This window comes from Numida meleagris, chromosome 2 (assembly GCF_002078875.1).
Source record: "Numida meleagris isolate 19003 breed g44 Domestic line chromosome 2, NumMel1.0, whole genome shotgun sequence".
In the NCBI taxonomy this organism is placed as follows: domain Eukaryota; kingdom Metazoa; phylum Chordata; class Aves; order Galliformes; family Numididae; genus Numida; species Numida meleagris.
In genome coordinates this window covers 115,972,105-116,044,193 of record NC_034410.1, presented here as the reverse complement: position 1 = coordinate 116,044,193, position 72,089 = coordinate 115,972,105, and the positions used below count along the sequence as shown (strand labels likewise).

At 37.1% G+C, this 72,089-nt stretch overlaps 1 protein-coding gene across 4 annotated transcripts; it reads left to right on the top strand.

The window, feature by feature from the left end:
* TRPA1 (transient receptor potential cation channel subfamily A member 1) lies at positions 35,668–71,004 on the top strand. Of its 4 annotated transcripts, none has more exons than XM_021388734.1 (27): positions 36,186–36,305; positions 38,595–38,757; positions 40,767–40,942; positions 41,653–41,760; positions 42,608–42,716; positions 43,075–43,220; positions 44,687–44,823; positions 47,347–47,395; positions 51,678–51,777; positions 52,839–52,939; positions 54,194–54,363; positions 54,447–54,611; positions 55,962–56,076; positions 56,804–56,970; positions 57,894–57,987; positions 58,472–58,531; positions 59,844–59,942; positions 60,807–60,877; positions 61,332–61,479; positions 62,864–62,953; positions 63,171–63,340; positions 64,650–64,779; positions 64,910–65,092; positions 66,199–66,267; positions 67,545–67,655; positions 68,156–68,253; positions 69,886–71,004. In XM_021388734.1, exons 1-27 carry the CDS (start codon positions 36,186–36,188, stop codon positions 70,115–70,117), a joined length of 3,381 nt encoding a protein of 1,126 aa, XP_021244409.1. In that variant the 3' UTR covers positions 70,118–71,004. The 4 variants fall into 4 exon arrangements, with proteins under 4 accessions (XP_021244413.1, XP_021244411.1, XP_021244409.1 ...); XM_021388737.1 differs by lacking the exon at positions 36,186–36,305 and adding an exon at positions 37,591–37,673; XM_021388736.1 differs by lacking the exon at positions 67,545–67,655 and having other exon boundaries at positions 35,675–36,305.

Genomic DNA, 72,089 nt, shown 5'->3' with positions numbered 1-72,089 from the left:
GTTGCTGCTAAGCGGAGCCAAGGCCATTTGTACCAAAGGGCCAGAGGAGCTGGGCGGGAACAGAATTAGGACAGCTGACTTAAACTGGCCAAAGGGATATTCTATACTATATGACATCAAGCAGAAGTAGTTTTGAAAAATGTGGGAGTGCATCTCACTCTCTTCCACTGCTTGGGGGCTAGCTGGGCATCAGCTGGGGTGTGGTGAGCAATTTCTTGTGTATCACTTGTTACATACACTTATATATATATATACAGACATAACTATTTTCCTTTTCCCTATCTTAGTAAGTTTTCTCTCAACGCATGAGTTCTACTTTGTTTTTTTTTTTATTCTCTCCCCCATTCCACTGGGAATGGGGGTAGTGAGTGAACTACTGTGTGGTGTGATGAGCCACCTGCCGGATTAAACCATGACAGACTTACAGTCATTTTATATGTTTTGTACACAATTTTCACTTTTTTTTTCTGACAGATATTTGTGTTAAAATGTCATTGTAGTTAGGGTAAATGAGTAACATGGTTACAAATAAGAGTCAGAATCTCAAAAAATGGATCAGTGACACTATTGTCCACAGCACTCTCCAATAGATTTCAAAACTAGAAGGAACACTGAATGTATTTCTGTTTTCATTTCTCTGCTGATGATTTCTATTAAAGGTATTTGTAATAAGCACATCTGCTTTTGTGGATATTTGAAAACTGGCAAATTTCATAAGTTTCAGTTCTTCTGGACAAGTACATGTAACTACCACGATATTATTATGATTATAAAGAACTTAGAACTACGAATTCAGGATAAAGGCAAGAATATGATGTTGCAACACTAATTTTCATGGTCATATATCTTTTAGAAGTATCATCAGTTTATTTGTAGTAATTCTTTCTTTGGAAAAAAGATCAAAGAAGAAACAGAAGTATTAACTGAAGATCACTCAGGAAATAAAGAACATGCCCACTATGTGTAAATGAAAAAAAAAAAACAACACTGACTGATAGTTAACAAATTCTTATATACATCACATCATACATTTATGGATGATAAACTATTCAATCAGTTGCTAAGCATTTACTTGGCAGCAGATGACAAAGAATTCTGCTGTTGATTCTGGCACAGAAACTTAACGTTACTCAGCAACATAGTTATGAGCATTGTAAATACCGCACATGGAAAAACCTACAAGCTCTTCTTGGGGTGTGCAAATGATTAAAATTCCATGTACTTTATTGTGTAAGGTCAGCTGTAAACACTCATTAAAACTAAGTCTATGTCATATATCTCAGCTGCTTAGCCTGTCTTTCTTTTCTTGAAGTGTCTCTTCTTCTTCTGAGCTAGAAACATCACAGTGTTATCTTTTTATCTCTTGGTAGAGGTCAAATACAGATCCCCTGATTTTAATGCCCTGTTGAGTCACTGTTACCTGTGTAGATGGCAAAGTCCTGTCTAAATCATGACACAGAATTCCTAGCTGAACAACAGCCTTGCCAGCGGAGGCTATTTGTACTTCAGTCACATAAATAACTGTGTATGTCGTGTGTACCTCTGAGCATCTTTCTAAAAGAGAATATTCCATCTAATGAGGTGGCTGTGAATGCAGAAAGGTTATTTTAAAGTTGCTGGTTTTCTGTCCTTGGAAAGTGAAAAGAAAGAAGTAGATGATAGTAAACAAAATAATTTCTTACTTTTTTAGTATCTGCCTTGTTAGGGGAAAAACTCTAGGCCAATTTTGACAGGGTTGGGATTTTCACCTCTTCCACATGCTTGTATGCAGTCTCCAGCAGCCTCACAGCCAAAGGAGGAGCCTTCCCAGCCCTGACCCATCAGTGCTCTTCAGGGCTGGGGCTCCCATCACCTCCACCACAACCACCACCTCCATTATTGCCACCATCACCATCACTACCACCACCACCATAACTACCACCACCACCAGCAGCCATGCTTCCCATTGGCCCCCCCTCAGCTCAACTTCCCACTTGAGAGATGCTGCCGATGGTGGAGGTCTTGTAAAAAAACAAAGGAGAAGAGGAAGTGTTGGGCTGGCACTGGGAAATGGGAAATGCTGGTAACCAGGCATTTTGTCCCTGTTTGTCTCCTCTTTTTTTTTTTTTCCCCTCATTTCCATCCCCTCCATTATTTGTCCTTCTTTTATTTTTTGAGAAACATGACCTGCATCTCTGTTCTCGGTTGTGTTATGGCTGGGATTCCTCCAAAAGTGCCCAATCAGTGATTCAGTGACCGACTGTGTCATTAATTTTCAACTTGTCATTGCTTACATGATGAATCAACTATAAATATTGCATCATCACCTGAAAAATCTTATTTTGGTTATTAATCTCTGACTGGAGTGGTTTTATAGCTAAACAAAGGGATATTTCTTTTTGACTGAAAGTCTGTGCTAAAAGAAAACAAATTCCAGTTCACTGAAGGGAAAAGGAATGTTTAGGGCATCTGTGAAAGACTTCCCAAGCCCTGGCAGAGTTCCTGTTCCACCTTGCTCTATGCTACCTGATGCCAGCAATCCTCACCGCCAGCCCACCGAAAGGAAGGGAGCAGCACTTACTGTTTGCATGCATAGTAACAGGAGGGAGCACAAGACATGGTCGTGACGCAATAATGAAACTGAAAAATGAAGAGCAAGATATGTACTTCGTGACATCTTTTCACTGATTAAAAACAAACAAAGAACAAAACAAAACAAAAACCAACCCCAAACTCAGTCAGTGGAAAGCTGATCTAAAGTATTTTTTATTGTTTAATTTGAGTAATTCAGAATTAGTGTTCCTGTTTAAATAGCAGTAATAAAGTTAGAACTTCGGTAATGTTTGCCATAATTAAATGTATGTTTAAATTAATCTAAATTCATTGCAAGCCACTGTTTTTATTTGTGGGGATTTTAGTGTTAGTGTTAAGCTTTTCTGCATGCATCTGGGACCCATGGATGACAGCAGGATTTAGAAACGTGTATGAAATTTGTGATAAGTCAGGGACTGAGAGTACTTGTACTGGAGTCACAGTACTGGGACAAAGGCAGGTTTAGCTCTGATAGAATCATACAGTCATAGCTTGGGTTGGAAGGTACCTTAAAGATCACTAAGCCCCAACCTCTTTGCCATCAGCAGGGCTGCCAGCCACCAGACCAGGCTGCCCAGAGCCCCATCCAGCCTGGCCTTGACCTCCAGGGATGGGCACCCACAGCTTCCACAGGGATGGGCAGCTGTGCCAGTGCCTAAACACCCTCTGAGTAAAGAATTTCTTCCTAACATCTAACCTAAATTTCCCCTCTTTCAGATTAAAGTCATTCGTCATTCCCCCAAGGAAGGGGGAAATGTCACACCACTCTCATCAGCCGAAGAGTCTGTCTCTGGCAATAGCTAGTACTGCTTTCTTCAGGATTGGAACTCTGTAATAGGTGATCACTATACTGTAAAGAAAGCTGCTTTCCTATAGGGAAAGATGAGTTGCCATCATGCAACAGTAAAATAGTATTATGCTAGCACATATTTTCATTTCATGCTGCACATTAGTCTATTTTTTCCAGTTAACATCTATAATTTAGTAATGGAGAAGCATGACAGTAAACAGTAATTCCCATATACAGCTAGATTTAGTTTCAAATGTTATGTATGGGACCTGTTCTCTCATGCATAAAAATACCCAGGTGTTCCCAGCTCATGTAAAGGGAGCTGATCTCAAACAGAGGAACATGTCTAGTATTATCACAGCAGTTGAATAGGCCACATGTTTTGTGGCTCCATTAGCTTTAAATGAACATACCCTGATATCAAGTGAGTATGTAGCCTGGATACTAATGAGTTTTTTAGACTTTAATTTCCTCCTTTACTCTCTCTTCCTCAATCCCTGCAAAAGTGGTTAAAATAAATGGACATTAATTTCCCTTCACAGCATGTGGCTGACAGCCATTTCCAATTTGACAAGGGCTAGAGGAAGGGAGAGCCAACGTGGTACCCTCAATGGTGCTTCTTAGCCAGAGCCAAGCAGGGAGCTCAAACCTTCCTGAGCTCTAAAAGCAGGGCCCTCATCTAGAAGCAATGGTGAAAGGAAGTTGGACTGTTGTCCCTCCTCTGAGAGTTGCTCTGCCTCCTCCAGTGACTGACAAATGCAGGAACAGCCCCCACTGGCTCCTCCCACAGGTACATCATCTCTAGGGAGAGGCCCTGGGTTGATCCTGGAGGGAGGCAGCCAAAACTGGGAAAATAAGGTATTTCAGATACCTTGGTGCTCTTATTTGGGCTCTTGTCCATTGCCTTCCATGTGGCAGAGCAGGACTCCCCATGCCACAAATGTCCTCCCTCCTTCATGGCTGCTGAGTTGTCAAGAGCGGGCTGGAGGCTAGCAGCATGTCTCTGCCATGACCTACCCTTTTTATGTGCATCTGTGCACCAGGCATTATTTGCTCTTAAATATTTGTTTTGCACAGTGACATCAGTGATGTGATACTGGCTGCAAGACCCTGCAGCAAGCACTTCAGTGTATTACTAAGAATTAAGTAAAATAGAGCAGGGAAAGAAATGGATAATATAGGAATAATGGAATATTAGAGAAAAATAAAAACAAAGCCCCTGAGCTTTCTATAATATGTAATTAGGTAGGAAACACTTTTTTTTGAATAGTCTCTCACTGCACAACTAAATTGTGAAAATACTGCCATCGTCTGGATGTTTGAAAATATGATCCTAATTTTCATTCCACTGGTTGGCAAAATATTTGAAAAAGTGATAGGGCAGAATTCTGCTTGAATAAAAATTGTGCCAAATCACAGTGATGAATGAACTATTAATTTCAGGAATAAAGTGCTGCAGCTATGATACACTAGGGTTGCAATGTGGTTTATAGACCAGTTGGTATAGGTGGACTGTATGAGGGGCTGTGTCAGGGGAGATAAACTTCAAGTAACTGAAAAGGTGGTTGTGTGTCCTGAAAAAAATCTTTTTTTTTTTTTTTTATGGCATTCAACAGTGTGTAAGAAGATACTAACTTCTCTTACAGAGTTTGTTTATTTCTGGGGAACATTCATAACTAATGACGTGAAGTTTCATGGTTTCCCCCTAAATGCAAACTTCCTTTGGAGTCGTGTCTTTTTTTGTGCTTTGAATCTAATTTTTAGATGCCAGTTTCTCCACCCTCCCTTTCTTCCTCCATTTCCTGTTTTGATGATAGGCAAATTTGAAGATGCATATGTATTGAAAAGTTACTAGTTCTTAAATATTATCACAGACTCAAATCTCATAACAACTTCGTGGCAATGATTTATAAAATCTAGACTTTCAAATATTTTTAAGTATTGTGCAAAACTTGTTTCCACTTACTATTTCCATATCCTGTATTCCGTAAGAGGCAGTGGCTCAATTTAGTTTTAAAATATGAGCGAGCCTTTCATGCATGCATGTATGAGCAAGTTTGTTAAATGAACTGAAACTTCACTGACTTTTTAAATTAACAGGGATGTAAATGACTTGGTGGAGGGAAATCTACCTTATTTTTTGTCCATTAGGGAAAAGAAGAACCTTACTACATTAAATTCCTTAACCTTTGAAGTCAATCCAAATGGTAGAGTGAAAAGATATATAAAGCCAGGAAACTCCATTTAACTCTATTACATTCAGTCTTAATAATCTAGTAAGTACGTATCTCTCCAAGGACCGTGGAAATGTCTCAGTAATACAGACAAGCTGCATAGTTTAAGAGCAAATCCTTCCACAAGTTGTCTAGATTACCATGGCTTCCTGAGACTATCAGCAATATGCAAAAATGTAGCTTTCTGAGGTCTTTCTGAAACTCGAAGTCATTAACAGAATTTCACTTCCTGTATGTGTATTTGACTATACAGTGTATATGTTATATACTGTATGCTATATAGAAAGACATAGGAATAGAAGGGAGGCAAAAGCAAGAAAAGGAAAAGTCTTTGGCCTCCTCAGGTATCCGCTTGGTAGAATGAATCCGCTTGTCCAGAGGGATAAGGCCCTGTAGGGAAGAAGGGCCCAAGCTTGTTAATGTTCAAGGATTACCTCCTCCAGGCTTAGAAGCAGTGTATCTCAACAAAAAGGCAGTCGGGCAAAAATGCCATGTGGCCTACGTGGATGAAAAAAGAGCTCCTGGTAAAACTCAAACACAAAGAGGAAGTGTAGACAGGGTAGAAGCAAGGAAGGGTAACCTGGGAGGAATACAGAGATATTGTCGGAGCATCCAGGGGTGGAGTTAGGAAAGCTAAAGCACAGATGGGGGAGAATCTGGACAGGGTAGTCAAGGACAACAAGAAGGGTTCCTACAAGTACGTCAGTGATAAGGGAAAATGTGGTTCTTCTGTTGAATGAAACAGGCGACAAGGTTACACAGAAGCGTGAAAAACAGAAGATACTGAATACATTCTCTGCCTCTCTTTTCCAGCAAGACTGGCCTTCAGGAATCCCAGGCCCCAGAGATCATAAGAAAAGGCTGGAGCAATGGAGATGTAGCCCTGATAGAGGAGCGGGGGAAGGAAATACTTAAGCAAGTACTGACCATTCATAAGTCCCTCCCAGGCTCAACCATTCTGTGATCCTGTGATTCTGAGAGCAATTTAATTTAATTTTTGAAAGCCCACGATCACTGCAGGACAAAACCTAAGAAAGTGATTACATTTATGGATACTCATAGAATCATAGAATCATAGAATCATAGAATCATAGAATCATAGAATTGCTCAGGTTGGAAAGGACCTTCAAGATCATCAAGTTCAACCACAACCTAACCATACTGCTCTAACAACCTGCCACTAAATCATGTTCCCGAGCACCACATCCAAACGGTTTTTAAACACATTCAGGGATGGTGACTCAACCACCTCCCTGGGGAGCCTGTTCCAGTGCTTAACAACCCTTTCTGTAAAGAATTTTTTCCTGACATCCAACCTAAACCTCCCCTGGCGCAACTTGAGGCCATTTCCCCTTGTCCTGTCACCTGTCACCACTGAGAAGAGACCAACCCCACTCTCACTGCAATCACCTTTCAGGTATTTGAAGAGAGCAATGAGGTCTCCCCTCAGTCTCCTCTTCCCCAGACTAAACGGCCCCACTTCCTTTAGTCGCTCCTTGTAGGGCATATTTTCCAAGCTCTGCACCAGCCTTGTTGCCCTTCTTTGGACCTGCTCCAGCACCTCCATGTCCTTTCTGTACTGAGGTGCCCAAAACTGAACACAGCACTCGAGATGAGGCTTCACCAATGCCGAGTACAGGGGCAGGATTACTTTCCTAGTCCTGCTCACCACACCATTCCTGATACAAGCCAGGATGCCATTGGCCTTCTTGGCCACCTGGGCACACTGCTGGCTCATATTCAGCCGCCTGTCCATCAGCACACCAAGGTCCCTTTCCGTCAGGCAGCTTTCCATTCACACCTCCCCAAGCCTGAAGGATTGCCCGAGGTTGTTGTGACCAAAGTGCAGGACCCAACACTTGGCCCTGTTGAAACTCATATGGTTTACCTTGGCCCATCGATGCAGTCTATCCAGGTCCTACTGCAGTGCCTTTCTACCCTCTGGCAGATCAACACTCCTTCCCAACTTGGTGTTGTCTGCAAACTTACTAAGGGTGCACTCAATCCCCTCATCAAGATCATTGATAGGAGGATAATTATTTGTTACTATACAGTCTTTTAACAGAAATCTTACAGATGTATCTAAATTAAGCAGTCTGAAATATCTAATCCTTCTGCATATTTAGAACAGTTAGGAGATAAGCAGTAGCTAGAAAGTAGTAAATATAAACCAAAGTAATTTTCTAAAAGTTGATAATGTGGTAGTGGTGGTAAACATAGCATATCATTTAGGACAAAGGTGATGTGGATAATGTCTAGATAAACTTGTGTGAGCTCAGATAATATGGTCACTGCAAAGGATATCAACTTTCTTGTCCAAGAGCCAGTTGGTCAAACACCACCAAGGTTTGCAAAGCTCAAAAAGCAAACATTGGAAACTGCACTTAGTTGTGTTCATAGATATATTATTGACAAAAGTCAGAAATAGAAGATAACCTTTGGAAATGAATTGTAGAAACCAGTATGCAAAACAGCTTGGCTTCACAGAATGATGTGAATTACCCAAAGCCTTTCTCCAGTATAAGGTTACATCAAGCAAAGTGAAAAAGGGGTCCTGGAAAAAAAATGTGGTCCTGGGCTGCAGCATGTATAGCAGCTGCATGTGTGGGAGTAGCCACAACATGACATTGAAAGCAGTGAAGGTAAAGTTTGGTGGGAGTATGAAAAAGAACAATCAACATCTTTCTTCCTGTTAAAAACTGTAAGCAAAGGGTTTGTGCTCATATATCCATGGAGGATTGCTTTTGATAGATGCAATAAATATTATCGCTTTGAATGATAAATTGTTTCGTGCTTCAGGAACCAAATTTGTCATTGTTATGGAGTACTTTAGGGATATTCCCTGCTATTTTTTTCCTGCCTGGCTGTTGCTGCCTGTGGCACTCAGGCACCCAGACTAGGAAGAAGAAGAGGCAGAGGCCAGACAGACCTGGCTGCTCTGCCAGGCACCCCCAAGGCTGGCTGCCTTCTCTAGATAGAGCAACCTGCCCAGCTGTCAGGGGTGTGCTGCACCCAGCACACCTCCAGTGCCCTCCGGCACTGCTGGCACTTCAGTGTAGTTGTGTGCCGCCAGAGGAAGACATGGCCTCCAGCAAAGGTCCAGGCACATGAATTATCACTGAATCATTAACTATCCTGAGCTGGAAGGGATCCACAAGGATCATTGGGTCCAACTTTGTTGCATCAATGTTTTGGTTAAAATGCGCACTTAAAAACAATCGCTGATACAGAACAGCTGTATCCCCACCAGTCTGAGGTGTCCATCATTTCAATCTATGTCTTTCAGAATGAAAATGGTAGTGTTATCAGGGCATTCATCCTCAACTCATCATTGAAATCTGATATGGGCTGAATTTCTCCTCTTCCTCCACTGGCAGAGCTTAGGATTGCTAAATTGAATATATTTCAATTAAAAGCCTAAAGACTAATGGATGACTTTAGGCCTCAGTGTCTTTTGACGTAGATTGCTAAGTAGTGACCTCTGTAACACAAATTATTTCATATTAAAATAAAATAACTAGCTTTTCTTTCCAACATTATAAGTTCTATAAAAATGGCATCAAGCATGGGGCAAATATTACTATGATTACAAGGAAACAGTTTTGGACTTCCTTTACTGTTTGTTTGTTTGTTTGTTTTTAAATAAAATCTTGGCATTTGACAGTGAGCCCCACAATTTAACAACCTGTTTTAAGGGACCTACGCAGAAATTTTTGAGCTGTGTCTTTAGGTGATGTTCAGAACTACAGGTAGTCTGAGCTATCCTCCTGCAGCTGTGATTTGAAGATAGGATTGTTTGCTTGTTGGATCTGATCCCGAATCTCTTCGTTACTCATCACTGCAATTCAGTGCAGCGGTACTAACCTTAGGTGCTTTTGTGTCTTAGGAAGATGAATGTGCCTTGTGGCACCTCAATGATAGTAATGAAAATTTTTAAAATGTGTAAGTGAAGATCTGTGTGAGATACAGAAGGTTTTATTTTCCCTCATTCTTTTACCTGTGACATGGTAGATAAGAAGCTGAACACCCAAACCCCGTAGATTTACTGCAAGCAAACACTGTCAGTCTGGAGATAAAATTAGCTAAAATTTTCCAGTGAAATGAGATTTGTAAAAATATTGGTTGACAGGGAAATATTTTATGAAAATGTGCTGTTTGGTGACAGTTTTCTTGACAGCACCACTAGCAATGGTGACTCTGGGCTTCCACTTGCTGTCCCGCCTCATGGGATGCCCCACAGGTTGCCCCACTCATACGATGCCCTTGGTAACCTGAGCCCAAGAGAACCAGAAATTCCAGGAGGAAGAGCTTCTGGACTCAATTTTACTTTAAATATATATTGTAAATTAGCATTTTTTAAACCATTTTGAGGAGGTCCTTTCTGCAGAAAATGTCAGCAATCTCAATACACTCATTTTGGCTTCCTATTTTCCTTCTCTGAGTAGGATGGGGGGATAAGAGGTACCTGATACCAAATGAGATGATCTTATCAATGAGATTGAGGGAGGAAAATGTTGTAGATAGACCTGAGAAAACTCCTATTGCTTTGACAGAGGGAAAGGTAACTGTTATAGTTAAGTAAGTAGTTCCACTACTAAGAAGGATAGTACAAGTAAATCACTGTACTAATTAGTTGTTTTCAGTATTTTCTTTTTCCTTTTATTTATTCATTTTTGTTAACAAGGATTGGAGGACTGCACATCTTTTGCTTTTTCTGGCTTTTCAGTGCAGCCTGTGTGCCCCAAATTAATGTTAGTGTTTTTGTTTAAAGGGAGACAGAGGATTGTTTCTTGGTGATTATCCACTGCTTACTGAAATAGAATATTTCATGTAAACTGTGGCCGACAGTTTTGAGCAACTCTGAATTACAAGAAGCAAACTGTGATCACAGGGAAAACACTCAGCGAATATCTTTGAATTTCTTGCAATTTTGTGCAATCACAAAGAAATTGTAAAACTACTGTTCCACAGACATAAACAAAATCACCCTGGGAGATGTTTCATTTCCATTATAAATAAATCTTAGTGCTGTCTGAAGGAAGTGCGAGTTCTGCCAAAGTCCTGGGGTAACATTTTTTGTCAATGAGGAATTCTACTTAGGAGAGTCTTCCCAAGGGTCTCAGTCCTACTGTGGCTTCAGGAGTTTCCCCCGGAGTCCTAGTGTTGTCAGGAGAGAAGCAGCAGGAGCAAACAAGAGTAGTGATGATGAATCGGATGTCTCCTGAAGAGCTTGTGGAAGAAAGAAAGCAAATGGGAGATGGGAAACATGCAGGGGGGATTTGCTGTCTGTGAGGAGGAGTCATTGTTATATAGACTCCAGTTCATTAAAGCACCCAGTGTTGTGATTTACAGCTCTCCAAGGAAGTGCAAAGAAGCAACCTTTCTCTGACATCCTTTCTAAATATTTTTATTTCTGTCTCAACCCACTTTCCAGGCCTTATGAAAGAAAAAGCTCAATGAGTGTTTTTATGTAATTAAAGCGTGTCTTCCCTGCAAAGAGGTAATTTGACAGTTCAGTGCACTGAGTACGAATATTCTTTTGAATACAGTGAATATGCATTTTAGTGGACTTAATTAAAGGCTTTCTGAGGAGGCAAAGGAGTTGTACTTCTTTTTAGTTTACTTGAAGTATTCCAACAACAACAAAAAATATCTGATCTTATTTCATGAGTCTGTATGGATTTGTCTTTGCCCTTCTAGGCCCACATCAGATGACTAAATCTGTTTCAGCCCGCTGACAACAGGCTAAAAAAAATTTGGAACTTAAAGCACTGCTTTGAACAAAAGGAGTTTTGAAAGTAATTAAAACCTATGTTTGTTGGTATTTGGGAAGTCTAATTTATTGTAGGTCTTATGTAGAGTCTGTGAGTATATTGATGAGTTTTTGTCTTTCAAAACAATGCTCATTGCAATGGCTACTCACAGGCAATGCCTCTGAGGATTTTCCTGTAACTACATAAAAACCTTATTTCTCTTCTTCATCACCATTTTTCAGCATAACAGAGAAGGAGAGAAGAGAAAAAGAAGTCCATCAAGCAGCTAAAGGTAGCAGATATTTCTACTCGGAATCTCGTGAGCATCAGCAAAGTCAGCTTTAGCTTGCTATTCTCACTCTTCAGTCTGGACTAAGAGGCAGAACTCAAATGTTTTACAAAGGCTTTTTTTTTCTTTTTTTTTCCCCTTTAGAACACTAGAGCATGTCAGGAGTTTGTTTTGCTTAAAATTTCTAATGCCAGAAATGAGCTATGTCCTTTCGGAAACCCAAATGAAGATAGAATCCTACTCCTGGATAATGATGCCATGATGCCCCTTGAATTCAACTTACAGTTTTCTGCAGAAATAAGACTTACATGCCTAGATATCTGTTCTGAAGACAAGGAATGAAACATAAATACACAAATTCCCTTATATAAAACAATGTATTTCTATTTAAACCGGTAGAGTTGTGCTGACACATACAGCTGGTTAACTGCTTTATATCGTAGAATTATCTAAGATATATCCTAACTAGTTAGAATATCTTTGAAAAAATATTCTCATTCCCATATCAGAAAAGGATGGGGGAAATACACTATTTGGCAGCATTTGAAATTCTTAAAACTCTTCAGTGAAAAGATAGTATACTCTTCCCTGCTAAATAGAATTCCATCCAAGTCCATGCTAGATAAAAAGTGAATGTACGTCATGTTTTCCTGATGTTTGTTTTCTTGGAAATATGTGAACTGTATTCTGGTCATCTCCTCTTTCTGCTGGACAGATGTGTTTACAAAGTAATCATGAAAGGAAGTGAGTTGGCTGCATGTTTAAAAGGAATGCAAAATAGCGAATATATGGGGAGATATCTTAGAGTATTCTGAAGCCATTCTGTAAGCAAATGGAGGAAGCTGCATTTCTGAGCTTCTTTAGCTTTTGAACAGATGGTTACTGGAATTGATTCTGAATTATTTGCAAGTTCAATATGTAAGTTTTCCATGGATATTTTAAGTGATATCTTGTTACTATCTAGACAGTGTGTATAAAGATAAATCCAAAGAGATAGGCAGAAAAGGGATTTAAATGAGACTGTTGTCAATTCTCCTGAAGGTTAGCATTAGCATTTTACATTTTCTCCTCATTTAAAATGATGAAGAAAGTTATATTAGGAAAAATAACGAAAGATTAAAAGAAGATGTAAGCAAATATCATAAAAAGTTCTTTCAGAGAAATGAGTGAGATAGAATTGGATGCAGGATGAGATGCAAAAGAGAGACCTAAAAAATCTGACATTGGCTCATGGGCCACAGAATGAGTATACCAACAGGATATTTAAAGTCACAATACCAGTATGAATGAAAGAATCAATAGTCAGGTGCTTTGCTCAGCATGCCTCAAACAAACATTGAGTGGAGATCAACAACATAAAAATAACAATACACTAAAAGATTCCTGCAAGAGAGACTATCTCCTGGTCTGCTGGGACCTCCTGAATCCGAGGAATCTCCCGGAAAAATTTCTGGATCAGGTCTCAGTCCGAGCAATAGCTTTTTTTCTTCCCTGGCAGCTTTCAAAGCGCCAAGAATCAACCCCCACACTCTAAGCTCCGCAGCTTCCTGGGCAGTCATATCACGCTGCGCGAGCAGCATTGTGAGGAAATCCCACAACTGATAGTAAAGTACTTCATGGGGGGAGGCAATTATGGCTTCTCATTCTAAACGAGAGAGCAACACGGCAATTTCCTTCTCAGAAGGAGAATTCTTCCCACAGTATTCTTTGCAAAATGAAAGCAGTACCTTAATAACTTGTTCCATGGCTGGAGTCAGGGAGTGGGGGTGTGGCAAGCCGATCCAGTCTTCCACGGCGAAATCCTTCTGAACCGCGGGTTCTGTGTTGCTGCAGCAACGTAAGGCGATCCCCGCCTTCCACGAGCGGATCCGCGTCGCCGTGGATTAGGTGCCAGCCTGCACCAGAGCCAGGCCGCGACAAGTTCCTCACACGGGGCACCAAATGTGGTCTTCACCACATCCGATATTCCATTCGTAACTTGTCGCCCTGCCCGCAAGGACTTCTTCCCATCCCCGACCACCCGCTGCATTTACACATCAATATGATGGGCAGCAAAATGGCATTTATTGGTAAAAGCTACAGAACTATATAGTATTTCTTATCTTTTTACTAGACTGTTCCAGAAGCTCACGCGAGCTACTGGCCAATCATATTGAATCTCCCGCTTCTGAACTCTTACTTCCGAAAGGCCATATACGGAGTTGTTATACACTTTGTTATGAAAACAAAGAAGGACAGCCTCTCCTGCTTACGACATGGTTTCAAGTAAAGTAGGTGAACCAATAGCAAGCACAAAGTCTCTCAAGATTTCTACTGTAATAAAACTTACTTAATCTTTTTATGTTACTTCTTTGTTATAATGATGATTGCCATAAAACACTATTCTGTAATGAACTGGAATAGAAAATTAAACACGGGACCTGCCTACCATATCTTTACTTACTAGAGAAATTTTTAAAGGATAGAATTGTCGACTCTCATTGAGACCCGATAGAAAATAAATACTTTATATCTGTAATGCTGAAAGTCAGCACTCACCATGATTCTAATTTGCAAAATTAGTGTTTTTTAACATTTGTATGGCAGGGATAATACCTATAAGTATATAATTTTTCTCTTCTGCAGTTAGAAGTTCAGACATCACTTATGTTTTATACTGTAGAGAAAGAAAAGTCCCTTCAGCTCATAAGTGTCCCCTACAATCATATTTTTTTCCATAAGGATGTTGTTGTTGCTTGTGGTAAGAATTACATTTCTAAATGGTCGATAATGTTGTTCCTTTTTGTGGAGTAGCAGGCTGAACATTTTCAATATATTTCATTTTAAAGCATTTTAAAATTCAAAGTTCTGTAATACAGCAAGTATTCTGCTTTATAAGGAGTTTGCTGACAATAAAAGCTTTAAAGAGACATTTCAAACTTGCATGCTAAAAGCAACTAATCCCAGCATTGCCTCAGAGAACTGAGGTTTTGTTTAATAGCATAGGTTAACGGTTTCAGCCACAATTAGAAGCGTCTTCCTGACTTTCATGACAATTGTAAACTACTTTAGGAAATAATTCCTTTTTGAGTGGGCAAGGAAAAATTTTTAGAAAGAATCATACTGCAGAATCCACAAAATATTGTCTGTTGGCAAAATGAATCGATAAACCTAAAGTTTTATAGGCACTTGAGACAAAGATCTTTAAAATGCCTGCCTGGCAGCTTGTAGGGACTGGCAAAGTCCATACTCCTGCAGGCAGCTGGATTTCTGTTTATTCATATACCCCAAGCATCTGTCCTGTTGTCATGTTTAGAGGTGCTCAGCCTTGTCTCTCACACAGTCTTCCTCAGAAGACTCGGTTTAACCACATCTGCCTGTCAGCTGTGGTGACCCAGTCTAGGAGATGAGCTGGGGGATTCTCAGTGCTTGCTGCCTTGGATTTACTACCAAATGTTGATGTCACATACCACTTTATGACAAAGAAAAATACAAGTAATCATGAAAAGAGTGAGCCTGGCCACATTTGCAGACATTATGTGCATGGCTGAAGCGAGTTTCAAGGCAGGAGGCTTGGTTCCAGACACAAGAACAAGCTGAGATTGAGGGTATCTTTCCACAGTACCAGGAACATTCAGGGTACATCCTAAGAGAACTCGTCTTAAGTCCTTCTATTGATTTTAACCCTGGGCCTGTTAGCACTCTTGAAAACACTTTTCAGTGACGTGAATTATGAAAAAGGCATGATGGTTCAGTTGTCAAATGTTTACCAGTTATTGAAAACAGACTTCTTATAAGGCCATCTTGTGTTTAATAAATAAGAAACATTCTTCCCATTTTAAAAGTAGCGCAGAGCAAACATGGAACTCACTGAAATCATGAATAAGTGCCTGAGTATGAGCTACTTCTATCTGTGTTGTGCTACTCTTTAAATCCTGAACACTTTCTGAACAGAAAGGTTTCGCAAGCTGTTAGTGTTGAAGCATTTAAAATATGTTTTGAAATAGACGGAAGTGTAATACTCATCTGGTGTTTCATGCACATTAAATTCCTCTCTGAAGTTTTAAGAAAGAAATCTTCCCACCAGATAATGTATATGCACTTGGGAACCTCACTTTATCTTCAGCTTTGGCATTCCCTTACTTTGTGGATTTGGTATACTGTAAGCACAATAATCATAATACACTTTTGGTAATTCATCAACATCAAATTACAGAATATCAGTCTGCTTAAACATTTTGAAACTATCAAAACTAAAATGTTGGAAATGCTGAAGTGCTTTAGGTTTGAGGTAATATCTGTTTTTATCTAAACATAACCACAGGTTGAATTGGTCATTCAGAAAGTATATTCTTTCTCACCACATTCCATAAAATCACTTTGTTGGTCATTGCAGACGCTGAAGATTTGTGGAGTCCATGGAGGGAAGTGAAGTTATAATATGCACATAAGTCCTGTGGTGTAATATGCATTTCTGAGAAATATTATCCAGGGGGAAGGACGAAAGCAGTACTTATATATTAGGGCTTATTTGCACAGTGAGTGCCAGCAGCGAAAGCATTCATGCAGGTCCCCACTGGCATACCTGTACTTTGGTGGATTTTCTCAACTGAGGCAGTACATCCCATTCATAGAATTATAAAATTATTAAAGTTGAATAAGAGCACTAAGACCACACACTCCAGCTGTCAGCTTGTCACCACCATGCCCAGTAAACCATGCCCCTCAGTGCCACACCTACACATTTCTTGAATGCCTCTGGGGATGGTGACTCCACCACTTCCCTGGGCAGCCTGTTCCAGTGCCTCACCACTCTTTCTGAGAAGAAATTTTTCCTAACATCCAACCTGAGCCTCCGTTGGTGCAGCTTAATGCCATTACCTCTCATGTTATCGCTAGTTACCTGGGAAAAGACACTGACCCTCTTTCCTGCAGATTCAGAGGGAGTGAATTAACTTACTGACTTTCCGCCAACAAATCACATAAATCAGTGAAACAGATTTTATACACATAGCTCCTCTGACCTCATAACTTTTCTCTACAGTAATAGTTTATGGTCTATTTCTTGCCATTCTGTTTTTTCATACTGTTTGGTCTTTGTTTCTACAATAGGGATGAGCGGAGAAAGGAATGTATAAATACTATGAACTAAGATTTATGGTGAGTATATCAGCTTTTTTCCCCAGCTACTGCAATAAATGAACCACAGGAGATGTACTTTTTTCTGTCTTCACAGACAGCTGTGTTGCGTCTAAAGCTTGGACAGATTAATATATTTAAAATTGGTATGGAAGTTCTGTGTTGATTGAAAAGTTCTACACTTGCACTTCTGTGCACTTAATATGGATATGAATTTTTCTGTGCTAGAATGAGTATGTAGATTAGTAAAAAAGGTAAAGAGACCCTTATGCATATTTTTAGTTCTACTCTGTGTAATACATCTGATCTTGTCTTTCTACTAGGGCAAGTAAATATGAGGCTTTTCACACTACGAAGTTCTTTGGCTCTCGTGGTCTTTATGATTCATTGCCCTATCCTCAGGGCTTTTCCAAATTTCATTCCCATTTTACTTCACTTTTATTCTCTGCTTCTTTCTTAAATATCTGTTGAAGATGATGTCATGCGTTCATCACTAAATGGACTGAAGTGTTGCTTTGGAAAGTCTATAAATTTCAGCTGGGATGTGTTCATTACATTTATAATAATGAGGAAAGCCTACGGAAATGAAAACAAAGAAGAAGAATTAATAGCTAAATAGAAAGACAGATTACAGCGTGGCATCTTTTCACTGTGTTACTACTGCTAATCATGTATTCTCTGCCTCTGTTTCACTGAAACGTGTACGAAATGGTTGGTTTCCTGCAAATGTACTATATCAAAACAACTTACAGTAAAAGGAGCACGGGAACATTTAATGCCTTTCTCCATTACCATTGAGTGCATCACATTCATCACTAACATAAATATTATAGTCTTGCTGTAAATGAATCAGAATTTTATAAGTATGAAAAAGAGAAAGAAAATTGGCAAACAGATGTATAGAACAGTGATGTATTTTTCTCTCTCTGAAAGGTGAACTCTCAAACAACAGACGTTTTCTCTTGTTTGTTTTTCACAGTTACACTGAAGAAAAAGTAAATGAAATCAATAAAAAATAGCTTGGTTGTATGAGCACTGGACTGAGCGCTGATACTAATGTGAAACCGTCTTTTTCCTTCTATGGCATTATGGAAGTTTCACCTCTCTGCCCTCTGATAAGCAATCTGTAAAGCCTAAAGGGAGAAAAAATAGCACTTACTACTTCAATATGATATTACTCAATGTTTGTAGATCACTTTGAATTAGAAACCAGTCAATCATTAATATAATTCCTCATCAGAGCAGAAGATAGCCACCTTCCACTGCTGTAATTTCTGGGATGAGTCTTTGTCCTGCTTCCACTCATGTTTATGATGAAGTAAACATCAGCTCTTTTCATTTGGGTGCTCCTAGTCTCTTTGGTTTGGCAACAGAGATTTTTACCAAATTCTACAACAGAATGATGATTTCAGTCACTTGAGACATGATTTTCCTGTTCAATAATAAGTATTTAGGTAGGGGGTTTCTTTTTCCAATTTCAGATTGAGAAAAGAAGTAATAACTATTTTTTGTGAATAGGTAATTCAAACCCAGTTTTAATTTTATGACAGTTGTTTTGGAAGTTTTTTTTTCATTTTTTCCCTCTACATTTGTTTTTTATTTTTATTTTTTTTTTTGAAAGAAAGAAAAAGACATTCAGAAAATACATTTTTAACTACTAAGTTTCATGTTTTTGGAAGATTTTTGAATACACAAATAATTATGATCACAGAACAAGCGGTTGTGCCAGACTGGATCTCATTTTTGGCAGGTAGTTGTTAGAAAGCCAGTAACTGTAAGTTGTCTGCAGATTGCGTTAAGTACCTGTAACTCCATTAACTGCCTTTCCCAGAGGAGAGGTGTAGGTTGGGGTGTGATGGTTTAGACTTTGTCACATGGAAGTTACCATCCGTTTGGTTATCTCCTTGATAAGATTTATGCGCTACTAACAGTATTGCAGAGAGAGCAAATTATAGGGAACTATCTGGCCTGTGCTAGCCACTGTAATGAGTATCAAACACAGGAATATCATCTGTTAGACAGGTACATCACACCTTGAAATGCAAGGGATGGCATGTCAGCATCTCTAGAGGTTCTGGCCAAAGGAATGAACCATACATGACCATAACCAGATCAACTCTCCAGGAAATTCTAAAAGCACTGGAAAGAGCCTGTACCTGTGGCACATTATTTCATATTCACTGTATTATAAATGTACTTTTATATTGTTAGTGCCATATATTGAGCACTGACATATTTTTAGCCCAAGACATATATTTTTCACTATTTTAACTCTATGTTTAGTTTTGTACTTTCCTGGAGCTGAATCTTAATGTTCAACATCAAAAGATTATTGAATAGATCTACTACTTTTTGTTTGTTTGTTTTACTTTAGAAAGTCAAAATGAGGGAAGAAAAAGGTTTTTCAGAACATGAGAGAATATGGAGAAAAAAAGCAGTCCATACAGAATGTAAATGATATTTTTCATATGATACTCTGATAAATGCATGTATTTTCTACTCAAATCGTGAGACATTATAGTTGCATGATGGTGGACAAGTGAATCATTGGGGATAGTGGGGAGTTTCATGATTTCAAAGTAACTTCAGCTAAACAATTTTCAGTAGCATTGATAGTTTTTCATGACCGTTAACCAAATATTTCAGCACCTTGTACAAATACGTGTTCATCCTAATAACAAACAATGTGTAGTATATTTCTGTTCAAAGTCTGCATGAGCTCTGTCTCAGTAATGCCAGTCTTGATGGTGCTGGAGCAGGACATTTTCTTCTAAATCACAGTGCTTGCACAAATGATGAGAATCCATGGTGTCCTATATTGTAGTCAAATTTTCAATTAAACAGGATTTAATGGGCAAAGCTACTTTCATGTTACTGCAGAAAGTATAATGAATGTTACATTTGCCCACATAAATACCTCAGAATCAGCATTTTAAATGCTAAAATTGCTTGGAACAACCAGTGGGAAAACATTTAAAAGAAAACAAAATTATCAGCTACTTGGAAATGTAGAATGGAAAACCTGGAAGCAAAGGCTGTAGGAATATATTTTGAACATACTAATGCTGAATGTTCAAATACTGGTGTTGTTTTTTTTTCCAAAAAATACATTTTTAATGACATAAAAGTCAATAAAAAGTTAATAGCTCACATTCTGTGGTTTATTCTTTATTATGCTGACTGAATAATATATGAGACAAAAACCCAGCTCTACCAAGTATTAGGAACTTAAGTCCATTCTTAACTCTAGGGAAATCACATGAAGACAGTGTGAAACTACATGGTAGTTGTCTTCATAGATTTGGGCTTCGGTGATGAAGAAATCTTTGTCCTTTTTGAGTCAGGAGGTTGAAACTCTCCGTGCAGGCATGAAACAAACTTTCTGCCACAAACCTGTATGAGAAAAGATTTAGATGTGTAACATTGAGAGTGCCCTCTAGTTCTTATCTACATCCCTTAACACAGGATAAACTTCATTTACCTACACTGTGAAGAAAACTTTAAGAGGAAATTACAGATTACATCTCTTTTGAGTATCAAAATACAACACCTAAGTAGGAGAAACCTGTCCATTCAGAAAAAGTGTTTGTATACATCAAATGAAGGAAAACTTACATATAAGCTCCAAGTGGAACAAAAGAAGAAAACACATGGAGGAGTGTTCATTGGCCTGTTCAGACCATCCAAGGCCTTGAGATACTTAAGCAGTGTGCACATACATAGAGAAATAAAAGATTTTTTCCCTTGGTATATTCTGCACAGCAGCTTCTTAGTACAGTCTGGCCTAGTGCTGCTTATCATAGAATCGTAGAATCATAGAATCAAAGAATCGTAGAATCATGGAATCATACAATGGCTTGGGTTGCAAGGGATCTTAAAGATCATGTAGTTCCAACCTCCCTACCGTAGGCAGGGTTTATACCCACTAGATCAGGGCCCCATCCAACCTGGCCTTTAATGCCTGCAGGGATGAGGCATCCACAACTTCTCTGGGCAGCCTGTGCAGGTGCCTCCCCACTCCTCAGTGAAAAATTTCCTTCTAATATCTAATCTAAATCTCAACTCTTTTAGTTAAAAATAATTACCCCTTGCCTGTTATCACCATCAGATCTCATAAAAAGTCAGATTCCCTCCTGTTTAGAAGCCCCCTTTCATTAATGGAAGGCTATAGTGAGGAGCCTTCTCCAGTCTGAGCAAGCCCAATGCCCTCAGCCTCTCTTCAGAGGAGAGGTACTCCAGTCCTCTGATCATCTTCCTGGCCCTCCTCTGGACTCATTCCAACAGCTTCACGTCTTTCTTGTGTGGGCCCCAGGCCTGGATGCAGTACTCCAGAAGGGGCCTCACAAGGGCAGAGTAGAGGTGGACGATCCCCTCCCTCTCCCTACTGGCCACCCCTCTTTATATGCAGCCTGGAATGCAGAATAACAAGCAAGAAAGTAATTACTTTCAGAAATACTTTATTTGATCACTTCCTTTCTGTGTATACTCTGAAGCAGGCTGTGTTATTTCTAGAGTTTACCACAAACCCAAACTGTATATCAGCACTGACTGTGATACTCTTACATACTGCGAGAAAAAAGAAAAACTTTCGAACTAAAAAGTGGATTTGATCTTATGCTTCATCATGGAGTGCATTTACATCTATCACAATTTCAATAACACCATGCCTTGGGCAATATTTGAATTGAACGACAGTGATCTAAGTGCATGTAAGTACATTATTATCTTCTCTGTTCCTCTTCTTCTGAGGACTTCCATTTTCACACTTGCAGCCATGTAGATGCCACATCTTTATTAGCCTAAATTACATTTAGATCTGAAACTTTAAAGAACTCCATGAAGAGCAAGACGGCAAAGGGGGCTAGGGCAGAAGCTCAGTAATTTTTCAAGTGGTTCATTGCTTGGTGGCTAAGTATTTCTGGGTTTCTTATCTGGCCTATCTGGGACAGGGCAGGAACCAACTTCCTCTTGAAAGCAGGAAAGAGATAATGGAAGAAAAACTGATGAGGAGGGACCTCAAAAGGACAAAAAAATATATCATGCAAAGAGAGATGGAGATACTCTCCACAATGTTTCTAAAATGCTACATTTACCTTGGAAATCATTGTGAGGTTACATACCTTAAATATCATGTATTTAGAGGTGTGCCTTCGCTTTCTGCTTGTTCACTCCCTCCTCGGTTAATATACAGTTATCTGGAAGAAAAATATTTCTTTTTGTAGAGCATCAATAGGCTGCTGTCCTTTTTTTGCTGTCCCTACAAGCCAACTGTCTCCTGAAATTTTCAGATCAGAACAGGGGAATCAGTTTATGTTATGTTTCAACCTATCGTGACTAAATCGTTCTTTGCATTTGTGAATGAAAAAATTAATTCATATGTAAAAAAGCACAAGGGTCTATCAAGAAAGATAAAAAGAAGTACAATACCATATGTAAGCACTCTGATCCTATTTCAGATAATTGATGATTGTTTTCATCACCTGATTTGCTCCTTATCGTATCTATATGGCACCTTGCTTTTGGGTGTCTAGGAAATTCTGTTCTCCACTCTCAAGGGCAGAATGATCTAAATGCAGATCTGATAACATTCTATTTTTTATGCAGACAAACACATGTAATGTCTCTAAGTGTGTTTTCTGGCCTCGAACTCAGTTTTACCAAAGTTCCCTGACCATTTTGCTGGGCATCATTGCCTGCAGTGGCAGAAGCAGGCATCAGCAATGATGGCAGCAGCTGCAGCGGTGGGGTCCATGACAAAATGTGTTCCACTTTGTAGTGGCTGGAGTGCTGCTACTTCTACACTTAACTATGATTTGTATTGCATTAACTGACAAAAATACAGCTCTGAGGTTATGACAAGCACAGATTGTTGCGTGCTTGAGTTAGGAAACAAGAACATTCAGCAACTGAACAAGTCTCTCAGAAGATGCCATGGATTTTAATGGATCCCAAACAGTTTCTCATACAGGGAAGGGTAGTTGGATTTCAGGCCAACATGGCATAGTTAAAAGAGTGAGAAAGGAAGTATTTACAGAACCTTCTGGAAATAAAAAAGGAACTTATTCTGGCAAAATCAGATCCTGACTTCTGTAGATTAGAGAGACAATAGTGCTGATCTTAAGAGCTACCTACCAAAACGGTTGTGGAACCAAGAGTCACCATGTGCGCACCAAAGGCCTACACAGAAGCTGGGCTTATCAGTCACAGGTAGGAGATGCTTAAATCTCCCCTGGGGTTAAATATTTGGTGTCCAGGGGCCTTGGGGATCTTGTGATACATCAGTGTGACGTCGCTGTCATATTAGCAAGTGAAAACTGATATTTTAAAAGCCTCTAGAGCCTGGAGGCTCTAAAGGACTGGTGTTTGTGGCCTATTAAACTCAGATCCCATCAACAGGCACGTGTTCAAACCAGATCAGCTTCGCTCTGCTAACTCTCTTGCTTCAAGTTCTGATATTTACAAGAGTTCAAGTTTTAATGTCATGTGCAGGACAGACTAGCATTATGAGCCCAAGGAAAAACTGTAAATTTGCACAGGACTTTCAGTTTCATTGATATTATCATATGAAACTAAGGCAGACATGGAAATGTAATACACTGTGGAAAAATATATTATGGTTTCTAGTTTGAAAATAGAAATCTTTGATTAGCTGTTGAGTTCTCAAATCATAGCAATGTTTAAGCCACAGTTTCCTGCTTCTTTCCTCTTACAAAACTGAAATCTTTTCCATGTGGATTATATATTTATTTGTATTGTAGCTCTTCTCTTTTTGAGATTTTCTTATGACTTTCCTGAGAACTTTAAGAATAGCTCTTTCTATTTTATTACATGATCATTCTGTTTGGATCTGAGTACTGTCTTACATATGCAGCTGTATAACATGCTATACATATCAAGCCCATCTTTTTAAAAGCAACAATATGTAGCAAGATGTAATTTGTAAATGTTTTAATATAACTATCTTGGTTGAGATGATAAATCTTGAGCCATTTTAATCTCTGATAAGCACACATTTGCTTTTTTTATTTTGCATTTTGCATTTATTGTTAACTAACTATAAAGTTCTCTGTATTCTTGAAGAATTTCAACCACTGATTCTAACAGATCTGGCTTTGTTCTCTTTTGATCATGTAAAAACCATAAAATACATGTATTGATATAATATTGTAGAAACATGTGGGATTAAAAATGGATTAAAAGTGGAAAGGCTGAGCCCATTTGATGGGGTAAACAGTATTCAGAGTTTATTAAATTCAGTTGGTAGGTAGCCTACCTGGACCTATTTTTAAGGAATCCTATGAGGAGGCCTTCATGCTATATTGTTTTTTGCAAAGTGATTATTTTACAGCAACCAAGGTTTTACTCTTGAAAGTAAGCTGCATTATTATTTATTAGATCAATTTATTAATTGACCCAGTTCCGTTACTTTCTTTTATACTCTTCCTGCTTCTTTCTATTTACCTTGTTCTATTTCCCTTTTTTTTTCTTCACAGTTTGTCAAACCCAGAAGCACCATCTACAGCAAATATTCTGCTTTCACTGACTAATAAAACATTCCACTGAACTCAGGTTCACCAGCTTTATTACTTCAAAGCTGATCATTGGTTTGGATCAGTCCAGTATAAGTGGCACACGCAGACAGATTGATGACTATGCAATTGCATGGGATTAAAGAAGTGCAGGAACAAACTGTGTGTATCTCCAGAATGCCTCATCAGCTATGTTCTGTGTTACCAACAATTTATATATTTTTTAATTTAGACTGATATGGGAAGTAAATAAAAACACAATTTACTGTGTTTGCAGGAACGCTATTAATATCCAAGCTAGTATTTACAGTTCTAACAAAATCCACATTACAAAGTTTCTACTAATGTTATAAACACAAAAAGGGACCTAGTGTAAATATTTAAAATACAGCTTTAAATAGCTTATGGCTAGAGTATATGCAGATGGCAGATGAAGACAGTCTTTTCAAGGTTTTCAGCTGGGTTATGACAAAAGAAAGGTATGTGAAATAGCTCTGATTCATTAGCCTTATAGCCCATTTTTCTGTAACCTTATGCCTCAGTTACTATGAGACAATTGTAGGGTCTGCAAAATTTTTAGACTCCTAGCTTGTACATTCAGGACTTTCTTAGACAAAAACATCTTACAAATCTTTCTAACATATTCCTATTTTACAGATGTCAGTTTTATTTTCATATTTCATGGAAAGACAGTTATATTTTCAAATACACCTACTGATTATCTTTGTGTAATTTAACAGTGCTTTTAGGAAAAAAATATTTTTTTGAATGGTTTATGACTCTCAATAAACAGAATGAGTCATATTAACAGATGTGGTCTTGGCCATCACCATAAGTAAGCACACTGCTATCTTGTGACTTCCTGTGCAACGTAATTGATTGGTATATGAGTGTCCATTGTATGTATTACTCTACTTAAGCACTGAATCACTATGGCCATTGCAAAATGACACACTGGAAGTCTAACACAGTGGATAAAGCTGAAAAACACTTGAACTTAATACTAGTTGAATCCTTAGAATATATTCTACGTGAGCAATATTAATCTTGCTTTTTGCTTTGAAATATACTGCAGTATTTCTGTTCCAGAGAACAGCAATTGTGTCATTAGGCACAGAAATTGTTGCAGAATAATCAAGAAATTATCAAGGGTAACTTCAAGTGAATGTATTTGGACATTTTTTTTTTCTGATTATAGTCTACTAATTGTGAACCTGGCATATGTCTTCGCTTTTTACAGCACTGTATACCAGGTGCACTTTAACACTATGCATATCCTGTGCATGCATTTTATCAAAATCATTTTATAAAGATTTTCATTAAAGTACATCTCACTGTTAGGAAGGAAAACACTTTAATAGTATTTTACTAGTTTCTCAACTCCTCTGCTCTCCTTTCCCACAGTACCATCCATGTGAGTATATCCTCTAAAATCTCAGTTTATTATTTTTTTTAACCTCAGCTCTGGACGCGTATGATATCACAGATTCATAGAATCACTGAGTCATAGAATGGCTTGGGTTGGAAGAGATCTTAACAATCACGTGGTTCCAACCCCCCTGCCATGGAGTGCTGCCACTCACCAGATCAGGCCTTGAACACCTCCAGGGATGGAGCATCCACAGCTTCTCTGGGCAACGTGTTCCAAAGCCTCACCACCCTCTGAGTAAAGAATTTTTTCTTTATCTCTAATCTAAAGCCACCTTCTTTCACTTTAAAGTCTTCTTGTCCTATTGGTATACTCTTTGATAAAGAGTCCTTCATCAGCTCTTCTGTAGGCCTTCTTAAAGTACTGAAAGGCCTCAAGGAGTTCTCCCTGAAGCCTATTCTCTGGGCTGAACAAACTGAGCTCTCTTGGTTTTTCTTTATAGGAGAGGTACTTCAGCCCTTCTCTGGACACACTCCAGCAGCTCTACGTCTTTCTTCTGCTGGGGGTCCCAGGCCTGGATGCAGTACTACAGATGGAGCTTCATGAAGGCAGAGTGAGGAGGGGAGAAAGCCCCCTTTCTCCTTGCTGGCCACCCCTCTTTTGATGCAGCCCAGGATACTGTTTACATTCCATGCTGCAACTGCACACTGCTGGCTCATGTTCAGCTTTTTGTACACCAGAACCCCCAATTCCTTTTCTGCATGGCTGATTTCAAGGAGTTCTCCCAGTCTGATAATTGGTTTGTCCACCAGTGCCGTCACTTCATCATAGAATGCCACCAGATTGGTCAGGGATGATCTGCCCTTGATGAAGCCATACTGGCTGTTCCAGATCACCTCTTTGTTTTGCATGTACTTTAATATAGCTTCCAGGATGATCTGCTCCTTGATCTTCACAGGCACAGAGGTGAAGCTCACCAGCCTCTAGTTCACTGGATCTTCTTCTCTACCCTTCTTAAAAATGGGAGTGATATTTACTTGCTCTTCATTTACACTGGGAGGTATTTTGCTCTCCCAGACCCTGCCTGGAGGTTCAGGGATGTGAGGCTCATAGTAAATCTGATTGCTAGTGAAGAATAAGGTAAATAACTTGTTGACTACCTCAGTACCTCCATGTGTGTTGTTGCCAGTTCTCCCTTCTCATTTATCAGAGGGAATACACTCTCCTTGGCCTTTCTCCTGCGACCAATGTACCTGTAGAATTCCTTCTTGTTATTTTTTACATTCCTCTCAAAGTTCAGTTCCATCTCTGCCTTGGTTTTCCTGATCCCATCTCTACACATTGGAATGGTAGCCCTGTATCCTTTCCAGACCACACGCCCCTGCTTCCACTGCCCCAGTTTGACCTTGTTCAGCAGGCCCTTGCTCAGCCATGCTGGTCTCCTGCCACCCCTCCCTCTTGTGCTTTCAGAAAGGTGGCCTTAAAGAGGCAATCTTTGCTCCATTCTTTTGTCCTGAAGGATGGCTTTGCAGAGGATCTCTTCCACTAATTGTTTAAACAGCTGGAAGTTTTCTCTTCTGAAGTTCAGGATCCCAACTTTGCTCTTTGTCAGGCAAATATTCTAGCCAAAATATTCCCATATACACTAGCTCAACCAGGACTTGGTTGCTGCAGCCCAGACCACCTCCAGTCTTAACCTCTTTAAAGAGTTCATCTAATTTGGCACCTAATTAATTTTAAATGTTAAAGGGTACTTTCAATACTTACATGGCCAGGTCTATAAAAGACATTTTGAAGTTTATTTCCAGAAGGCATGCAGCCTTGGGGCAACTCTGGCTGGCACAGTTGCATCCTGGAGATTTTCCTTCACCATATGATAAAGCCTCTGTCATTTTTATTTTTTTTAACAGGGGCTATCTAGGAGTTAGGAACTTAAATATCCCTAAACATCCAACCGAATTATGTAGCGATGACAGAAAACTCTTTAGGGAGAAATTTCTAAGTGGCTTGGTGGTTGGTAAGTTAGAATGTTGTTTTTCATCTGTTTTCTTGAGTCACTAAGCTTTCCCGGCCATGAACAAGGAGCTGGCATGGCTGAGTTGCAAAGCTTGGTGCATTTCAGCAGGCCGGGGAAGGATAAGATGCAGAATCAGTGGCTCCATCCTTGCCAAAGGGCAATTTAGGAGACATCAATTAAATTTAAATTCTTCATTCTAAATATTTTGGTGTTGTCAAGATTCAGTGTGATCAAAATTCTGATGCAATAGAAAAGTTTGAAGATGTGCCTCTCTGAACTGCAGATCAAATCCCTTGTTTGAAAATCAGTAGGATTCATAGATTCTGAAGCACGAAGAAGAAAACACACAGGCCTTAAATCTGCTCACAGTATAAGAACTACTGTCCCAGGAAAGCTAGAACAAATAAACATTGTTCCAAATCAAAACTCTGGCCACAGCAGCATTCCGTGTTCTGTTCTAGGATCAGAGAACTGCATAGTTCTACTTTCAGTGTCATGCATGGAGCCAAGGAATCATTTGAAAATCAGTACAAATGAACAAAGAAATTTGTGGCACTTTCAAAATAAAGTGCAGGAAGCAAAGTATGACGTATATTTCAAAAATAAAGCACATGTAACTCTTATGTTGCCTCATATTGCATTAGATTGATCACAGTCCACTACTTTTTATGTGCCAACTCTAATTTTTCAAACATTTATTAGTAAAGTGAATCTTCATAAGTAGACAGTATTCCTCTTCAGTGATATTTAGATTTTCCATTAAAAGCAATTAGTACACTGCAAATAGGTAAACAAGTACCCTCCAGTGGCTACCTAACAAAACTGAAACTACTCAAAGATATTGCTTTAGAAAAAACTTCTGGTACAGAAGGTACATTTGCAGCTAGGAACAAAAATGGTTGGGCTTTGATGAGAATATTAAAAAAAGAATGCTTCAAGTATCACTTGATGAATACCGATGCTCCTCCCATGCTGAGCAACACATTCCACATCTTTTAAATAAGGGTCTGGCTGCACAGAACAAGCCACTGGATGATATACCTGGTGGCTTCACACGTCACAAGAATTTACTGATATAAGCATCCGATAAGGAATCAAATAGTCATATCTTTGTTTTCTTTATATATGTGTTGCTTCCGAGAGAAATCACCTGCAAACTTCTTGAATGGTAAGCTGAATACAGTTTTCCTGTAGCTCAAATTCTGTCATTCAGAATTTTGTTGGGCTTATTCTTACTTTGATTAGGGAGATGTGTTAAAAATACAGGATAGAATATTTGGAATTCATATTTAAATGTAAATTTGGCATAATTTCATATAATTGGAGGATTGTATGGTACATATCTTAGTGAATTTTAATAAAAACTACCTTTTTCAAGCAGGAAAATAATATGCCATTCTTTAATGTTCAGTTTGACTTTACATTTCTTTTTATTGGCAAATCTTTTTCACAATCTAGCTGTTCTTTTGGCCACCAAATAGTATTTATTTATTTCAGTAGATACATACAAAAAAAAATCTAAATATTGCACCTACCTTACCAGTAAATATTTACTATTTGTCAGTAATTTAATTATGTTTTCAGAGACTAAAATAGGCTATTATCACTGAAGGTCTGATCATCATTTCATGTCTACTAAATATGACATTGAAATTACATTCCACACAAGTATCATACCTATTCCATTTAATAAACAAGCAGAATTTATTCTTAGTCAGTGAAACACATCTGAATGACTTTGATGTTACTGCTTCCCTTATGTGAGGATGAGAATGTCCAGGACTAGGGGAAATGAAGTCAAGATTCAGTAACTCATAAGACTACCTAATATATTAAATACGGAATGTAAAGATATTTCATAAGAATCTTTTGATCTTTCTCTTCTTTCCTGAGTTGTATTTATTTAAACTAATTTAAAAAGAAACTTTATCTTTCTATATTTTACTAATTCAGATGTGTATCATTTTCACTGAACTGAACATAGAGCCCCATTTTCAAGACTTTTTTATCAATTTTAAAATAATGTAAATATAGTTATTTTGTACCATATGACATACAATTTAAGAATTCTAGTTTTTAACAAAACTGTTTTTTGTTTTTTTCTTATCCTGACAGAACCATAGTTTAATACACCAAAAGGTCTGCTTCACAATTCCAGTGTAATTGCATGGGCATTTCTTTGAGAAGAAATAAAATTCACGTAGACATTTTGGAAAATCATTTACTGATGTTTGAAAGAAGTGAAATCAAAATGTAATCTAACACAGATAATCAGAACTGCATGCTACTTGAAAAAACTGGTGTTATACCAGTCGGTGATGTCCATAAAGAGCATATATTGAAAACTTTCAGTGCTTTCAGTGTTGGCTGTTTTGGCAATATAGATTATATTCTTTAGTCACAAATACTACATAGAATGTTCAGGTTAACCACTGAAGAGGTAGGAACTGTTTCTTTTCGATTTTAGAAATGTTGGTACTGTGAGGCACAAACTCTTTTCAGAAACTTTGTACATAAGGAGGTTAGAGAAGTGAATCCTCTTAGTATGAAAAATGAAATATAGTTAGCCGAAGGTAGGGGGAAGATAGGCTTTATCTGGATAATGCATAGAGAAAGAAAATAATGTCAGGTAAAGAAAAGAAAGAAGATTAAGCAAAATATAAATGTCTGAAATATAAACAAGAATTTGCAAGACTCATGGCAGTAAGGTTAGAGATACAGTCATAGCAATAATTTTGAAATGTCAGCATTAAGACTGTTGGAAACAACATGCACTGTTATTATACATTCAACACAACAATAAATTCAGCACTTAATATGGTTGTAATATGGAATTATTCCTATTCATTTTGCTCTTCTGATACCGTATATGGTAAATTCAATTATATTCCTAAAGCACGTTATCAGTTCCTGGGACACATTCTGACAGGTTTTCCTTCAGACAGTCATCTTAGTTACATTTATCAATAACAGGCTATTTCCCACCACTGAGAAAAGGCTGTATCTCTGGAAGAACAAAATCCAAAAGTACCTTCCAGCTTCTCCGGCATGGAAGAGTACGAGTTGTGTAATTACAATATTCTTACAGAGGACAAATTTTCCTGCATAGGATGTCCAGAAGAGAAAAAGGCTCCTAAGTAGGCACATAATCTGAAAATAAATGATAAATACTCTTAGATGAGTGTGCTGATGCCTTACAGCACAGCAGCATATAAACTGTGTAGGAGAAATCTCCAGTTAGGATGAGGAGCTACTAGGACAGCAATGGCAATGTAAAATACACAGCTGATAAGGAACAACCAAATAGCATTAACAATTCTTTCTGAATGTACCACTGGTCAGAAAGAAAGTTCATAAGTTAGACTGCAGGTAGGATTCAGGCTTCTTATAGCTAAGTGTTTCTTGACTGAAGAAAATCCTTGCCTAAACTTTTCGTATATGAATATCCTGAGGAAACGGTATTTCATGACTAAGTTTGTCCCATTACTTAGAGCTGGTAGAAGTAGAGGCATATGTTTGCAATATCCAGAATGGAAATCAATTTGTCCATAAAAACCACACTTAAATCTGACTGGACATTATGGACGAGAAAGTTTCTGATGGCTGATAGATTGTCTTTCCTAAATTTGACTGTTACGGGATGTCCAGGATTGAGGTTTCTGCTTCAAAGATGGTTGCTGGGTTTAGTCATAGGTAGCTGAATATAAGACTGCAAAAACTGTCCTGGAGGCAGAAAAAGAAGGTAAGTTATCTAGTGGGCTTGGGAGCCAGACATCAGCAGTTTGACTCTGACAGTCAAAAGCCATCTGGACATGGGCCTGGGCACCCTGCTCTGGGTTGTCCCTGCTTGAGTAGGAGTTGCACCAGGTGTACCCAGAAGTCCTTGCCAACTTCAGCCATTCTGTGGTTCTATATGGGCACAGTTTCAACAATAGAGTGCATCACTACCAGAAAGCAGGTGACCATACTGTGGTCACGACTGTTTTTTTTAAGAAGTAGGCAAAGTTTGAGGGAGGCATATGATGCAGTTTTCCACAGCTTTACTTGATATGTAGAGGCCTCATGCTGGAAGTTTGCAAGAAACTGATAAGCTCCCTTCTTCACAGGATTACTCTTTGAAACAGGTTCCTAGGTCACCACTCACCTGTACACGCTTCACTCTGGATCATCTAGTTCTCACAGGGGCAGGGTGTTTGGGACTGTGTTTTGGAGTAGGCTACCCTGCACCTAAACTTCTTGTCTGAAGCATTAAGAGTGGGACTCAAAATCTCTAATATATTATTTCATATCTGGCTATCACCAGAAAAAAAAAAAAAAAAAGGAAAAAAAAAAGACTGCAGTAGAATTCATTCTAGTGGAATGAATTATTGTTTTCTAAATTCTTTTTTTTTTAATGAAGCATGTAATAAGTGTGTTATAACTCAAATTATTCTGCTGAGCTTTACAGTATGTTTCTTACTACTGCAAAATGTAAAGAAGAAAAAATTCAATGAAATAGCCATTGGCAATACGTGTAAAATGAGAGTTAAATACACCTTTATTCTCCATTGTAAGTACAAGAATGTTTCTAAAAACTTGTAAGAGACCGTGTATTCATGCTTGTTTATGCAGTAGCTCAGATTAATTTCTGGATGACTGTAACAGATACGTGAAGTAACATCAGGAATTAATTTGTCTTAATGAATTAAACTGACAATACAAAATCCTAAATATCATTTTCTACATCATAATTTGTATAATAGTGTTGCCAAATAAAGCACTTCAAAAGTAAAAAACATAGACTACATCCTTTTCGGGGATATCTCATTGTGGCCTTCCAATACTTGAAGGAAGCGTATAAACAGGAGGGGGATCGATTGTTTGTGAGGGTAGATAGTGATAGGACAAGGGGGAATGGTTTTAAACTGAGACAGGGGAGATGTAGGTTAGATGTTAGAAGGAAGTTTTTCACTCAGAGGGTGGTGACGCACTGGAACAGGTTGCCCAAGGAGGTTGTGGACGCTCCGTCTCTGGAGGCATTCAAGGCCAGACTAGACGTGACTCTGGGCAGCCTGGTCTAGTGATTGGCGACCCTGCACTTGGCAGGGGGGTTGGGACTCGATGATCTTTGAGGTCCTTTTCAACCCAGGCCATTCTATGATTTTCATTACTGTTATTTGCTTAAATTTGCAGCTCCTCTGCCTACAAATTTAACAAAATTGCAGTACACTATTACTAAAGCTACAGAACTGGAATGGCGGATATTTCCTGTATATACAATTTAATTATTAAACAATCATATTTTTTAATGAAATGTTATTCTGTAGTCACCTTTAGTGAATTTTGCTTACGCTAATGGATCTGCTATTCCACCATTAGCAAGATCATGTTTGAAATAAAATGGTATAAATGCATTTTAATCCACTCTTGGGAAAAACAGACTTAAGAAAGGTTATTCTCTGACTACTTATGTGAATTAGTTCCTTATGTCAAATCATCATGTAGAAATAAAAGCTGTGGTCAGCCTACTTAAAATTCCATTTGATTCCTCCTGGGAAAAGTGTTTCTATTAGTTTTCATAGTCTGAATGATCTTCTGAACATTTATTAGAAGACTGAAAACTAACAGTAATTTTAAAAGAAGTGGACAGCATTCACAGATTCAAGAAAGCAAGTAAAAGACTGGTTGTCTGAGGATCATGACTTCTATTTTTTCACGGTATTATTCTGACTGCAGTATAGGAGTTTATTAAGAAAAAACTGATGACAGATATGAACTTAACAATGCTTAATCTTTCAGTGATCTCTCCATTTATTTCCAATGATTCTTGCAGAAAATAGCATTTATTTTCTTTATACAGTGCCTAGATTGTTGCTTGTTCAGTTGAATTTCTCAAGAAATCTGTGGGCAACAGAAAAGTCAAGACTAGACAGGGAATTAAAAGGAGCTTCACCATGAAAAGATGAACAATCTCTTCAACTAAGGCTGCTGTTAATGGAAGTATCAGAAAGGGCCTAGAAGTACAAAGGGCTTCTCTAGTGACATAGTTCCAAGACATATGAACAGAACCACTGAAGGCCCTAATGGCCAGCTTTCTTGTGTTTTGCTTTCTTACTATAGCATACATTACCCTGTTTCTTTTGGTCAGAGTTAATGGAGACATACCAATAAAAACGTACCTTAAACATGCTAGCGTTCAATGCATACAGTACATAAAATGTGGGGTGAATAACTTTTTTTTTCATTTTTTAATGTTGCCTGTTGCCTGAAAATTAATATGATTGCGGCTCTACACTACAAGCATTAAAAATAGCTGAGTTAGTTTTAGTACTGTATAATCTTATGATCTTAAGACTATTTAGTTAAAGCTGTGCGACTCAACACAACTTACTGTACATGATTCTGGAGTTTGAGGATATAGGATCAAAACACTGAGCTCAGTATTCATAGAGAGAAGCCTGGCATTGAATGCAGCTTTGGAATTACTTGAAGGAATTAGCAAGTGCAAAGGTACAAATGACACCAGTGGTAGGTGCATTTGAGAAAATTCTTCAGAACGCCCCCCTTACAATCTCAGTGAAGCCAAATTGTCACAGGACAAGTAGGAAGGATTTCCTGAATCCTATTAAGGGTTATAAAACATGGAATAGGGATAAATGGACAGTGTTTGCTAAGTAGCAAGATTCCTTAGGACCCCATAAAGAGTGAAAAGATATTCTGGTGATCTGGAAGGCATTATCATATTTTTCAGAATGACCAGAAGTGAAGATAATTGTTGGGGTTCCCACAAGATTTGGTGACACAGCAATGCAATGGCAGATGATAAATGCTAACTGGGCACACAGGGGAAACATAACCCCAAGTGCCCTTACACAATAATTAATGTTATTTATACTATCACCACTCAGATCAGGGTTTGTGGTGGAGTGGCAAAAATTCCCTGGAGACTGAGCTCAGTGGCATTCCAAAAAGCAAATATCATTGTGAACATTCAGGAGAAGAATGAAGAAAAAAAATGAACAACTAAAAAATAGTATTGCATGAGTCTACTGTGACTTCTGCTTGTAGGTCTTGTCATCCTATTTTGAAAGGAAGATAGGAATGATGCAGAGCAGCAGGATAATGGTGTTCAGGATACGAAAAGGCTTCCCACTGGAATGAGCTGCCCAGAGTGATGGTGGAGTCACTGTCCTGTAAGTGTCTAAGAAAAGAACAGATGAGGCATGGAGCGACATGGGTTAGCGTGCATGGTGGTGATGGGTTGACAGTTGGACTAGATGATCCTAGTGATCTTTTCCAACCTGAATGATTCTGATTCCCTTAGAAGCCTCATCAGCAAGGAGAGATGGGAAAAGGTTTTGAAATTCTGAACATTAGCAGGGATAAAAATGGGAAACAATTCTATTTCTCAAAATAAGAATGTTAAGAAACACTAACTGAAATTAGTGGTAGGGGAAAGCTTCTTTTTTCTTTTCACAAATACATAATGAAATTATGGCACTTAGTGCCACAGGGTGCTGTGGAGCAAACAACATAAAAAGGGCTCCCAAAGGGATTGAGCGAAGTAATGGAGAATTGCAAACTGATGGCTATTAAACAGGCTGAGCTGGATGCAACACCTGTTTCAGGAAGCTTGTTAGCTGTTGTATACTGTAAACAGCACACTGGCAAAAAGCAATGCCACACACTTCTTGTAGTTTTCCAAGCATCTGCCCAGTCGCTGCTTTGAGCTGGGACTGCAGGGCTGACCTTCAGCTTGGCTGCCCTTATCACAGTGAGTAAACCATCAGCACCTCGGAGCTACAATGATTCCATTAAATACTCAGGATGACTCTGTTAAAGTTGCTTCAGTAATTAACCCTTTGAAATACTTTGCCATGCTTCTTTCTACACTTTTGATAAGCTGGTCTAGATCTACTGGTAAAACAAATGCCTCACAGGAAGACCAAGCAGAGGTTGAGAAGTTGATGGCAGAAAGGCGCAGCAGCGAGGGAGAGCTCAGCCCATCAGCTGGCTGGGACTGAGGGCTGCTGACCGATGGCCACAGCCCTCCTCACCCAGCCCTCCCTGAGGAGATTTTCTCCTCGCAAGGTCACACCGTGTGCCCTAGGAAGGCTCCCACTCGGCTGCTGAACTTCCTGACGCCTCTTCTTTCTGCACATCACTGCAGGTTTTGCATTTACAGCCACGCTGAGTCCCCGGGGCAGTCCTGTAGGGCTACCTCGCTGACAGACGCTGCGGGAAGTGGGAACTTAAACAAAAAGCCGTGACCCCTCAGCCCTGTCTCACACCAGCTCCAGCGGAGACAGCACCTCCGCGCAGGGGCGCCGGCAGCCCACTGCCCCTCCGCGTCCGCCCGCCCCAGGGTGGGAGCAGCTCTCCTCCCCGGGCAGCGGCCGGAGCTCCCGCCTGCTTTCCCCGCCTCCTCCCGCCGCCGCGGCCTCTGACTCCGAGCCGTCCCTCAGTCGATCTCTCGCCTCGCAGGTATCCGGAGCGGGCGGGGCTGGCGCTGCTCGGAGCCGGGCGGGCGGGCGCCATGAAGCGCTCTCTGTGGCGGCTGTGCCAGTCGCGGGAGAAGGCGGCCGTGTCCAGCGCCTACCAGGGCGTCGTCTGCGAGGCCGATGCCGCCTCCGTCGCCTCGCAGGATGTCTTCAAGGTGCGTGCGGACGTTGGTCCCTTGGGGAGGTGTAGAGTCCGAGGGGGAAAAGCTGGCACCTAGGACTGGGCAGCGTGTGCGGGACTTGGGCAAGATGAGCTGGCGGTGCTGGAGGGAGAGGGCTGTGAGATGCTCAGGTGGGGCTCTGGGGCAGCTGATGCTTATGTTCTTGACAAACTTTCCTCCACAAGATGCTTTAGTGGTTCTGTTGAGGGCTGCTCTCTCCCCTTGCAAGTCTGAAGAGCTGCACTGTGTTGACAGGGGGTTGATATGGCAATGAGTAAATCGACTGCCTTGCAAAAGTGTCCCAAAAAGAAAGTTTAGGTGAACTGAAGGGAAAGGGAAATGTCACATCCTTCGAGCGTGTAATTGCTGCTGGGCAGGATGCAGTCAGTGCCCACATCCATAGAGAACAGCATGAGAACTGATATACTCCTGTGCTGTGAGGGAGAGCTATACTGAACATCTTTTGATAGTAGGAATAATTAAGCAAATGAAGAGGTTGATTATGGTACAAATGACAGTCCATTCTTAAAAATCTCCAAAGTTCCCTAAACAAGTATGCCAAAGGGCGTAGATGGGTTTAATGACCTCAAGAGATTGTTTCCAACCGTGTTTTGCATGCTGGCTGTAGTCTGCTCTGTAGTCCAGAGCAGCTGGATTTATGCATGAGATGGGATAGCACCCCTCGGAGGGTGATCTGTCCCTCCAGAGCTGGTCACAAGGAGCAGAAGGAGCTGCTGTTGGGCAAAAGCCTTGCTCTGCTTTTTTTTTTTTTTTTAACTACACAGAGCATCTAATTTTCTCCTTCATTTCCTATTTTGTTAACGAAGCTCTGCAGTCTTATTTGTCTTATTTTTGGTGTTAGAAATTCTCATTGTGCAATATTTCATCCCTATTTTGTCTTACACTGGTAAAAAGTCCCAACTTAAAGAGCAATGAAGCATGATCTAAATCAGGGGAAAGATTTAAAATACTTTATAATGCGATTTTAATTGTAATGTAAGGAGTATTACAAGATGGTTTGCCTGGTTGCCTGTATCTATGGCTCTATAATAAAGTTTTCTTAAATAGATTTTTAGAGTGTAAAATATAAGTAGATATTTGTGTATGTAATTGGCCTCTGATTTTTATGACTGTTGAGTCATTCTAAACACTCATTTCATAATGGTATCACCTGCTTTCTATTAGCTTTTTCTAATTGCACTTTTGAAGCAGATGCTACCCCTGCATTTGGCCCTAATCTCCTAAATCTTTAAACACATTTGTAGCATCATTTGCATGAGTAACTTCTATGAGGTCAATGGGACTATTAAACTGAAGGAAGTTAAACACTCACTTAAGTGTTTGAATGAGTAGCTCTGTAAGGTATATTCAATCAATGATTGCAAAAAATTATTGAGCCTTTGTGGCTCAAGGGATCATGAAGAAAAAGTTTTACTTTGTTGTGTTGTTTTTTTTTTTGTTTTGTTTTTTTTTTTGCGCTCAAGGAGGGAATGGTAGTTCTTTATTTTCTTGGTTTGCTTGCTTACTCTTTTTGAGGAGGGTTGTATTATTTTGGTATGCATTTTTCTCTTTTCTCTCCCTTTTTTAAAAGTTCCTCTTTAATCTTTTTAATAACTTGTAATCTTTTTTTTTTTTTCCTATCACTTTTCCTTATATACAAGTATGGTTTTTGAAACAATCTTAACTTCTTAGAGTGAGAATCAGCAGGTTTTGCGTAGTGGGCTTTGGGTGCTAAGTATACCACCAGTGCTGTGTAAAGGTGCCAGACAGCTGAGCTATCAGAGGGTTTTTGTTGTAATCCAGCGTGAAGACCCTGGATTGTTTCAGTCTGAGGAGCATCCCAACAGATGCTTTTAAGGTAGTGCTGTAAACTGAAGATTTTATTGGTTGCTCTGACATACGAAAAAGCATAGAAACTCAAGGGCTAAACTTGAAAGCTCAGTGCATAATTTCAGACTTTGCAGAAAGGTCCTGAAGAGGAGAAGATTATTATTTTTTCCTCTCTCTTAAATTCGTTTATGTGGCCACAGCTGCAGAGAAGTGTAGGAAAAAGTGATTACTTTGTTTTTTGTTTGAGTTTCCTGTGATAGAAGGATCATCTTCTGCAGAAGATGAAATAATGTACTCTAGACTACTTCCATTTTTGTTAATATTTCTTCTGTTTCTTATCTGGGTCTGATTTGCTATCAGTTAATTCAATCTGAGTGTCTCAGATTACACAAATCCTGAACAGATCAAGTATTTCTTCATGAAAATAACTGAGAAAACTTGTATCCAAAATAGGTGATTTCAGATGGAAGCGCCTGTAGGCTGCGAAGCTTCATTAAGAAGAATCGTTCTGGACTTACCAAAGTGGATGAATTAAATGCAACCCCACTGCATCATGCTGCTGAAGGAGGCCAAATAGAATTGATGCAGTTGATTATAGATGATTCTTCCTCTGAAGGTAACGTACATCTTATGAATTATTTTATTTAGCACAATTTAAAAAATCAGCAGACAAAGTGTTTGTTCCCCAACTGAAGCTGAGTTGGTATGTGTTATGTTTCTACATTCAAAAAGAGTTAAAGCTGTCACATTTCGCAGTGTATTGGGTATGATTTGTGTCACCTTTATTGTCTTGTTAGTATTTCCTCTCTAATGAAGTGATGTGATGCATCTTACTTTGTTTGGGACTCAGATTTGCAGTCTTCAGATATGAAAAGGAAAACTGTAAAGCAGTACTGTAAGCCTATCTTCTTTATATGCATTATGTGTCTTCTTACATTTAAAACACTGGAAACTTGGAAGTAATTTTGTTTCTCATACTTGTCGTTCAAGTTGTTAACACTTCTAAGTCAATTTAATATGTAGTTGAGTATTTTCTGATTACACGTAAGTAATGTTTAGACATGTTTTAGTGGAGTTCTTGTATCTTTTAATAAAACAGTCAGCTTAGGACGCAGTTACATTGGTTGAACTGAAGGCACTTGGGTGGTACTCGCCTTGAGGAAGCACAGATGCAGAAGTAAGGCTAAGTATGGAAGGAGGACTAGTACCTGAAGGAGGTACTGGTTTGTTTCATTGTTATAATTTCACTCTTGTTTACTAAACGGTGGGGAAGGAAAAACATTAAATGACCTAGATCATCTGAAGAAAGGTAAGGAAGAAGTGAGAAGTGGAAGATTACAGGCCCTTGAATGGTGGAAAAACAAAACAAAACAAAAAAAACAACGCTTTCTGTGAAATGATGTTGTTTAGCAGTCATTGGTCAGCATTATGAAACTGCCTCGAACTTTCACTGCTTGGCTGAGGGCAACTGAGCAAACCAAATAGTACAGAGAAGTTATTTTATTTTTCATTGCATGATGGCCAATCTAATTTTAGATTATACTGATAAGAAGATTTTTTTCAGACAGAACATATTTTTTTGCCATACAGTATTCTTTGAAGTTTGTTTCCAAATGAAATTGACATATATTGGTATGGAGCACAGGCCTTACGAGGAGCGGCTGATGGAGAGGAGGCTCAGGGGAGACCTCATCCCTCTCTATAACTACCTGAAGGGAGGTTGTAGTGAGCTGGGGGTCAGACTCTTCTCTCTTGTAACTAGTGACAGGACGAGGGGGATTGGCCTCAAGTTGCACCAGGGGACATTTAGGCTGGACATGAGGAAACACTACTTTTCTGAAAGAGTGGTCAGGCGCTGGAATGGGCTGCCCAGGGAGGTGGTTGAGTCACCGTCCCTGGAGGTGTTCAAGAAACGTTTAGATACAGCGATGAGCGACATGGTTTAGTGGGGTTATTGGTGGTAGGTGGATGGTTGGACTGGATGATTTTGTAGGTCTTTTCCAACCTAGCTAATTCTATGATTCTATATATATGTATTAAAAAGATCAGTTTTATAATTGACATGAACTATTTTACATGTCAGTGGATACTTTAATCGTCTCCTAAATTTGCAAGCAGTTTTTTATTACCTCATATTTTAATTCTTTACACTCACTTGATCTGTGTGGCCTCTGAAGCAGTGGCTGCAATATGAATGAAAATAGGAAAGAGAAGAGGCAAGGAAAGAGGTAAACCAAGAACTTGGAGGTAATAAAGATGGTGTTTAATACTGGTCAAGAAATAGACAGGTGTTTCATTCTTCCCATCCTTCTGCTATTATAATTATAGAAGATCTAATAAAAAGATTTATTGCTATTTCCTAATATTATTAAGCTTCCTCCCTGCTATTTTAGTACACTAATGTTTTTAATAGAACGCTTTCTCTCACCAGTATACTGTTTGCAGCACATTTAATTTAACACATCACATCATGTGAAATGCCATCTTTCTCTTTCTTCTTTGAAGAAGTGTGCTAGCACAGTTCTAAACCTTTGCTGAAGACACTTCGTTTCTACAGTGTGATTGTAACATTTGATGATTTTGCTACGTTTTGATTTTTGCTTTGTTTGCTCTACTTTGATCTAGTATTAAATGTGATGGATTCTTCTGGAAATACCCCACTGCACTGGGCTACAAGGAAAAACCAGGTTGAAAGTGTTAGTTTACTTCTCAGTAGAGGAGCCAACCCAAACATTCTCAACTCCAATATGATGGCACCTTTGCATATGGCTATACAGTACCTGCATAATGAAATTGTCAAGGTAAGTCTAAAGTCCACATAAATATACAGACTTGATAAGCAGCTCAGCAGCACCTGTGTGCAGAACACTAAGACCTTATTTATATATGCTGTATCCTGGACGTAGCTCGTCATATCCTTTGTTTGGCAAACATATGTAACATACAGTGCTTCTAGAAAGGTTTGGGTCTTCTCAGGACAGTGAAATAAAAATAACTTACCGATTTACGTAATACTGATATTTGTCTTATTGTAGTAGTTTCATGGAGAATTCTTTAAATTTTTCTGAACACAAGGAATTTTTCAAAAAAAGGTTCTTTTTAACATTAATTCTTTTTTTTTTTTTTTTGGCATTTGGCCATGTACAGTGAGAATGTTTTAATTCCCTATGTGGTACTTGGATAAGAGCTTAGAATTTGAAAAGTTATTAAATTTACTAGATGAATGCAACTGTAATGTACACCAAACTTTTAAGGCGCTTTGGAGTTATCTGCAGCATTTATCTTGGCTATTCAGTTGTCTACCATAAATAATTTTATTTGCATGTTTTAAACAGCATTTTTCACCTGCGTATTTTTGCATTCATTCTCATTTTTTCTTTCCTCTGCTTTTGCACTTTTAGCTGTTTCCATGTAAAAAGAACAAGTCATAAGTAAACGATTAAAGTAATGGGATAGGCCTTTGTTGTTGGGTTTTGCTTGTGGTTGACTGCATGTTTTCTTAAATGTCCAGATTTTGGTCCAGCATAGCAGTACAGATGTTAATTTGGAAGGTGAAGCAGGAAACACACCTATAATAGTAGCATGTTATAAGGACAATCCTGAAGCACTAACACTCCTGGTAGGTATAATTATCACACCTTTAGATGTGATTATGTTTCACTTGATACAGCGTTACTCTACTCCTTTGTTTAACGAAGGTGAAGGGAAGGGTAATCATGGATCAGTGTGTGATGTGTTACATCTCATGCATATAGCCTCACCTCATTCTTACCCATTAAATAAAGGCACCATCAGCTGGGAAAAAAATTGGAATTCAGAATTTAAAAAGAGTGTTGTTTTTTTTTTCTCTGAAATACCAACTGTTTTATCTACTCCTGTGTCATTCTTTTTTTACAGTTTTCATTTATGTGCTTCTGGAGCATGAATAAAACTGTTCATGAAATACTTAGGAGCTGTTTGAAAAGGCAGTGGGAGTAATTCTTATGTATGTTCTGCAATCCCTGAGCTATATATGCTTTGGAAAAAAATGAGATGTCATATTTTGTAATTTAGAAAACTAGAAAAAATGACAGGCATTCTTAACTTCTTTTACTTGTTTATGAGATATATGTGAAGAATTATTGCCTGTGTTGTGGGGAAAAAAATGAAGATGTTTATGAGTCAAGTTATTGTCAGGGCTACAAAAGAACTTTAATCTTTTAAGACCATACATAAGCACATCTGAGTGTAAAACAGGAAAAAGATATCTTGAAGATCATCAAAAGAAAACTAAACAACAAGAAACACATCTATGTTTAGATGTATAGAGGTAACATATAAAAGATGCCTGTGTATTAACTTCATAATGCACATATATGCAACACAGAAAAGGAGACAGCTGCAGCAGAGGGCATATCTGCAGCAGTATGTTTATTTGTGAGAATTTTCTGTATGTCATTGAACTGTATCTAGGTATTAATTTTCAGATTGAAAACGGAGGAAAAATATGTAAACCAAACAAAACAGGAGGCATGCCTATCCATGCTGCTGCATTTTCGGGTGCAAAAACATGTATGGAAATCCTTTTAAAAAAAGGTAAATACTTTTGTTCAAAAGTGGTCAGTGTGATTATTTATTTGTAGTAATTAACTGCTTTGCATCTGAAAGAACTGTGAACAAGAACTTAAACTGTGATTTAACTTAATAATAAGAACTTAATGCAATTATTCCTGTGGGCAGTACATACTAGTAACTTTTGTAGAACTGTGGCTGTGTTCCTAAAGGTGTGACCATCTGTTGTTTAATGATAGGTTTGAAAGGTTCATGCTCTAAGTGGAAGAATATTTTCCCACAGTTAATGTACTTGTCATTTTAAAAAAAAAAAAAAAAAAAAAAGATTGCTTCTGTTATTCCTTCCTTGCTGTAAAAATTGAAATTTATTTTCATTTCTCAGGTGAAGAACTGGGTCACTCTGCTAAAACTCACATTAATTTTACCAATAATGGGAAGTGCAGTCCACTTCATTTGGCAGTTCAAAGCGGGGACTTGGAAATGATTAAAATGTGCATTGAATTTGGAGCCCAAATTGATCTAAAACAGGTAAACCTTGCAATGGAGTGAAATATAGTTTTGACAGAAGTTAGATGTCTCTGAAACTCAGAGTAGTATGATAAAAGAATAACATAATTGTAGACTGTTGTATTTTCCAATATAATGGCTAGGGAGCAGCAAATGAGAAAAAGTCTCTAGTTCAAAACAGATAAAATGGCTAGTTTCTTTACATAAATTACATGGGATAATGGGAAATGTTTGCATGAATTCAAAATGCTTTTGAACAAATCCATAGAAGAAAAGATCTGTTCATAACTAGTGAATACATTCTTTCACCCTACGGTCTCTCTGACTCGGGAAATCCTCGAGTCATAAATAGATGCGGTCTGGAAGAGCACTCTTGGGAAGTGTCAGTTGTACAGCCTTCTTCACAAATTCTTTACCTGCTGTAATCCCTTGCCAGATACTGAGTCTCTTGATTTGATCCTTTCTCATCATTTTTTGTTTGTTCTCAGCCTTGCCCTGGCCTTTATAGTTTTGTGCTTGCATACTTAGACAAATTTGTTACACGACTGTTGCACTGTGATACTGTTGGTCTTTAGACCTACTCCAAGCTTCATGTTGAGTAGATAGTTCTGAAAATATCTGACATTAATCAAATTATTTGCAAGGTTGAAACTAACTCATGAGAGCAAAGATACTACAGTATAGCCTTTTTGTATTTGTTTGATTCTTTGAAACACAACTTTTGAGTGACGTGGTTCATGCTGACCATTTTGCAATAGGTAAGAACCATTTTAAGAACGTTTATGGGGTTGTGAAAAAGCCCATTCCAATGTAGTGACTGAAACTTCCTGTTCTGAAAAGCACAAAGACGAAACCCTCAGACATGTATCAAAGCTAGTTTGTCCTATTTAGCTAAATGAAATCATGTTTTGGCAAATCTCATTCCAATCATTTACTTAATGTTTAATAACTTTTGTGACTGTTTAGATTATAATAATTTAATAGCTTACTAGACCAAATCGTTCTTAATGAACCCTGCAGAAAACTGCATTTAAGAAATACTTTTAAGGAAGATAAGGAAATTAAAATCATAAAAAATGATGCATTTTCTTTATTACACATTACAGAGGCAGATTTGTTTGCTTATTCATTTGTATGGGTCTGCTTATTGTTTTCTGTAGTTTTCCTTTGCTTCACCCTTCCATTTAAGGATGCTGTGCATGTTTCTTGATTAATTCAGGTACAAAACATTGTTGAGGTTCAGGATCACATATCCTAGGAGCTTGGCATAGAATAATAACAAGCTTTGTAGTAATCCTTTAAACTATCTCTTTACTGTTTTTTGGTCTTAAATATATCTTTAGAGTTCCACTATTTTAGTTAAAGACTAAAGTTTTATCATATATCTCCTAAATTCCTATGCGTGAATCCTGGGGTAGATTGCTAGCATATTTAGTTGGTTGTAGACTAAGTTGACTTGAAATGTTACTTTATTTTCCTGTTTACAGAATGAAAAATGTACTGCGCTTCATTTTGCTGCCACTCAAGGAGCAACTGAGATTGTAAAATTAATGATGTCATCCTATGCTGGTGAGGAGTCCATTATTGATGCTGTAGATGGGAATAAGGAATCATTGCTTCACAGGTAGGAAGCTGCTCTACCAGACTTCAGTGGCACAATATTTTTGGTTACTCTTTTACAGCATCCAATGACAATTTATAAAGTATACTTGTGTACACCCTTCCGCATGTACTGGAATTTCTCAGTGGGAAGGGAGACGGTTATTGTACAGTATGAAAGTGTCTGCATTTTGGTCAGGATGTTAAAGATTTTGGTGCTGATAGCAAAATTAAAACAGCATGGTCTAGTTACCTTGGAATCGTGTCAAAGAATGTCCACTAACAGTTTATGCTGAAAATTCACTCCAGTAAAGAATAAGAAAGTGATAAATGTATGGATTTGTTAATGGCTTCTGAGGTTGTGCAACACACGTCCTCCAGAAAATAAGTGAAAAAGAATATGAACTGTTGAAAAAGAAAATCAAACTTATATTCTTTTCTTTCCCCGAAACGTTGTTTTATACCTGTTCAGGTACAAGTAGATAAACTTCCCTATGACTGCAAAGTTGGAGGTGGTGTTCCTGTATATAGTAATCCTCTAGAATTCTGGTCTTTTTCAGTCCATTTAAAATCAGAGCATGAAATTGTGGAGGAATATCCTCAGTTGTCTTCAGCAAAAAGACTCTTCTTCAGATGTGCTGGCTAGCAGCTGTATGGAAGATACTACTTTTCTCCATTTATAAATTGATGTAGTTGCACTGTGTTTAAGTAAATCATCATAATTTTACAATGTTATTCTACCAGGAGTTTATTGATATTAACTGGCAGAAAGTTGGAAGCAGTAGAATCATAGAATTATAGAACATCTCATCTCATGTTGGAAGAGACTCGCAAAGATCATCAAGTCCACAGGGGACTACCTAAAAACTAAACCCTATGTCCAAGAGCATTGTCCAAATGCTTCTTAAACTTTGGTTGGTGCCGTGACCTGGCGAGCCTGTTTGAGTGTCCAGCCACCCTTTGGTGAAGAAACTCTTTCTGATATCCAACCTGACCCACCGCTGACGCAGCTCTGTGCTGTTCCCTCCGGTCCTGTTGCTGTCACCAGAGAGCAGATCTCAGTGCTGCCCCTCCACGCCACTCGTGAGGAAGCCTTAGACCATGACAGTAGAGATGATTATTCTTCAGAACATGGTATAAAGCGCAATGATTCCAAGATAATTAAAGAAATTAAAAGGGATGTGTGTTGTGAAGTTAAGCTAAGGTTTGAGTACGTTTGGAAATGCTATTGCAGTAGAATGTTACTGAAGACCAAGTGATGATGGCATGCCAAAGAAAATTGTGCAGGCCCAGTGTAACATTACTGCTTAATAGATAAGTGATCTCATACCTATAGAAGTGATTGTCCTGGAAAAATCTTTGGACCAAAAGGAATGATATTTTTTTGCTCCTCTTATCTGTGAAACAGTGGAAAAATGTAGTATCAAGAATCATCAGACAAGTAGAAAGTCAGTTGAATCTCAGTGAATATAACTAAACTGAAAAGGAGTGTTAATTTGTTGAGAAGTGAAGGAACCTTGAAGCACAGGCTGGACATGATCCATTCACATTCCTAGTGTCATGTTTCCATCTAAGATATTAATAAAATGACTTTAGTCTGTTTTTGGGCACCTTGAAATTTATTTTGAGTGTGTGTGAGGCATTCAACATTTGTGTCTGACTTGAGAGTTCTGCTGTGGATAATGGAAACATGTCTACTTATTTGGAACCATGAAATAGCTTTTCAAACACGTCTTTTGAGTAATCAGTTCTAAATGTTGTATGCACTGTGTTACTACCTCCCTTAATACTAAGGCAACTGTTATCTTTGAGGTATAGTACAGCCTTGGAACTATCCTTCTCTGTTGCTCGTTAAGTAAAAATACTTAATAGAGGTCTGACTTTAGAATGTATGAATTAACTGTGCTGTATTTCCTGCTTTAATCTTTCCTTTTTTTGTAAAAAAAAAAAAAAAAAAAAACCCACATAATTCAATGTCTCCCTATAGAATAAAGCCTGAGAATTTTTCATGCAGATAGTCAGCTTTAAAATGTTTTTTTGTAAATTAATAAATGTCACTACCGTTTATGTCAGGTGGTATATTACAATTATTTTTCTTGAATTTCTCAAGTAGACTTGTCTGGTACAGTCAGAATGGAGTTTTAGCTGAGTCTTTACTACTTTAACTCTTGTTCTCACATAATTAAACTATCAATGAAATGGTTACGATGCTCAAGTTCTACGTGGAATGATCTAAGTCTGAAGCTTATGGAATTCTGTACTGAACATGTGTGGTACAGACAAAAGTCTGACATATGAAATGGACTGTTTTGATTAAAAATAGTGTAGTGGTTGAACTGAAATTAGTTTAAAAATGATACCCCATGACAAAAATAGAAACGATTTATTAAAATGAATGATGCAGTACAAGTATTTCGTTGTCTCTGTAATTTATATATATATATATTTATTCAAAAATGCTGCTGAATAGAGAAAAATTCTACTCTCTGGTTTGAAAATTCATTGTCTAATATTACTGTAATTTTGCATTTTTTTTTTTTCTCCACAGGACAGCCTTGTTTGATCATTATGAACTGGCAGAGTATTTGATTTCTATGGTAAATATTTAATTAAGTGATACATTTATACAGATTATTGCAATCTATTACTATAGGTCTGCATAGAGAAACTCATAAAGGAGAATGTTTTCTCAGGTATACATTATTTATTTGTATATGTATTTCATAATATGTGACAGCTACAGTACAACAGTATTATGACTCCATAATAGCATCTGACCATTACAGAAGATGAAAGGTTGCATTTTTATTTCCATTTTACTTGCTTAGAAAATTTTTGTAAACGTTTCTTAGCAGATATGACAGGCTGGTTCAGGCACCCTCACTTTTGTGGTATGAAATATGAAATAAATCTAAATTTGCATTGCATTTAATCTGCTTTCTCAAGAAGTCTTTTGTCTAATGTACGTACATGTAATTGTTCTGGGATCACAAAACCATATATTGAAGTTTATGGATGATCCAGAAATATGTCTTACTCTGAGTAGTCTGGTTATATTTCTGCACTAAGTAATTATGGGGGAGAAAAAGAAAGGAATTGGGATGCTTCTGGCTGTGTTCCAAGTGTCCATTAACACCAATAAACTAAGGCTCATGTAACCACTATAAGCATTGCTGCGTTTGTTGAAGAAACTTTCAGAAGTCAGTAGACTTTTCCATTTTAAGACTGCTAAGATTTTTTTTTTCTACTTAATTTCTTGATAATTACGTTAAAAACAATTTTGTGTACAGTTTTGAACTTCCCAGAATTCTCTTGCAGGGACTTAGTCAAAAATAGATGTGGTGCTTATTTTTTTTCCAGATGTGAAATGGTGAGATTTGACTGCTTAAGCTTGGCTGACAAAACAACCTGTCTACAGAAGTTATTACTTGAAAACTTGTGCCTGTATTTCTCGTATGTGTCAGTTTGTGTGCACGAAGCCCAAAAGCAGAATGTCTTTCCCATATAAGAACACATTTTTCCTGAGAACAAAGTTAAATGCTTTGAGTCGCTTTGACTATTTTGTCCTCTTTCTTAGAGTCCGTGATGAGGGTTTTGAGGCTTCAGGGCTTTTTACATTTGCCCTGTCTGGGAATGGATCAAAATATGTCAGTCAGCGTTAGCGCTGTGCAGCACATGCAACTTGCGCTACTTGGGCTCCTGGCAAGATAACTAGGCACCTCTTATGCTGTGTATACATGAGGGGGGAAAAGAAAAGGTAGAGTGATTTTTACTGTGCAGAAGGAATAGCAAATTGCAGTTCAGGATGGCTTTTGGCTTTAGTAAAGAACATGTATCTGTTTTATGCATTTATGTAACATTCACATTTAGTGCACGTTAATTTCCATTGACTTACTTTATCTTATTTTTGCTGCTTTTTATGTTTTAAAATAAAAATCATTGTAAGCACATACAGTGTTACATGTAGCTCTTCCGGATAAAAAAAAAAAAAAAAAAGATTATCTACACTGAACAAAATTGTCCAGGCATTCAGTGTATGCTCTTTTCATTTAAATTAGACCAATTCTATTTTGCCAGTTATAGGTCAGTATGCTGTAGAAAAATCAGACGATCCAACTGTATAGGTATGTCTTGCGCAGACTTTCACTATTTTGTATTGGGCTTCAGCACAGCATGGCAATGAGTAAATAGTCTTATTTCACTGAGATAGTGTGAAATAACTGAAGGCTAGCTGAAGCCTTAAAGAAGGGAAAAGACAGGACCCTATGTTAGTATTCCTAGCACTTAAATATTACGAAACTTTATGGCTTTTTAAAAAAGTGGGTGTCTATACATTGATTATCAACCGAAGCATTTTAATCACAATGACTTTAACAATACTATCGAAATGGTCATTTTCACATTCAACAATTAGGTGCAGAGTGTCTGGTTTGTGGATGCACAGGCCATGGTTGTATTTGAAAGCTATTTACACAATTACAGAAAAGAACTAAAACATGAAAATTAGAGAGTTCTAATAATTTATATCATTAACTGTTTTGCGTGCATCTTGGCTGCTGGGTCCTGAACAACTAAGTGCTGAGATACTTCCTAAGATTACTTCCTTTAAGGATTTTCTCTTTGTAAGCTGTTGAAACACGCTTAGTCAAAGTAATTAAGCAAAATAAGCAGTACTGTTAAAAATGTTATACTTTTTTTTTTTAAGTTCTCTTCTTCCTTTTCTTTTGTCTTACTTTTCTCCAAAAGAAAAGATTAACTTGATAATAAATGCTGATTCTTAGAATTCTTTTGTAATATTTATATGTGCTTTCATTTATGTTTAACTACTAAGTATTAATTGATACGTGCCAAATTAAAAGGAATTCAGAAACTAAATTTACAAATTGTTGATTCAGCTGATATTGTAAATATGGTAAACGTATTTGTCAACATGGAAGTTACTTCCTTCTGTGTTATACGATATGAATACTGCTGAACTCATTTTGCTGAGGGAAGGTGTTAGCTGCAGGGACTGTGATAAGAAAATTGTGTTATTAGCTGGAATTTGGTGCCACTGTATTCACCGAAATCAATGAGCCACTTGGATAAACAGATCTCTGTTTGTTCCTTTGATAAATAAAAATACTTTTCAGTTTGCCTGACCTTGTAGTAAGGTGACTTGCAAAAGGGTCTGGCGCGTGTTACCCTCAAACATTTCATCAGCATACACTGAAAGGTTCATGTCCACTGTAGGTTGGTGAAGCATTGTGCATTTATTACATGCTTCTTATTACTATATAACAGATTTTACTATCCTAGAAAGTAAATATTGATCATGATTATTATTAATTCTCTTTCAAATTAGGAATGGACCCAAAGATGATTTCAGTTAATATTAAAACTCCAATTGATTTTTTTCAATGATCTTTGGATAGCATCTGAAATAGCTTTTTTTTTTTTTCTTTGGCATACTTTGTTCACCTCATTCAATTTGACTTGCAACTCAATATCTAGTATCTACCACATCATAAAATATATATCTCATTATTTCATTTACTTGCATCATCATGCTCCCTTGCTGACAGGATCTTTTAGATAGATACTTCAATGTTCATAATATTTTATTGATGTGACCATAGTGATACTGTGACCATAGTGACCACAATTTCCTGCCATTATGCGCTTCATGTAACAATAGAAAAAAAAAAAAAAAAACACCAAAGCTGGGCTTTACTGGAATATCTCATTCCAGTCCTTACGCTTCACCATAAGAAGAAGGTCAAATTTTACTGTGTCCAGTTCTGGACTCCCCCAGTTCAAAAAAGACAGGGATCTCCTAGAAGGAGTCCAGCAGAGGGCCACAAAGATGATGAAGGGCTTGGAGCATCTCCATTAAGAGGAAAGGCTGAGTATCCTGGGTCTTTTCAGCCTGGGGAAAAGAAGACTGAGAGGGGATCTGATCAATGTTTATAAATATCTAAAGGGAGGTGGGCAGCAAATGGAGGAGGCCAGGCTCTTCTCAGTGGTACGTAGCAATAGGACAAGGAGTAATGGCCTAAACTTGAACATAAGAAATTCTGTACTAATGTACAGAAGGACTTCTTCACAGTAAGGTGGCTGAGCACTGGAACAGGTTGCCCAGAGAGGTTGCAGAGTTGAATATGGAGATATTCAAGACCCATTTGGATGCCTACCTGTGTGACCTATTGTAGGGTGCCTGCTTTAGCAGGGGGTTGGACTCAAGGATCTCTTGATGTCCCTTCCAACCCCAGAATTCTGTGTTTCTGTGAAATCAAAAATCTTATGTTCAGAGAATAGAAGTATGTCTTCTGCTGATACAGACACTTTGAGATCAAAATTAACTAGACTTATATAATTTATGGTGAATAATTAAAAATCTAGATATATCATGCTATACAGATCAAACTCTAAATATCTAGATGCGTTGTTTCTTGAAGAGTATTCATGTAGTATAGTACAGTGGTTCAGAAGGGTTGTGTTCTGGTAATTAGGTAGGAAGGTGTCATTCCAAAAGGCTGTAATTTTTGAATTTTCCCAGAGTTTTAATCCCAGTATTTTCAAGTTAGAGTCATATGTTTTTGAGTATTCAAATGCATGAACAGATACCCTACCAAAAGATCATAAGATGTAAGTGCAGTATACCTAGAAGCAGGCTGCTCTTATTTTGGCATCTAAACATATGTAGACAGACAGACAGATTACTAGACTGTGGCTGTTACTTTGAAAATGTTGTTTTCATATAAAGATATAAGGTTTTTGTTGAATTTACTAATATAGAGTTACTATGAATGACTAATACTGTGATGATGTCTAGGGCAGCACCATTTTAAAATTGCATTTATTCAATATTCTTGGTAAACTTGAAATTCTTTATTGCAGGGAGCAAATATTGATAGTGTTGATGCAGAAGGTCGATCTCCGCTTCTGTTGGCCACTTCTTGTGCATCATGGAAAATTGTGAATTTACTGCTCTCAAAAGGTACAAGAGAATGTGCACTTACGATATACATCCTTTGAACAAGATTCATATGTGTGAAAAATCTACATCCAAATTTCCCCTCAATTTTAATTCAGTACTTCAGCGTACAGTCCAGGAGTAACTGAGTTTAACAGCTGATGTTCCTGGAGATAAAGGAAGAATTAGGGTGGTGATTTCACCCTTTTTCATGTAGAGTGAACAGGTTGTAGAAAAACATTTAGGCTATTTTTCATGCCTTTCAAGGCAGATGTAGCACTGGCACTCCATCCTTCCATTATTTGGCAGTTCACAAAGTAAGCAGAACTGTGGAATAAATGCATCACTTACTCAGAGTTACATTTCATACAAGAAATCAGTCTTTAAATGTTAAATTCCAAACTTCAAGTATTACCTGTGATTTTATATAATCACAGTCACATTTACATTTTTTCAGTTGCTATGCCTTTAGTGTGAGCTAATTACTGTTAGTGTATTTCCTCTTGTTAACAGTAACAACTGATTTTGTTAATAAACCTTGTAATAAAGGTTTTAAAGTTATAACAAGGTTAAAGTCTTTAATAAGACTTTTTTTTTTTCCAAAACTGACAAAAGTACCATTTTCTGATGCTTGCTTTATATAATATTTTTGTGGATTACTCAAATAGTTTTACCAGATAAGGTTAATGTGACTTTGGAAATAGTAAGTCATTATTAAGACAGTATGATTACAATGGGAATTGACTGTAAACCCAACACTGGAAGAAGTGATCATCTGCATCTTTAAAGTGTCTCTTGATTTGCAGATTCTTGGTATATCTGAATAGAAGTGCCCCTCATAAATCTTACTGCTGTGATGAAATACAAAATGCATGTGTACAATGACATCTAAACACGAGTAGTTGGGTTGTGTTGAGTTGGATTTTTTTGCAAGTGAAGTGATATCTTATAATGTTAAATGGCAATAATATTTGTTATTTTATGGATTTATTTTCAACATGTGCTCCTTTGTGTTAAACATCATCAGTTAGTGCCAGGGGCCAGCAGTTTTGAAGTTGCTGGTATGTATTTCCATATTTATCTAGGAGCAAATGTATCGTTAAAAGATCATCTTGGTCGGAATTTCTTGCACTTGACGGTATTACAGCCTGGAGGATTACAACATCTGAATGAGAAATTTCTGCAGGTACAGTAAGCATTGATTTATGTCTTTCAGTTACCCTCACTAGGAAATGTAAAGAAGAAAACAACTACTTTTTTGTTTTCAAATGTTAGTAGAAGTTTCTGGTGTTTGATAAGTTGCCAAGCATCACAGAATATAGTGTGAACAGGTACATATCTCTCATGAAAATATTTCAAAGCCAATAATACAGTTTTCTTATTGCCAGGCAAAGGAATAACATAATCCCATAAATTATTTTGCTGTTGGGGGATTGAATAGCTCAAGAGGTAGGCAATAAAATACAGAACTTTTCATTTCCACTTTCCCAGTTTGCATGCAGTGAAACTAGGGGACATGCTCATATTCAGTCAAGGTCTAGGACTTAAACAGCTTACAGCATATTCTTCGGGAATTTTATGTGGACTACTGGACTTGTGGTGAAGTCTTGGATTTAGTTGTAAAACAAATTTCAATTATGAATTTGGCTATGTTGAGGAGAACTCATATTGCTAGAACCCAAGCTTGCTTGAAAGAGTTAAATTTGTTAACATCCAGAGCTACAACCTTTTGTATGTGAATCATGAATAACAGACCTTATGACGTCGGCAGGACTTTGTAAACAACTTTGATTAGTAGTGGAAGTTGATTTAACTTCCCTTTTCGGCAGATGTAGAGAATCAGCTTTAAAACAGAGTGATAACTCTTGTTTGTCTACATTGAATTTCTATTTATTGATCATAATAATAAATCAAAGAGTGGAGCAGACTGTGGGAGGAGATTTTTAGTTGCTTTAAGAAGGAATCTGTACAGAATAGTGTTAGGGTATGGAGAAAAACAGGGAAATGAAGGTGAGAGAGAAATAGAAGTAAAAAATTATGCTGTAAAACAGCGAACTGATGATTCCTGGCAGCCAGAAGTTTTGCTGCTGAATACAGACTGCAGACTACCCTTGCTTCTATATAAGCTGCCTGCTGACAGCAATGAGTGTTATGGTTGAATGGCAGCAAATAAAAATCTCCTGTATTATATTCTGTGCCCAGTAAGGGCAGAGATTGACAAGTTGCTGTGTTTTCCAAAGACTTATTCTTTTTAAAGATGATCACTCAATAATCAACAATTATTAAATGTTAATTGTTACTACATTAATCTTCTCTATATTTGTTTCTTGTTTTTAGATACTGCTTTAAAAATATTAATGCCGTTGTTAGAAACTGTTAGAAGCTGTGGAGCATCAGTGATATAATTCTGTGCTTTTGTTTTTTTTTGGGGGGGTAACAGATGGAACATATTAAAAATCTTGTGGTGGATGAAGATAACGAAGGATGCACTCCACTGCATTATGCATGCAGACAAGGTGTGGCCCTTTCTGTAAATAATTTACTCAGCCTCAATGTTTCCATTTATTCCAAGAGCAGAGACAAGAAGTCACCATTACACTTTGCTGCCAGGTTAGTATAGTTTAGGCAATGGAATCAATGCCATTTACCGTCAGTGTTTCTTTGACATTAATTTCTGTGTTTATCTTTCAAAGCTATGGCCGCATCAATACATGTCAGCGACTTATAAGAGATATGAAGGACACAAGACTTTTGAATGAAGGTGATAAGAAGGGAATGACTCCCCTTCATTTGGCAGCCCAGAACGGTCATGAGAAGGTAGTTCAGTTTCTTCTGAAAAGAGGGGCCCTTTTTCTCTGGTACGTGGTTCAGGCTTCCATTCATTAAGGTAAAAAAGAACTATCACCTTACATTTTTTGTCCATCAGCTAGGAAGCTGATGCAATACAAATATAAATACAGTATATTAAGATAAATATTTTATGCACATAATAAATAATACTTACAAATATAAATATAGAAATGTAAAAATACAATTATATACAATTAGTTGTAAAACTAAGATGTTTGTACCTCCCCCTGCCTTACACATACAATCATGGCTTACTGTTAGCCAGAACTTCTAGTGCTGAAAAAACTGAGGTTTCTGTAAATCCAGCTGAGGGAAGAATAATGGAATTTTTAATGGAAGAAAGTTGTTTTGGAAATAATCATGTCAGCTTCACTTTTGTTTCCTTCATGTTCACTTAGAGGTTAGTGTAAGAGTTCTCAGGACTGGTGGTTCACAGGCAATTTGCCTTATGCTCTAAGTACCAATTTCAGGTCAAAGATTGTCAGGTCATTGGCAGCTCTCCATCCTGATGGGATTTCCAGTTTCCAAGCGCAAATCTGCAAAGCCAGGATCCAAAGATACCAGAAGTTTAGAGTCCTGTTACCAGGATACATTTTAGAGTTATAATTCTCATTTCCTCTTCTTCCAAATCCATATCAGTCTGCACTGGATTTGCACCTTGGAGCTAGGGCTGTATGGGTTCTGAAAATGGCAAACAGGCCTGTCATACAGTATTTATGACTCTGGAGTTTCTACTAAGTGGGCTGCCATCAGACCTTTCATTTCCAGTGTCCTTAGCTGGACTAGTCCACCTAGCTAGAATAGGGATGATTATTGTATGTGTTTGTGTACACAATTTCGTATGTATATATTTAGGCTTGATTTAGACTTAAAACTGACATATTTTGTTGAGATGAGCTGGTAAGTTCTATGTGATAAAAGGCTTAATGAATTTTGTTATACTAAGATGAAGTGATACTAATTGGAATAGATCTGTGTACTTACAATATTTTGTATATTCACTGCCTTTAAAAGGAAGATTCCATAATACGGCCATGATCTATGTCACATGTGTTGCCAGTCATTAGTAGCAGAATGTTGTGTTTGAGTCATTTTCTAAGAAAAAAATATTAAAAAAAGGAAAAGAAAATGGGCACGATGCCTGCATGTATATAAAAAGAGAGAAGAGAGAGTCAGATCTGCATACTTTTATTGACTTGAATGTTTTACAGCAAATTGATGCATTGATAATCATGAAGTAGTTGACAGAAGGCATGGAAATCTATACAGGAGTCAAAGGAAAAGGCAATTGCATTTATTTGAAATGTATGAGGGATTTTGCATTTATAATGACTATTTTTATATCTTCTATATGTCAGTGACTATAAAGGCTGGACAGCCCTGCATCATGCTGCCTTCGGAGGATACACTCGCACAATGCAGATAATATTGGATACTAATGTGAAGTGTACTGACAGGGTGGATGAAGAAGGGGTATGTGTTCACATAACGTTGTTTGTCGTCTCCTGTTACTTCTAAAGTATATGTTGGAGGTATACAATTAGTAGATTGTATTACACTATTACGTATATTCTGTATAAAGTCAGTACATATTCCCTCACTGTTTATCACGTAGAGTAGCATACTATTAGTGAAATTATTATCCAGTTCTTATATGTGAGAAACAACAAAAATATGAATAGACTAACAGAATACATAAAATACCAAATATGTTGGACTTGTCCCTCTTGCTTCCTTTACAGTGCAAGTTTTTTCATTATGTAGTGAAAGCATTGGTAATTAAGTTTAAAGAACTCGTACAGATAAAAAGAAATCAAGCATCAAATCAAACTCATTAGCATACTGTTTGAAATCTACCTGTTCTGCACAGTCATCTTGAACAGATACCATCATTTTTACGTATCTGTGAGTCACTGTTTGTTAGCTACAAAACTTAAAGATGTCACTGAATTGGCCTTCCTTACCTACAGCTGAGTTTCCTCTTTTAATGTGATGCTGTTGTGACTGTAAACCTAGAATAAAGAACTTGTCTGTATAAGAATCCCTATGATAATATCCTACTGTTTAATTTTGCCATTAAAAGTATTCAGGACTTGTAAATGAGAGTATCATTTGGCTTTTCAATTTGGGAAAAGGACTGAAACGTACAATTTTTAAAATGAGCCTCACTGTTGCACTGCTGTCCTACTTTTCTGCACAGAATACAGCTTTGCACCTAGCTGCAAAAGAAGGACATGCAAAAGCAGTAAGGTTACTCCTCGACTACGGTGCAAAAATTCTGTTGAACAAAGCAGTAGCTTCTTTTTTCCATGAAGCAATACACAACAGGAGGAAGGATGTAGTGTCAGCTGTTATATTGCACAAAAGGTAAGATACACGGAAAATGCTTTTTGGATTTGTTTTTCCTTTTTTTATTGTTTTTTTGTTTTGTTTTAAGTGAGATTAAGTTCTGAAAACCTGCTGTTTAATAAGATCTTATTTTGAAATTTCAGAGAGTGCCTTATGGTCTAGTGAGAATAAATAAAAAAAAAGGCATAACTGTAATAAACATCAGTTATGTGGCATGTTCTTTTTCATATTAGATTGGGTATTCAGATTCTGGGGAGGAAAAACAATCAAACAAAAAAGCATACATAGAGACCATGTGAATTAAGTCATCCTTCCTATGTCTTTCCGCTTCATATGTGTATAATTTTGGCCTTTCACATAATGTTTCAATACCTACAGACTTTTTAAATCAAAACCTAAACTCAATACCATTCAAGAGAATTAATTCAAAATTGTTGCTTCAGATGTGTTACAAATATTTTAAAATATGGCAGTTCAACTCCAGTTTAGAATATTTTATATTAGAGTATTACCAAGCTCCGTTTCAAGAACAAAAACATTTCACTATTGACTGACGAGCACATCTTTTGGTAAGAGCTGAAGAAACACTGCCAGTATTTTACAATATTTATTAGTATTCATCTCATCTTGCAACCCAAGATTCCAGCTTTAGATGAAGTTCCCTGTGGAGTACAAAGAAGGACACCTATTCTTGAGAGGTTCTTAGCATAGTTGACACATTTTTGCTTAATTGATAACAGAATTAAATATGAATCATTCTCAAAGAGGCATCCAGAATGTTACTCAATTACAGCTGATTTTCCACTTGATGGTATATAAACTTATTACGTATTGTGATTTGCAAGACAATATCTGAAATAAAACTCAAATAATCCCAAACAAGTTCAATTTAAAAAAGAAGCAACTAATTCCTCTTCAATTATTTATACTTATTTTTGCAGATGGGAAGAAGCTGTTCTGACATTCTCTCACTATTCCAGTGCCAATAAATGTCCTTTGCTGGAAATGATTGAGTATCTTCCTGATTCATTTAAAGTAAGTTTACTGCTCATTTTAAAGATACAGCTGCACAAAAAAACTCAATTACATTCCATCATTCGCCATTGTTTTTCTAATGCTGTCCTCAATAGCATGGATTATTATAGAATAAAAACAACATAAATTCATAAGTTGAAATAGTTGTGTTTTAGTAATAGTTTCAGGACTGTGGTCTCTTGAATTTCTTTAGAAATAGAGAAAGATTTTGGCTTACTGAGGTCAATGGAGTGATAAAAGCAGCCTCCCTATATGCTATATATAGTGTATATATTTAAAAGGATTATAAAAGTGATGAAAGTTAGAGGAGAATTGGATTCAAAACCACTTGAGGAAATTTCACCTTCTGAGTTAACTCTTAAGCTAGAAAAAAATTTTTTTTAAGTAAAATTGTTTGATACGTATATATGCAAAAAACACTTCAGTTCTTCTTTATGAATATTATCTATATCACCTTTGTTCACTTTTCTGTTCATCTTCAAAGCTGGTTTTGGACAACTGCATAATTGAGTCTTCAGAGGAAAAGACAAGTCGAGACTTTTATGTAAGTGGATAAAAAATGTACAAAGACAGTACATCTTATATTCTAGGAATGGAATATGTCACAATGTTCCTGGCAATGTATTAGCAACAGATCGTTATCTGGATAATCATTAAGTTAAAAAACCATTAACCTGACTTTTAGCTACTAATACTGGATTTAAATTTAATACCTCTTCAGTATTTTCTGTAGCTGCACAAGCATCCTGGTATAAATTGAAATTGCTTTAACTTGATTCATGAATAATTCAATAATTCCTCACCAATAACTGTGCATTTAAAATATAATCACAAAAAAAATCTCAGTTCTTGGAAGACCTTACAGTCACTTCATCAGATTCTAGCAATCTTCAATCATTTGTCTGTGTTATTCTCTGCAAAGCCGGTAATTTAATTCTCTTTACTGTTTGACTCTGAAAGAAGTACGTGTTTATACTTGAAAGCTTGAGAAGCTTTTGGGAAGCACTACATATATTTTAATGTTTGTAAACTTGGTATGGTGTGTTATTGAAATGGCATGTCTGTAGATAAATATCAGAACTTACCAGAAAAGAAAAGTGACTGATCTTTGGGCTGCAAATGGCTATGAAGTCCAGTTTCTGTAATCATCATGCTTACGCATTTTAGCAAGTACAACAAGAAACCTGAGCAATCTATCAGCTTTAACCTTGCTATGTAAATCGTTGCAATCAAGCTGGGTGTCAGAGGTAGGCTGTGGATGTGTCAAAATAACAGTGACAGACAATAATGCATATGAAATGCATGCCTGCCATAAGAAATACAATTGTTATAAATAATTCAGAGTTCAGTGTGTTTCTTTTCATTTTGTAAATTCGTTTCTAAAATCATAAACAGAAGATGAATGGAAGCATCAATGTTCTACAGTTATGTTACCTTTAAAACCACAATGAAAATCTTCTTAAGAATTACTACATTGGATTGTGTGTACATAATTAGCAGAAAACTTGCAAATTTTCTGTTACTATACATTTTATTTATATTGTGTTATCAATGCCATATAACTCTTAAATACAGGCTTTTCTTTGAAGTCATCATTATAGCAAATTCTAGTTATACGAATGACATTTTTAATTATAGTATTTTTAGAAGAAATATGTATTTTTCTATTACAATATAAAATATTTAATGTAATTATTTTACAACCATATATTGTATTTCAATATCATGTTCACAGGCAGACTGACCAACAATTAGTAAACATCAATGTTACAAACACTTTTATATGATACACCTTTTCTTTCTCTAAAGGATAAGCTTTTTAAAATTCAGCATATTATCTCATTCTTATTATTCAGATTGAATACAACTTCAGATATCTTCAGTGTCCCCTGACCCTTAACAAAAAATTAAAGGAAGGTGAAGATATTTTCTATGAACCACTCGCCATTTTAAATGTAAGTATTTTATTTTACTCTGACATAATTCTATGCTGCCTTGTTTGAGATAAAATTAAGGGGGTGTTATATCTTATCATAACATCTCTTCTCCAAAGTATCTTGGAATGAAGTATGGGCTGAAGTTCATATAGTCTATATAATATATAGCAATTCTTTCAGGATTCGTTTATTTAAATAACTATGAATGTTTCAAGACAATGTGTTGAAACAGGCAGGTAGTAAGTACATGAGATAAAAGCATGCTCAGGTCCTCGTAGTGACCATGAGCAGGAATAAAAGGCACTGGAAAAGCTGACAAGGTTGACTATTTCCATGTGTTGATTGTGAAAAATTTCTGTGCCTAAAACAAATTTTACTGTTCTCACACACTGCCAGTTTATTTCCACTTTTTTTTTTTCCTCCAGAAAACATTACAGAGTGATCTTACTGGCTTAATTTGATTGCTTTTTTGGGCTCACTGTTGGAATTTAAATTTGGTGTACTTTTTAATAATAAAGAAATTACTTTCTAGTTAAATGAAGCTAGAAAATCATGGTCATTCTACATCTACAGTTACCAAAATGTTTACTAGTGAAAACTTACGTAATTAATCAGTCTTCCAAGTTTGTTTGTCTCTGTAGCATTGGTTTTTAAAGCTTGAAATAGACTAAAAGAGCTGCAGGAAAGAAAGTGGAGACCTCGGTAGGCAGTGAAGACGGAATCATAATAGCTTTGAGTATACAAAAGAACTTTGCAATATCTTACACAGACATATTTTTCATTACAGTAATATTCAAGTTAAAAGGTTGTCTAGCCTCTTTTGTAAGCATGTTACTTTGCTAGAAGAGGCAAATTTGATCCTTGTACTTTCCTGTTTTGTAGGCCATGGTGCGCCACAATCGCATGGAGCTCCTTAGTCATCCTGTGTGCAAAGAATATTTGCTAATGAAGTGGTAGGTGCATTTTAATGTATATAAAAATATATTACACATCAGCATAAAGATTACTGTACATGAAAGTTGTTTAGTAAAATACTCATACTACTATGGCATTAATGAAACCAGTCTTTTGTGTACAACACTCATAAATGTATCTAGAATATGCTAATGTTTACATAAAAATGTGGCTTAGAATTTAGTAGTGATTCTTCGAGGTATACAGAAGAAGAAGCCACTGTCTTTGCTTCCACTATTCTTGTAAAAATATTTAACAGTATTGAGTTAATAATAAAAGGAACAGTATTTCAGAATGACTGCTACACTTCTCATGAAGCTCAGTGAACATACTGATCACAAAATAATGTTTGAAAAAATACTTATAATGAAAAAATTATTGGCTGTTAAGTTTAAATGTATGCTTCTCTAAATTTATCAAGTGTTGTAACACGGAGCTTTTTTTACTTTCAAGGATGGCCTACGGTTTTCGAGCGCATCTAATGAATTTAGGCATATATTCACTTGGTCTGATACCGTTGACTCTTCTGGTCACCCACATACAGCCAGGAAGACCTTTGAATGGAACAGAATTCTATGAAGCAAGACCATTAGAGTATGAGGTGCTGAGTTTTGTCACTACTTACAATACATTTAGGATTGCTATAGCGAGAAGTTACGGTTATTTTGAATTGCTTATTATTTAGCAACTCTGAATAGAATTGTTTCTTTTTATCTATTCAGAAATGACTTCTGATGATAAATTTCATTTATGATTTCTTATTTTCAATGTGTTTTCTGAAAACTTAGTGTCTGGTAAATGACTATTTCAGTTTCATCCGTGAAGTGAATGTTCCTTTAACACTGAAGGAAAAAGATTAACATGTATGTATCTATAAAGAGATTGCTAACAGTGGATTTTTCAGCTCTTCATATATTTTTAATTTTGAGACAAAATAATCAGATGTTGCTTATTTTACGTTTGACGTAGAAATAGTTGTCAACTATAAAGTCTTTTTGCATATTCAAATACAGCTTTATTTGCCTGTATTCTGTATTTCCCTTCTGAGGAGATCTCCTTGTATCCTTCCAGTACTTAAAGGGAGCTTTTAAACAGGAGGGAAACATGACTTTTTACAAGATTATAATAATGATAGGACAAGGGTAAATGGTTTTAAACATTAAAAGGGGAGATTTAGATGAGGTATTAGGAGGAATTCTTTACTCAGAGGGCAATGAGGCACTGGCTCAGGCTGCCCAGAGAAGCTGTGGAAGCCCCATCCCTGGAGATGCTCAAGGCCAGGCTGGATGGGGCCCTGGGCAGCCTGGTCTAGTTTGTGGCAACCCTGCACGCAGCAAGGAGGGGGCTGGGGACTAGATGGTCTTTAAGGTGACTTTCAACTTAGACCATTGTATGACTCTTAACTCAGGTTAAAGATGTACACCATAATGGGACAGATATGTGTTGTAGAATACTCTTGTGTGGGGAATTAGCTTTACAATTTATTTATTAAAGATGAAATTCACTGTTGTTTTCTATGCCAATATAAGGAATCTCACAATAAAGTTCTTTGCCTATACTAGTTGTAAATAGAGATATCAAAGGGAACAACCACATAAGGATGTCAGGACTTCAGTTGCCATTCCTTATCCTACAGTGTGATAGTTAAGTTACAGACTGCAGAATTTATGTTCGTGGAGAGGCAAAACATAGTGAAAATGTTGCCTAAATATGGAAATCCAGTTAGCAAGCTCAGATAGTAATAAGGAGGCTGAAGGACAACTGTTTAGCATGGGAATGCTCAAACTTTTGTATTTGGCTTGAATTACTTACACACAAAATACTTGACATGAATTTCATGATAAACATTGGTAAAACAGAATTTTAGTCTGTTAGATTGCTTCAAATAAACTTAATACTATCTTAATGTGGTAATGTAATATATATGTAGCAGGTAGAGCTAAAATAATTTCTGATGTGCTTTGTGCTCTGTTTTTTTATTTCAGGATTCATACTTCACAAGAGTGTGTATGTGTTTAGTTTTAATTATGAGTTTACTGGGAATTTGCAAAGAAATATTTCAGCTCATTCAGCAGGTAAATATATAAGGAAATAAATTCATAACAATCACAGCACACATGGCACTTCATATGATATTAAAATACATCTGACTTTTCTCCAATTACAAGGGAAATGTAATTTATTCCTATGTATAGGATTGAAAGTAGGAAGAACATTTAAATAGTGTTATTTAATTCAGTCACTTAATGATGAATGACTTGTAAATATGTATCTGTCTCTCTTAAATCCTAGAAATTGAAATATTTGTTGGATTACTCCAATCTACTGGACTGGACAATTTATAGTACAAGCATAATTTTTGTGTCTTCTTTATTTATTAATACACCAGCTCATTTGCAGTGGGAATGTGGAGCAATTGCTGTGTACTTGTCTTGGATGAACTTCTTGCTTTACCTTCAGCGGTAACAATTATTTACATGCTCTGTGATAAATACTTTCAATATTTCCAGATATTTTACATACCCTAGAGTGTAACTAATTAAGTGAGATAGTCCTATTACTTATTTATTTAAGCTGTGCAAATTTCCAGAGTAGGGTCTAATGAAGTGTGTGTGTGTGTGTGTGTGTGTATATATTTATTTATTTATTTATTTATTTTTACCTAATGAGCTGTAAAGTAATTTTTGGTGTTTTTCATGTAAAGAATCACATAAGAAATGACAAAATTTATTTGGATGTTAAGTAATTTGTATTTTTTTTAATATTTCATTATATTGTCTAGAATTTCACTTATAAAAAAGGCAAACAAAAATAATTTACTTCCCCCTATAAATACTGCTACAAAAAAGGATGTGAATTACAGGAGGCAAAAAGCAAACAGACTATTGTTATATAACTTGAGTGAAGATAATTTCTCTTAGCAGTTTATAGATTAACTGGGCACACCCCAGTTGTCTACATGATAATGCTCTATAAAAGAATTGTAATAGATGAAATACTTTTTTGAACAGACATTGACTCTGTTTATTTGTTGATTAATTTCAAGAGCATTTTACTGTAGTTGAAAGGTTTGTCAGCAAAGCAATGCCATAAAGATATTGTCTCCTTATGACATTGCCTCTGTTGACAAACGTACATGTGTCTGCGCTTAGATGACTAATGAATGGGCTTGTCCTCTGTCCTTTGCTGTTATCTGTGGGCAAAATGGATATTGAACCTAAGCAGTAAAAATCGAATTCCTTGAGTGCTCAACCTTCTTTCATATGATAAATTAAATGTTACCCTTCCCTGAATATTGTTCATTTGTTTGTAGACAGTAGAACTTTATAGTTACTGTACACACCATTTTTCTGAATCAGCTATATTAGCTTAGCTATATTGACTTCAATAGAAATGTACTGAATAAAAACAAATTTATTTATATTAAGATTAGGTTTGCTTTACTTCCAGCTTATCTTTTTAGAGGTGCACGTAGTATTTCAGGGGGGAAACCTTGTGAAGTGATTTTCTCACTTGTGCTACTCTTTTAGCATAAAACAGCCATCTGGTCCCTGAATCTAGCAGAAGACATAAATTCCCAAGTTCAAGTTTTGGGGAAAAAGTAGCTCTATCTGCTTTGTGACAATGCATGTTCTGAGAGTTGGTTGATGTGTAAGCCAGGAATGGGATGAGCTTTCCAGAGGACAAACTGTTGGAAACAGAATGACTTAAAACTGTGCTCTAACTTGAGTGTTTAATTTTTCATATCTTTTCGGTTCACTTATTGCCTAGATTTGAAAATTATGGCATTTATGTTGTGATGTTCTGGGAAATTCTGAGGACTTTGATTCGGATTGCTGTCGTTTTCTTTTTCCTGATACTGGCCTTTGGACTGAGTTTCTTTGTCCTTTTGGGTTCACAGGTTAGTTGAGTGACATCATTTTTTTAAAATCATTTTTAGATGTTACTTTTGAATAAAGAATCTCAAAATGATTTACAAATTTCATAGTTCTGTGAGTTTTTTCTTGATTTCTCTATTTCTTCTTTTTCAGCAAACGTACAGCACACCACTGCTTTCTGTAATGAAGACATTTGCAATGATGCTGGGAGACATAAATTATCATGATGCATTCCTTGATCCATTACTGAGCAGTGAATTGCCATATCCGTTCCTGAGTTACACAGTTCTGATTATATTTACTTTGCTTATTCCAATCCTTCTTATGAACTTGCTAGTAAGTAAACTGCTTCTTAATATACAGAAATGGTTAAGCATGTGTGTGTATATGTATATACTTACATATACTTGAGCACAGTTTTGACATATAGAATTACTTTAGTACTGATTTGTAACATTCATTCATAAAGTAACTAATAAATAATTTAAGTGACATATTATAAAGTTGCCTTTCCCTTAATTGTTGCAGGGTTATCTTGTGTATCTTCAGATACATATATATACATAAGATCATATATATATATATGATATAAGATGTAATAAGATATAAGATATATCTTTGGAGATATACATCTAAGTAACTGCGATGAAATTTGCTGAGCTGCTAGAAGGTCTTCCCTACTTCTTATGTTTGACTCTAGAACAGGCAGGAGCATGGCCTTCTCTTTCAGTAAGGAGTTAAAAAATGCTTCTGTTTATATGAAGAGTGCATAAATATCAGAAGAAACTGTTTTTCTGCTTTGCTGAGGCATAGTCCCTCTGGTCTCTGCTAAGCTCTGACTTTACGCTGACATTAGAGAAATGTAAGAGCTAGGGATTAGTGCTCTGGACTAACACTCCCTGATTTTGTTCTAACTTCATGTTGGAGAGTGACCCATGCAACCCGTCTCTCTTTTTTTCAGCAGGAAGAAAACACATATTTAGATTGGAGCTGCAGTTATTATTATGTTGTCTCTACTGAGACAGTTGGGGAAGAATGATTTTAGTAAGTGCTTTGGTAAATACCTGGCCCATAGACTAGAAATTGCCTTAATTGTTTAATCCCTTATTGTATTTTACCATCATAAACTAACAGTAAAAATGATCTTAAAAAAAAAAAAAGAGCCAAATCTCCAATCTTCATTGCACGCAGAACACAAGTGAAGTGAAAAAGCTTACTATGTTTCTTGATACATATTTTTCAAATATGCATATTTTTCAAATATTCTTAATACAAAAGAGTTATGTTTCCAGATTCAAGTGAAACAAGTGGAACTTCAGAGTCATTTTGGATTTAAATGTAACAATTACAATTGAAAGCACAGATCAGATTACAAAAAAAAAAACAAAAAACACACACAATAAAATATTTATTGGATCTTTGATCCTGTGTTGTATTTTTAGATTGGTTTGGCTGTTGGGGACATAGCTGAAGTGCAAAAATATGCTGCTCTCAAAAGGATTGCAATGCAGGTAAGTAGCATACCATGGAAACAAAACCGTAGGAATTAGCACTGATAGAAAACTGTCCAGATAATTAGCTAATTTATCATGAACATCACTAACATCTTAGCATGTCTGTAAAGTGAATTTCAATATGGGCATCCTATCCTAACTCTTATTTTCAGTTGTGTATGTTTGTGTACTGATACTCTGCAATGCCAGGTATTACTAAGGAATTTAGAGTCATATTTATAAATGTATTTAGACACCTTAATGTATATATATACATAAATACTTAGTAGAATTTGCATTGAAACCAGAAGAATTTAGTAACCTATATAAGGCCTGTGCATAAAGGGGGGCACAGGCAGAATACCCACAGACAAGAACAGCTCAGGAATAATTTCTAGTAGTAGGTGCATAACTTAGAAGTGTATTCTGTAATGGATTGATTCAATTGAATCAATCCACAGTTGAAGAATGCTCTTTTAGTGTAACATTTCTTCCCAAGAGTTTTTTGCTACTACTATAAATGTTGATGTAGAAGTGTAGGAGCAGTTCTTAAAACAGTTTATTTTTCACCTGTTGAGGTATTTTGTTGCCAAGAGGGAAAGTGGTGTCTTGCACTTTCAAATCTCTATTAAGTATGTGACATTTTGTGTGTTTGAGTACTGCAATAGGCTTATACTGGATATCCCTTTTTTTTTTTTTTAATAAATATGTATGTTCAGTATTTCTGTAGCAATGAGAGGATAAATTGGAAAGTTAGCATCTCCTGGGAAGGCACTCACATAACATACTTGCACTGCTCACAGGAGTATTTTTCTTATAGTCATTCCTTTGGCCTCTTAATCTGTACTTGCTCTATCATAACCTAGGAAAAGGATATAGCACAGTTAAAGGGAAAGATCATTCTCATTATTATTTAGTCTCAAAATCTTTGGCTATGAAAAGCATTCGGGCTTTGAACTTTTCTGCTCCGTAATTCTATACCGCAACCCACAGAGTAATGAAATGTTTCAGTCATTACACAAGAATTAACTTAGATTTAAAACTATTTTAGTTTTAAGAGTGCGTAGGTGTGTGGGATAATTAATTCTACTGAAAACTATATACTGCTATGACTACATGGTATCTAGTGTCTGGACTGCACAGATCAAATATTATAGCGTGGAGTGCTGTGTACATGTCCTCTGAGACCTGATGTCTAGTGATTTGAATATACTGACACAATGGTTATTTTCACATTATAATGCATCTCTCTCTCAAGACAATGTATCTTATTCTAAATGCAAAATAATGTTTAGGTCAATCTTCACACAAACTTAGAGAAGAAGCTGCCATTTTGGTTCCTAAGTCGAGTGGACCAGGAATCAATCACAGTCTATCCTAACAGACCAAGATACTGTGGATTTATGGTAAGGTGGTGAATATTTGACGGTAGATTTCGTACTAAAATGTGGTACGTACACAGATTGCTAGCAATACTGCATCAGTAAGACTCTACCATTAACTGATGTCAGTGATAGCATGACTGTCTTATCTTAAAATGACAAATCAGTTTGAGTGCAGCCTAATTTATTCAAATATAATTAGTGCTTTGAATTCTCAGGGGTAGGTGACATTATTAGACAAGAGAAGTTACAGAAGTTATTCAGACTGAAAATTTAATTACTCTCTTTTGACATTTCTTTTTCTATTGGTCTACTTTTAATTTCATCTGCTGTTGGTAGACTGAGTTTTATGATTAAGCATATTTGGCAACAGAAATGTTTCATATTCTAAAATTAACTTTGTATCTGGCACTACTTTTAACATGAAGAATGTCATGAAGCTGTTACCATTCACCCATTTGGGATTATTAATCTCTTTTTAGACTGCAATACTTGATTTCATTTTGATGCCATGTTTTATTTAGAGTGTGTTCCAGTATTGCTTTGGGTGTGAGGACTCTACCACAGATGCACAGAGCACTGATACAACATTAGAGTTGGAAGTTCTGAAGCAGAAATACAGGTATACATTGTTTTATTACTGTAACAGTAAGTGGAGCCCTTTATTACAAAGGTATTACTGTTTTAAAAGAGTGTTCTAAAGCTCAACACTTAACCCGCAAAGTAAAATTTAATGTATAAACTCCTCTACTATGGTAACTTACTTTATATTCTGTAATATATTTACTTTCAGAAGACTTCTGTGTTAAAGAAATATGCTTATCTCATGGCAGAGAAAGAAGACAAGCTTGTTTTCTCATTGCAGTGAACTACATTAATAATGAAAGTGCCTTTTCCTTTCCAAATTAGGGGTTTATGTGTGGAGGTTTTCCAGAGTGAGTTTTTAAACTCACAATTAATGTAATTCCAGTTGGTATGCAGATACACACAATCCGTAACTGACTTTGCAGTGCTCAGATGGTAAATCTGCTTCAGATTGTTTCCCCCAAAAATGGATTCTTCTCCAAATAAATCATCTGTTTCCCAGAGGCTAGGAAGAAATCTTCTGTACTCTACTTTTCTTACTCGTCTTACCAATATACCCATAGGAACACTTTCAGAAAAGCCTTCTGTGGATGTACAGCTAGGAAAATCTATTCTCTGCCCTACCCCTTCATATCACTAGCCCACCAAAAAAAAAAAAAAAACCAAAAAAAAAACACCCTAACATTTTCTAAAATTAGACGTTTTTGAATGGAATAACTTGTGGCTATTTCACTACAGAAAGTTATATTTTCTTCTCTGAAAACTTTGTTTTACTATGTTACCAGTATGTTTTTATTGTCAGAATTCAACAGAGTCTTCAGTTCCTGCTGAAGCTGGAGACAATCAGCACTGAGTGTATACACACTTTTTACTTTTGTTTGTTTCGTTTCAATTAATGCTCATGAATTGCAGCACTGGTTTAGTTCTTATGGTACTTGTTTGGTAACCACATAGAAAGAGCAGTATCTAAGGAAGTCCCAAACTGTTTTTCATAGTGAGCCTTTTCAATCACTGCAATGTTGTAAGTCTAGACATTCTGAAAAGTAGATTTTCAAAAAAGCCTGTTTTGTAACTTCACGAAGACAGTTTCTAGACACATTTACTATTTCTTCCACTTTTTTCTTAATAGATAACAGGTAATGTGTTCTGTATGCCTGCTAACTGATGCTCTTTGTATCAGTTGTGCTTTGGGTAGCAGTTCTTCGGGCATCATTGGAGGCACTGAAGGCCAGGTTGGATGGGGCCCTGGGCAGCCTGATCTAGTGGGTGGCAGTCCTGCCCACAGCTGGGGGTTGGAGCTTGATGGCCTTTAAGGCCCCTTCCAACTTAAGCTATTCTATGATCATAAAGAAATCAGTAAGTTAGTCCCAGTAAATACTGTTAAAGTAATTGTGAAATCCACCAGGTCATAGAATCATAGAATCCTAGAATTGCTCAGGTTGGAAAGATGCCAGTGAATGCTAAACTGCTGTTGCAAATCTGGTCCTTATTCCTTGCCAGATTACCTAAGTAAAAGGTAAGAATGGAAATGTTTAGAATCTTACTTTATTTGAGAGTGAGGTTACTCTTACATTCAATATATAATAAGGCATATCTGTCCATTGAAACCAAATGACAAAGCTTGCTCTATGCATGCTTTTCAAATTCTTTTTTTTTTTTTTTCTTTTAGGCTCAAAGATATGTCAACGCTGTTGGAAAAGCAACATGACCTCATTAAACTGATTATACAAAAAATGGAGATAGTGTCAGAGGCTGAGGATGAAGACAGCAATGATTTATTTCAGCACAAGTTTAGGAAAAGGCAGTTAGAACATAGGAATAGTAAATGGGACACAGTGTTAAAAGCTGTTAAATCAAATGTGCCTAACCCAAGCACGGAAAAGAGCAACAGCTTCTTGTAGACTTCTCTGTGATACCGTGTTATATTAACATTTTGTTTCTCTTTAGGGTCAATTCTCTTAATGCCTGTGCATGATATCAATGTGATACGTTATTTATTCAAGCATGAAAACGAGGCCAGATCCAGAAAAAGATGTAGGTGCTCAAAGCAGTATTTAAGGAGATTTAAGCTGTGTACATCTGAAACTGTGATCCTAAAAGAGGCTGACCAATCAGGAAAGTTCCTAAGTCACCAGATGCCAACCCTGCTGTCCTAAGAGTTCCTGAGGCTTCTGTCTAGGACTGCTCCTGGATTTGGCCCTAATGCTCTTAGTTATATGCTCAATTATGATTTTTTTAGTTACTGTTACAGTTATTTTTTAGAATTTTAGAATTTTTACAAGTTCAAACTGCAATTCATCAGATGTTTTGAGATAGCCAAGGGGCTTTATGTAGACTACAGCAAGAGTAAAAGACCAACCTGACTGATCCTTGGGAAGCTTTGCTGAGTAAGGACTGCAGGATCAGACCTGAAAGATAACAAAATAAATAAGATTACAAAAAATGCAATGTAGGATAAGAATCATTTTCTTTTCTGAATAACTACATGGAATTCTCAGAGGGATCATTTGGACTTGCATGCAAATAGCAGTGGCAGAATGACGTGCTAAATACTACTAATTTACCACTTACTGTCCTTATGCTGCTAACGTGATTTTGGCCTTCCTGATAGCATGGAAACTGACATTGTTACTTTAATCGGCACTCTGGTTTTGTTGTTAGTTTGCTGGATATTCAGTGCATTATGTAATATACAGTAATAGACCAAATGTGCAAATAAACATGAATTAAACTGTGTTTAAGCACCTGAGTATATTTGTTTCAAAACAGTGCTAATAAACTAGTTACGTCCGTGTATGGTTGCAGTGTTCTGTGGTCTGCTTTTGAATTCAGACAACTTCTTTAACAGTTTAATATACATTCATTCTTCATGTAAGGAACAGTTATGATTCTAGTTTGTTTTAAAGCAAGGTGGCAACCAGAAATCGATTCATACTGTACAAAACTTGACTGATCCTCAGGAACTACAGGAAGACATGCTGCTGATTAGTAAAACTTGAGCCTTAAAATTTCTGTGGATGTTACTCCATTCGGTAGGAAAAATAATTTCTCATCCAACTGCTTTATCCCAACTTTAAGGCTTTTAATTCTTACCTGGTAAAATAGAGATAGGGGGAGGTTATCACTATTTGTGCCTGTTATGCTGCACTTGCTAAGGTAAACAGCAGCTTGATGTCTAATGGCAGATGATACCTGTTGAGATTCAGGAAACCTTTGGAGTTTTTATTTTTGCTAGCCGGATTCATTGATACCTTTGAAATTTGTAGCATAAATCCACACCAGCTATACTTGGAGATGTTTGCTTTTAAAAGTTCTGCTCTGGTTTTGCCTACCAAAATCTGAATAGGCATTTGGTATGTAAGTGCTACTCGATTAAGATAAATCTTCCCTAACCTTAGGCAGAGATTGAGTACTTGGCTGCTGCTTTCAGACAGTAAGATGGGGCACAGACATAGTCATTGCTGTAGGACCACGTCCAAAATTGTACTCTTGTGTACCGCACAGGTCCCATCCTTTAGTCCTCCTCTTGACCAGTTTCTGATTGCTGAGACCTGGCATGTACCACCCCTCTCACTCATCCACTGGAAAATAATGTGGTGCATAGAGAGTGAAGCACAACAGCATCTACTGCACAGCTAGGGAGTGAGAGCATGTGCTGCAAAGCATCTGTCCTACAGGCTGCTCAAGGAGCAGCTGTAGGTTATGCTTCAGGACTGAAACAGGGAGAGAACCAGCAAGGAGACCTAGAAGCAAGGAAATAAAACAGAAAGTAACTGTAGTCTTGGCAATTGCATTGTGGCCTCTTGCTTACAGAAATGTATTTGAGATAAAGAACAAGTAGATCTTCTGAGCTACACTGCATCTGCAGCTCCT

What these genes read in the sequence shown, in the direction of transcription:
- TRPA1 (XM_021388734.1), top strand. Translation starts at nt 36,186, where the DNA reads ATGAAGCGCTCTCTGTGGCGGCTGTGCCAGTCGCGGGAGAAGGCGGCC. An exon ending in AGACAAGTCGAGACTTTTAT is followed by an intron (nt 58,532 to 59,843) that starts GTAAGTGGATAA and finishes CTTATTATTCAG; the next exon opens with ATTGAATACAACTTCAGATA. An exon ending in GTTCTGAAGCAGAAATACAG is followed by an intron (nt 68,254 to 69,885) that starts GTATACATTGTT and finishes TTTTTCTTTTAG; the next exon opens with GCTCAAAGATATGTCAACGC.